Genomic DNA, 72,089 nt, shown 5'->3' with positions numbered 1-72,089 from the left:
GAGGAAACCAAAACATGGGACTAAGTATCATTACCACTGATATAGTAACCTCAACTCCATTCACATATATTTTAAAACAACAATGTGGGCATTGCAAATATCAATGATATTTGCAGAGAAGAGTGAGAAGGATAAAAAACAAGGATAAAACTTTATAAATCTTCATTGTAACGAGCTCATTCTTATGATGTTTTGAAAGGTTAGAGAATTCCCCAGTAATATATCATATATTCTCCAGTAATACAATATCATAAAATAAAGCACTGTGATTACATATGTCTACAAAGTCTCAGTCTTATCTTCAAATGGATAAAAGTGAAAAGATTTGACTGCATTAATCTGTATTGCAAAGAGTATACAATTTGCAGACCTACCTTCAGCAGAGGAGGTCATCACATGACAAAGGCTCACTATTTATAATAGAATTTTGAACACTAAGAACATTGAAAACATCTCCCCAGGGAACTACCCAGGTAATTATGAAAGGAATAATGATTCAACTGCCAAAAACATCTCAGGGGTAAGAGAAGTTAAAGACTCTTCATTAGAAGGGTAACCCTTATAGTAAAATTAAGAAGTCAAAATTCTTGATAACATGGTGTAATCTCTCCCACCTTCATATGGTTCTGTTTTCTTTGATTCACACTTAGCAGTTATGCATCTTGGGAAAATATTCTCGGTTTGCAGCATGATAAGGAGAGATTTTATGTTGGAGATGCTTAAATATAATGAGGGTGACGGGTGTAGAAATAAATGTAACAATAAGATTTATTTTTCAAAGTATTTTACAAAAAACTCCAAATTCTCGCCAAAAGGCAAAATTGCTTTAGGTTCTACCAAAGAAGCTAGATTCATAGAAATTTTGAGCCTGGAGAGACCTTGGAGAGCAGTGACAACAAACTAAAAATTTACTGGATGAATAACAAAAAACAATTTATCCAAGGTGATCCACAAATTAATTTGAAATTTGATGAACTCAAACAAGGAACATGATGTCTTCATTCTTCAAGTAACACTAACTATCAAAAAAGTAAATAGAAATAGCTTTTGGAGGGGAAAAAAAGATAGAAAGAAAGAGAAAGGTAACAAAGATCCAAATCCACCTACTAGCCCACTACTAGTATTAAAATGTTTTAAAGTCATACTTTGAAATTTATTAGTTATCAACAACTAACTGGCATATCAAGAGTTCTCCAATAAACAGCGAATAAACAGTTATCTTGACAAAGTTACTTTTAACTAACCCCAAAAGTAACATGGAGTTAAATCTTAAAGTCTTTCGGGGGTTTAAGCACTGCAACTATAGGCACAATGTTACAGTACTATATTTAATCTCAATTAGCAATTTGTTTAAATGCAAATAGTCTTAAAATGGTCCTGATGACATGCATTTTTCTGTGTTAAATGAGTTCATATGTATTTCTGGCTCCCCTTGAGGAAAATGAAAAGTCAAAAATGGATACAGAAGAATGTTTATTCTCATATTACATCAATGTCATTTTGTATTTACATCTTTGCAGATAAATCTGTAATTACATAAATGGTGTTGTAGTTGTGTATTCTCTACAGCAAAACAGCAGGGTATTAATGTATGTATACATGTATATATTGATAGAGACTTTAAGAAGTCCATATTTTAAAGTTGTTCCTCAGGCTCATATCTCATGAAATGAAGTATTGGAGACACCAAATTATGTTCACATTATCATGATGGGACACATAATCATTAGCATCAAATAGACCACCTTAAACACTTTATGTCTTTCAAATACAAAAATCATTTAAAAATATTTAACTACTATATCTTAGTCACATGTGTGCAAAATATTCCACATGAATATACTAATTTATATTATTTAGTAAGTGGAATCAAGAGAGCTGTGTTTTCAAAATTATGCATCCATTCACTGACTCTGCCCACTCTTTGGTCCACTGAAGATACTGTGGCAGAGGCAAGTCTGATCACTGGTCAGCTAGGGATTGGGACATGGCAGTTCCTGGAATCTGTAACAGAGAGATGCATACCATGTGGTATCTCTCTTAAACACTAAAAAAGTTGAAAAGGGATTACATGCAAGAGGATAGCTATTTTCAATATAGCATTCTCTAAAAAGACCCACCTTCATATTGAAGAAAAAGCATTTGTTTCCACAAAATCTCACAACCATTACCAAGACCACCAATATTATGTTGTCATACTAGAAAACTAAGTGAAAATTAAATTTCTTATTTTTGCCTCAATTTATTCTCCACATAGGCAAATCGATAAGCATTTCCCATGCTCATCCATTGCATTTTTTACTAAGAAAAACAGTCATAATTTAAGACCTATATTTGAACAATTTCATTAGTGTACCTGTGAATATTGTCTCCAATAACTTTTTCAACTAATTAATTTATTGAGTTTTAATTAATCCACACTACTCACGTCAATAGGGATAGATTTATCACTTTTTCTCTAAGTTTGAGTCTCACTATTTTACAAAACCTGTAGCTTTTATAAAAAGTCTCTCAGTGATGTACTGAACCACAACCTGTTGTCAAATGCTTATGAAACACAGAAAACAATATTAACTGAATTTTATTTTATTTTGTTAAACATGTTCTGCTGATCACTTTGCTCATGGCTTCTTTCACATCTTTGTTCCTCAGACTGTAGATCATGGGATTCAGCATGGGAATCACTGTGGTATAAAACACAGCCACCATTTTCCCCTGCTCCACAGACTCCTCTGTGGGACGTCTGAGATACATGAATATGAGAGTCCCATAAAATATGACGACAGCTGTCAAGTGGGACCCACAGGTGGAAAAGGCCTTCCGCCTCCCTTGCGCCGAGTGCATCCGTAGAATGGCAAGGAGAATGAACAGATAAGAAATGGTCACTACAGTCAGGGAATATGTGAAATTAATACCTGCAAGTATGATCATAGTGTATTCTTTTACAAAGGTCCCAGCACATGCCATTTTGATGAGAGGTGGGTCTGCACAGTAGAAGTGGTTGATCTCAATATTCCCACAAAAGGACAAGCCATATGTCCACAGGGTTGCTGCCAGACTAGTCAGAAAACCATATACGTAAGGGAAGGAAATCAGCCGAATACACACAGCCCTAGACATTTTGCTGCCATACAGCAGGGGCTTCCCAATTGCCATGTACCTATCAAAGGCCATCACAGCAAGAATGAAAATTTCCACATGGACAAGGGCAATGAAGAAGAAACACTGTACCAAACAGCCAGCATAAGAAATCGTTTTTGTCTCAGATAACAGATTTTCCAGCATTTTGGGGGTCACGTTGGAAGAAAACCACACATCCACAAATGACAAATGGCTGAGAAAAAAGTACATGGGGCTGTTAAGCTGTGGACTGACCTTAATCAACACAATCATGCCAACATTGCCCACCACCGTGACAATGTAGACTGCAAGAAAAATGGCAAAGAGGAGAACTTGCCATTCCTGACGACTGGTGAGTCCCAAGAGAATGAATTCTGTCACATCGGTGAAATTGAGCATTTTCTCAATTCAGAGTCAACACGGGTTAGCAATCTCAGTGATGGCTAGAAAGAAATAATTTAAAAGTCAAGAATCGGTTTATTAATTTAACTCTTTACCCACGTCTCTTTCATCTTTCTTTATTCACTCTCCGTGACTGCACTCTGCTGTTCTCACGGCACATCTCTCCTGAGCACTTGCCATGGAGCAGGCTCTCTGAAAGCTACTGAGGTGCCCTAGCATGCCAGTTATACTAAATATTGTGATTGAAGCATACGAGTACTAAATATTGTGCTCAGCCAAAATTCCAAGACTATTTCATTTTTTAAAGATTTTTTTTATTTCAGAGACACACACACACAGAGAAAGACCCTATGTGAGGAGGGGCAGAGGTAGAGGAAGAGAGTAATTCATCAAGGAGCTTCCCCTTGGGCATGGAGCCAGAAGAAAGGTTCGATCCAAGGACCCTAAGACCATGACCTGAGTCAAAATGAAGAACCAGCTGCTTAACTGACTGAGCCACTCAGGCGCCCTTCCAAGACTATTTCTTAAACATCTCTTTTTTCCATGTTTGGTAGTTTCATATTTTACGATATTTACAGTTCTATTTTGACCCATAGCATAAATGATTTTTTACCTTATAACTTTTTCATTATAAGCATATTGTCAATAATTAGGGATGGAAGCCATTTAATCAAATAATTCACCAGACCTAAGTGTCTGAGAAAATATTACTTTTAATCTCACCTAATCCTTGCACTCATTTAAATTGACACTGCTGGGGATTTACCCCAAAGATGTAGTTGCAATGAAATGCCGGGACACCTGCACCCCGATGTTTCTAGCAGCAATGTCCACAATAGCCAAACTGTGGAAGGAGCCTCGGTGTCCATCGAAAGATGGATGGATAAAGTAGATGTGGAGTATGTATACAATGGAATATTCCTCAGCCATTAGAAATGACAAATACCCACCATTTGCTTCAACGTGGATGGAACTGGAGGGTATGATGCTGAGTGAAATGAGACAATTGGAGAAGGACAAACATTATATGGACTCATTCATTTGGGGAATATAAATAATAGTGAAAGGGAATAGAAGGGAAGGGAGAAGAAATGGGTAGGAAATATCAGAAAGGGAGACAGAACATAAAGAACTCTGGGAATTCCTAACTCTGGGAATCAAACTAGGGGTGGTGGAAGAGGAGGAGGGCGGGAGGTGGGGGTGAATGGGTGACGGGCACTGAGGGGGGCACTTGACAGGATGAGCACTGGGTGTTATTCTGTATGTTGGCAAATTGAACACCAATAAAAAATAAATTTATTATTAAAATAGATAGATAGATAGATAAATAAATAAATAATAAATAAATAAATAAATAAATAAATAAATAAATAAATAAATTGAACAGGGACAAACTTACCACATGGTCATCAAAGCCAAGTAGAAAGGAGTAAACTACTTGTACACATCCATATAATCATACATATTCCCTAGATGTGGACTCTTTTGCATAGCTAACATATAATTATAATCTACTAAACATTATTGACTCTTATATTCTAGAGTTTAAACATATGTAAAATAAAGAGATTAAAGTCACCATTTATAGTGGTAATTAAAATTTCTAAAACTGTAATATATTTTTACAGATTTATAGGAGAATCAAAAAGTGGGGAATGATTCACTCTACTTTGAGGATCCAGTGGAGCTCTGGGAAAGTTTCTTGGATATTTTGCACACTTCTTTTCTTTCTTTTTTTTTAAGATTTTATTTATTTATTTATGAGAGACACACACAGAGTGAGAGGCAGAGACACAGGCAGAGGGAGACTCAGGTTCCCTGTGGGGACCCTGATGTGAAACTCGATCTCAGGACCCCAGGATCACGACCTGAGCTGGAGGCAGAGACCCAATCACTGAGCCAGCAGGCATCCCAGCAAGGACTGGTTTTATACTTGTTTTGCTTCTCTTTAATTTCTCTATGCCTTAATGTGATGTTACTGTAACAATAATACCCACTTCATTGTTTAGTTAGGAGTATGAAGAGATCTTACACATTCACACATAATAAATACACTGGGCAATTATTATTAAATGCACTCTTGCAAATTATAGTTTCCATTAATAGTTTGTAATAATCAAATAATCAAATCTCTATAGAAAATCTCTCTTTTTCTCTCTCTCTTTTTCTCCTTCCTTCCCATTTCTCTGTCTCTACCATGTGCACAAATACGCACCTACACACGCAGATATGTGTGGAATAAATAAAGGTAATTACAAAGAATAAGAGAAAATAAAATCTAAGATGCAAATTTAATCTGACAAATCAGATACATTTTTATACCAACCTGATAATGAAGAGAAATATTCCCAGTAAGAATGCAGAAGTGAAAAGCAAATGCTACATAAGATATGATAAACAGGGCAGCCCTGGTGGCTTAGCTGTTTAGCGCCTCCTTCTGCCTGGAGCATGATCCTGGAGATCAGGGATGGAGTCCCCTCGGGCTTCCTGCATGGAACCTGCTTCTAACCTCTGCCTCTGCTGTGTCTCTGCCTCTCTCTCTCTGTGTCTCATGAATAAATAAATAAGATCTTAAAAAATCTGATAAACAATGTTTACGAGACAAGAGAGAACCTGAAAGTCCACAAGAGAAGTTTCCCTTAAATGGTTGCCTTAGAGAAATTAAAAAAAAAAAAAAAGAAGAACCAATTAAGAAGTATTCTCTACGAACAACCCTAGGGGCAAGTAGCTCTCTAGAGGAAGAGAATTTTGTATTAATAGCAGATTTTTACAATTTTGCTATTCCTCAAACTCAAGTTATTTTTAAAGTGTCTTGGGATCAAATAACACAATTGGCTTTGGGTTTGCATCACGTTAAACTTGGTGATGATGTCACTCAATCTGCATGAGGCAATCTTGTGTGCTGCAGTCCACAGTCTTGTGCCACTGGGCTTTTTCAGTGAAAGATGAAATAAGTTATCATTCCCTACAACGAAAACTATAGCATATCAAAGCATAAAAAACATATCTGCATCACATCATTTTATGCAAGGGAAAATAAGAAAATTAATAATAGCAACAGTAAAGCATATATTAGATTTAGCATGTGCTAATTTAACTTAATTCTCATAACTACATCTTGAGATCATTACTATAAATATTTACAGACAAAAAACTTAGAGCCCAGAGAGTTTCAACGACTTCTCAAGGTTACACTTCTAATCAATCAGGGACTGGATTTCTGAATCCAGGCATTTGTTCCAGTTTGGACTGCTATTCATCTCATCCTATTACCCAAAAGTAAATATTAATTGTGAGGATAAAAATTTCAATTTTTGATCCACAATGACTCAGAGTTTACAATACTGATATTACAGTGATGATCACAACAGAAATGGATTCTTCTCACATGGAACTTAATGTACAGTGAGACAACACTCTTAGAGTAATTAGAAAAATAATTGCTTCTGTGCAAAAGAAAAATGTATTCTCCAACAGAGAAATAGATAAAAGGCGCAAAAAAGAATTGAAATAATTCAAATGCCCGAGGAGTGTGTTGTAATCTTGGACTTCACTAATACTCAAGAATATTTAAACTTTATTTTTTTTCACTTTGCTAGTTTTTTATTTATTTATTTTTTAATAATAAATTTATTTTTATTGGTGTTCACTTTGCCAACATACAGAATAACACCCAGTGTTCATCCCATCAAGTGCCCCCCTCAGTGTCCGTCACCCATTCACCCCCACCCCCCACCCTCCTCCCCTTCCACCACCCCTAGTTCGATTCCCAGAGTTAAGAGTCTTTATGTTCTGTCTCCCTTTCTGATATTTCCTACCCATTTCTTCTCCCTTCCCTTCTATTCCCTTTCACTATTATTTATATTCCCCAAATGAATGAGACCATACAATGTTTGTCCTTCTCCAACTGACTTACTTCACTCAGCATAATACCTTCCAGTTCTATCCACGTCGAAGCAAATGGTGGGTATTTGTCATTTCTAATGGCTGAGGAATATTCCATTGTATACATAGACCACAGCTTCTTCATCCATTCATCTTTCGATGGACACCGAGGCTCCTTCCACAGTTTGGCTATTGTGGACATTGCTGCTAGAAACATCGGGGTGCAGGTGTCTCGGCGTTTCATTGCATCTGTATCTTTGGGGTAAATCCCCAGCAGTGCAATTGCTGCGTCGCAGGGCAGGTCTATTTTTAACTCTTTGAGGAACCTCCACACAGTTTTCCAGAGTGGCTGCACCAGTTCCCATTCCCACCCACAGTGTAAGAGGGTTCCCTTTCCTCTGCATCCTCTCCAACATTTAAACTTTAATAATAAGGAAAATTACTGGCTTTCAGGTAGACTAAGTTTTATACTGTCTGCCAAGATACAGCTATGTTGGGAAAGGATTTCTGCTGTTGAAGATGTAGGTAATTTGAAGTTATAAAATTAAAATTAAATGTAGTGAAACTGGAAATAATGTAGTACAATAACAGAGCCCACAATATTAAACCATATAATATTATAAATGATATCATCATGTTGGTTATTTTATGTGACAATTACAAAAAAATATTCCCAAAGAAAATTCCTAAGAACTCCTGGAAAGTACAATCAAGTTGACTACTCTGAAACACACACACACACAACACATAAATATACATACACACATATGTACACTTGTGTAACATATACGTATATGTGTATGCAGATAAACACATACAGTGCATGCATAAATCTGCTTTCTTTGTGAAAAACATAGCCTTATCTTTTAATGTTCTTATAAACTATTGGTAAACAAAGAAAATGAACAGGACTTAAATCCTGAAAAGGCAGATTACAGATTTTGAGCATTCACAATGAAATTTAACATTTTGTGCCTTTAAATCCTTCTTATCCTTCATATAAAAGCAATTTGAAGCTAAGGCAATAGTATTATAGAAAAACAGGGATGCCTGGGTGGCTCAGCAGTTTGGCAAATGCCTTTGGCCCGAGGTGTGATCCTGGAGTCCCAGGATCGAGTCCCACGTCAGGCTCCTTGCATGGAGCCTGCTTCTCCCTCTGCCTGTCTCTCTCTCTCTCTCTCTCATAAATAAATAAATAAAATCTTAAAAAAAAGAAAAACAAAGGATAGAGCATAAAGAGCATGTGTTACTTATGAATGATGATGTGTTCATTTCAAAGTCAGATATGAAACAAGGTACATAGAAATGTGCTACAACTACTAAGGGTTCTGCTACTAACTGCCACCAAACACAACTGTACTTTTTAAAAAGCATAAAAGAACAAACTTATCTACATCTCCTCCAATTTTCTAAAGATAACTTATCAAAATATATTTATGAAAAAAAATTCCAAGTTCCAAAACATCACTGAGATTCTGTGATCACCTTCTGATAGTTATTGTAGTAAAAGACATAAAATGGATCTTAGATGGATACCATAGGACATCAAGTATGTTCACATACAAATGAAGTTTATTGAATTAACTACTATATATTTGGAAGGTAAACACTCATCCAAGATACAGTTATATCAATTCCCACTGCTTACACATATTTTATATCATATTTTACATAAAATATTCCATTCTCAGCTGTACTGTCTCCAGTTATAACAATGCCTCATGGTGAAATCATATTCAATGGAACCATTTTAAAATAATAACATGTAATCTCAAACCAACATCTATTCTAGATTCAAGAAGACACCATTACAGTGTTTTAAAATCATACCCAAAACACTGATGTGTTAAATATTCAAAAGCAAGGAGCAAACATTCCCAGTCACAAAATAACCTACTGAACTTGACGTTATGTGGAAGGGAAAGAGTGGATGCTATTGTCAGCACAAGTCATCATCTCAGAGCTCATAGGCCAAGAAAGTCAGGTCTACAAAATACTTCCCTTACCTTCGTGCCACTACTCCTTTCTCATTTATGTATTCCCTGTCACTTTATTGAAAACATAAGTAACAACTCTTCTCAGAATAATTTGAAAAAAAATGGTAAATTTACACTCTCCTTCAAACTATGGTGTCATCATACATTTGAAGTTTCTATTTTACTTAGTTAAAAAAGTTCTACTGACTGCTCTGCTCATGGCCTCCTTTACATCTTTGTTCCTGAGACTGTAGATCATGGGGTTCAACATAGGAATTACTGTGGTGTAAAACACAGCCACCATCTTGCCCTGTTCCACAGACTCTTCTGTCGGACTTCTGAGATACATGAAGAAGAGGGTTCCATAGAATATGGTGACAGCTGTCAAGTGGGAGCCACATGTGGAAAAGGCTTTCTTTCTTCCTTCTGCTGAGCGCATCCTTAGGATGGCGATGAGGATGAAAATGTAGGAGATGATAATGACTAGTAGAGAATAAGAGAAGTTGAGCCCTGCCAATGTGCGCATGGTGTATTCTTTGATGAAGGTCCCTGCACAGGCCATTTTGATGAGAGCTGGATCTGCACAGTAGAAGTGGTTGATCTCTACGTTCCCACAAAAGTATAGACCATGGGTCCACAGTGTGGAGATCAGACTAATGAAGAAGCCATATATGTAAGGAAAAGAGATCAGTCGAATACAGATGGTCCTTGACATTCGGCTGCTGTAGAGCAGAGGGTTGCCAATCGCCATGTATCTGTCAAAGGCCATTACGGCAAGGATGAACACCTCCACGTGGACAAAGGCAATGAAGAAAAAACACTGCACTATACAGCCAGTGTAGGAAATGGTTTTGATCTCAGCCACCAGATTTTCTAACATCTTCGGTGTGACATTAGAGGAGAACCACACATCGGCAAAAGATAAGTGGCTGAGGAAGAAGTACATGGGACTGTTGAGCTGGGGACTGATCCTGATTAGAATGATCATGCCAATGTTCCCGACCAGCGTGATAGTGTAGACCAGTAAGAACACCGCAAAGAAAAGGACTTGCAGTTCAGGACGACTGGTTAATCCCAAAAGAATGAATTCTGTTACATCAGTAAAATTGAGCATTTTCTTAAATCTGATCCAGAGGAAGATGCATGTTATCTAACCAAATAAACAGAAATCAGAAAATACACCGACCAAATAGAGCCATTCATCATATATAATGACATTTCCTAATCAATTCTTTCAATTCCTCAGCTAGTTTTCTTTTTGTTTTTCCTCTATTCTTTCTCATACATATTTTCTTAGCAGTATCTCTTTCTTTCATACATGTAATTCTACATAAACTTTTTTACAGAAAAAAATAGGAAAATAATATTTCACAAATACCCTGACAGAACTTGCAATAGTTATTCTTGTCTACACAAAAATTTCAGAAGGTAGGCAGCCAGGTTGGCTCAGTCAGTTAAGCATCTGACTCCTGAATCTGACTCAGATCATGATCTCTGGGTCTTGAGATCAAGCCCTGCATTGGGGTCCACAATGGGAGTGGAGCCTGCTCTAGATTCTCTTTCACTTTGCGCCTTCCTGACTCTGTCTCTTAAAAAAAAAAAATTAAAAAGGAGAATGTTCTTGCTGTCTCTTGAAAAGGAAAGACCTTTTACCACCAGCCCCACATTTTAAAAAGTGCATATGTTTTAATTATTCAATAGATTTATAGAGTTTCAAAGGTCTTTAATACATTATAAATTTATTCAAAACCACAAAGAAATGCTATTTCATCATTAGAAAGTTCAATATCCATTTATGAAACTTGCCTATTGAACTGTTTATCATAAAAATGATTAAATAAAAAAAATTAAAAATGATTAAATAAAACTATATAAAATGGTATAGTGCAAACCAATTATTCTTATGCAAAAAAGGAAAAATCTTTTAAAGCATCACATTGAATTAGAGAGTTTTAAAACTTTTAAAAAATCTTTTAAACTTTAAACTTTAAAAGTTTAACATCTTGAAATTTGACTATTGAGAACTGAATCATTGCCTGCCATTTGTCCACATTGTAAACAAGTCCAATAAAAATAAATTCAAGCATCATTTCCTCTTGTTAGACTATTCTTCTCCCTTGGTCTTGAAGCATTAACAGATTCTATGGCAGTCCATTTCTTCCTTTCTTTCTGTCTTAGAACTTTGTATAAAATAATAACAATGAAACAGTGAGGGCTTATTATATTCTTCTATCGATATTTAAGTTTACATCAATGACATTTCTAAAACATAAGGACATTTTTGAGGGGTTGTGAAGAAGGTTCTTTTTAGTTTTGGGCAGTATCAAATAAAATGGCTAGATTTGTGGAATCTGGATACCATTTAGCACATTCAGTATTCTACTCACAATCTACTATTTATGAGTCAAGAGATTGCAAAACTGATCATTGGTTATTTATAAATCATGTTGTATGTGCCAGCAAAGCACAAGTTAGAAAAGCATCATCATCATCACTTTTATATTTATTGATTCACTTCTTCATTTATATAGTTAATATTTCCACCAAAAAAATCACTGGTTTCTCTTATCCATCATAAGTTCTTATGTCCAACTCATTTCTTGTCAAAAAGACACCTAACTGTTCTTACCTATTATCATCTGAGATCTGGCCTGCTTTCTTTATTCCTCAGGATTTATCTCTTAGTTTTCCCACTATCTCTGTGCCTCCCACTGCTCATCTTCTGGTAGAAATTTATGTGATAGATAACAGATGGAAATGGGAAAATCAAGACATGGCTTTCATCCTTCTCTAGACTATTGGTAGTGACTGAGGCAAAGAGATAGAGATCGCAGTATAGGTCCTCTCTGCCAAAATAGTCCATTCAGAGAGGTGTTACTTCATCTAATCATGGATTTGAAAAAAGAGAAAAGAAGACATTGTCAACTCATTTGAGATCCTCTTTGCTCTGAGGGGTCTACATAATTCATTTGCTTTCTTCTGAATAATTTACCATTCTCCACATATTTAGGCAAGAAATCTTTTTATGTTTTCAGTCTACTCTATCTAAGCACCCCTTTAGAAACATTTTGTACAAGTTCATTGGTTTTAGATGATTAATAAACTATATGAGTAATATGTAACAAGAGTATTTTTAACTGCTTCCTTTTCACTCATGGCAAATGTGCTCAAGACATAGAAGAAAAAGATAAATGATATTAGGAAGTGAGGAATGATTCAGTGAATAAGTCACGCCTAATAAGCTGAATCTCTAGCTCCAAGAAGGTCTCAATTTTAGTAGCTGTTTCATGACAAATTTGGATAGGGGAGCAAAATGAACTTCAAATTCTCAATACTAAGGACATCCATCTACGTCTGTGACCAGCTCAGTCTGTGGTGAGATATCTGTAGCGTGAGTAAATGACATCCAGTTTGCCCAGAAATTTCTTGGTTTAGGAATGAAAGTTTTGCATCCTTGGAAACACCTCCATCTTAGGCAAACAGAAAATTGTTACCCTTGGAAATGTGTGGGCTCATAATGAACCTGCCAGGATCTTACAGATGTACTCAGAGTGCTGTTTATAACAAGGCAGAGGACAACAGAGAAATCCCATTCAGAGTGAAATTGTTCTCCCAGGCTATCTCCATGTTCAAACTCCAAAAGTCAAGCAGGTATGTAGAAGGAAGGGACAGAAAAGGACCAGTGAGTTCTAAGCAGTACAGGATCATTTATTAACATCTTCAGGGTAAGTGGGTTTGTAATCTTTGTGCCTGAACATACTGTTGATTTGAGCACAAATGGTAGAACTGTGTCAAAGTTTTATTCAATGACTGTACATGCATATGAGAGAGAGAGGAAGGTAGGACACAGACAGACACAGAGTAAAGTGAGAGAAATGGAAAATGACACTTGTACTAGCAGAGAAATGTCTTTATTAGAGAAAACAGAAATAGAATTATCTATCACTTAGCATGGGGAGGAGTCCTACTATTTGTTGGGTGAGATGGGACATACTTCTGCCATTGAATGATTGCAGTTCTTGGAGTAGGGCATCAGGCCAAAGACCCCAACTACAACTGATGTGCATTGTTGTAGTGAAGCTTCTCATGCCACTTCCTGAAAACCCTTCCCAAGAACATTATCTTCCTGCACAGAATTACAAGGTCACCTGGAAGGCTAACACTTCAGAGGGATTCCATAAAAACACAACACTGTCCTTGTGCATGAACCTACCTGTGCATGAACCTACCTGTACGTGAAAGAATGTTCTCAGAAACATCTCATCTGTCATTATCAATGGATAGGTAATTCAGAAGGATTTATAAGGGTTGAATTTCCCACTATGGGGATCTCTCACTGGAGGGTATAGACAGAAACCTGAAGAGTTCATTAAAATGCTACACATTGCATCATCTATAATGGGAAATGAATCTCAAGAGCAAAATTACTCTCAGCAGGATTACAATTTTTAAAGTAAACAAAAGAAAATGGCTAGAAGAACTTGAGAGTTTACTTTATTCCCCTTTTAAAATGTTTTGTCTGTATCCTGGTGACTGTGTTATGTTTCTTTGTGCTTGAGGAGAGTCCTAGTTTCCTATGTGATATTAATCATGTCTGTATGACATAGTCTTCAAGTAATCTGTACTTCATGAGTTCAATTCTGTGTATTAATAAAGTTCCTTCCATTTTCAGGAAGGATACAACTGTAAAAAAAATTGGAGACTAAAGGATGATACTTGTCATTTGTCATATTCACCTGTTGATGAGCCTCAAGTGAGCTTCTTGCCTGAAAAAAAATTAATTCATTTCTCTAAGACTCAACTAAATTCCCAGATTAGGGATGATAATTTTTAATTGTGTAACACTGTAAAAAAAAAAAAAAAAAAAAGGAATTCTTTGGGCAGCCTGGGTGGCTCAGCAGTAGTTTAGCACGACCTTTGGCCCAGGATGTGATCCAGATCAAGTCCCATGTAGGGTTTTCTGTATGGAGCCTGCTTCTCCCTCTGCCTGTGTTTCTGCCTCTCTCTTTCTCTCTCTCTCTCTCTCTCTCTCTCTCTCTGTGTCTCTCATGAATAAATAAAATCTTTAAAAAAAAGGAATTCCTTGATAAATACTTTTTATCAACAGAAGATGATTTCTAGTAGCTTTCCTCTTCCAGTTTATGGTTTCTACCCATTTAGAGAGAAAATAAATTAAGACATACACTTTTCATTTTTATTTCTTTAATTTAGAGAATTGTTTGCAGGTGTGGTGGGAATAATTTTTAGTTCTCAATATCTATGTTGTAAGGCATGAAATTATATTCCTCCAATTGAGATTCATGAATATTATGAGGCTTCTGTCTTTTAAAGTGGAAAACATTTAAGTCAATTCATTCCTGTCCCTAATAACCATGGTACTGCACGTAAGTTCTACAAGATAAATATACTACAAGGCTTTTGGAAAACACAACAATTCTTGAACGTCATATCAGCATCTATACACATTGACATGCATTCACTTGTTTATGTATCCATTTACTATGTGCCTAAATGCAGTTATAATTAAAAAATAATTATAGTAATACCTGCTCTCAGGGAGATGATATTCTATTGATATATTCTCATTCTTATCTGATGACTCTTCCTTATTTAGACCTCAGCAAATGGGCACCTGGGTAGTCAGTCAGATAAGTGGCCAACTCTTGATTTCAGCACAGGTGATAATCTCAGAGTCCTGCCATTGAGCTCCCATTGGGCTCCACACTCAGCGAGGAAACTGTTTTATATTCTCCTTTTCCCTTTGCCCTCTCAGAATTCTCTCTTTTTCTTTCTGAATAATATAATTAATTGATTAATTAATTAATTAAAATTAACCCTTCATTTGCCAATTTTATCTGCTTTTTTGGCCCTTTAAGAAATTGTGAACAATCTAGAGCTACCGCACTATGCAAGACCACAGAAGTTCTGGGAAGACTGAAGCCATTCCTCCCTAAACATACACTGTAATCATTGTTGGTTGAGGAATTTGTTGCTTCTAACTGTTCAACTGGAACAGAGAAACAGGCTATCCTAGTACTTGGATTCTACACGTCTATCAGAATGTGCGTTATATCCTCCCTCAATCCCCTAAATCCTGTGCAGAGAAGTTGGACAAAGGACAGAGATTCCTTTATTTCCTAGGGAACACACTCTGAAAACTTCTAGTTTGCCTTTTGTCTCTCTCCTTCCTCCAAATTAGAATGTTTTCCTGGATGTTTTAATTAACTCCATTTTCACATTTACTATTTCTTTCCGAATCCTCCCTTCCTCTTCTAATATGTATACGTAACATATAATTGTATATTATTAACCATGATTACCTGACTAGAGTGCTTAATGAGATAAGCTAGAAAGCAAGAATGTTTGAAGCATGTGTAAGTCAACGAGTTTTCAGCTAAGTCATAAATTTTAAGGGTAGAGAATGTGTGCAGGAAACTTGGAGCTGGAGCAGAAAAGTCCAGTCAGTGTTCCATAAACTGATCTTTGCTGACTCAACACAACAATAATTTTAAAAAAGAAAAACCTTAATGAAGCAAACTACTACTACCCACTCTGCCTAACCTAAGGGACTATTGGCCACACATCACATGGCAGCAACCAAAGTGCAGACATGAACGCAAACTGGTGCAGTGTGTTAGCTTGTCAACTCTGACGATGCACAGTGCTGTCCAGTAAATAAGGGAACCACTTTTCTGGCATCAACTTCTCCCATCGTTTCTCCTGTTTACTACACTCCAGGCACATGGCTTTTCCTTCTGTGACTTCAACATGCCAGGCATCATCCTGAAACTTTGTACTCACTAGTGATTCTCCTGCTTATAACTCCCAAAGATCTCCTTGTGTTTGACTTCTTCTGGTCCATGAGGCTTTGAAGTCAATGTTTCATTTTCTCCAAGATTCCTTTCCAAGTCACTGACACATTGGCACAATCCTCACTTCTGATGCTGTCAAGTCATTGTCTCCCAGACTGCCTGGCTTTCCCTTCTTCATAGCACTTACCAACGCCTGAAATATTTTGTTATCTGTTTGTGTGCCTGCTGCAATATCTCCACCTCCACACATAATAAAGCACTTTTTCTCTCTTGTGTACTACTTAATCTCTAATTTGTAGCATTTTGCCCAGTAATAAGTTGAATGGATGAACAACTTAAACCAAGAGTAGCAATCACTATCTCCAGATAACAGCTCTGCAACATATTAGAGAGCAACCAGTGCAGTATTCAACATGAGAACAGAATGTCCCTAAGGACAAAATGTATGAATTATAGATCACCTATCATTCTGTCTCTGTAAAAGGTACTTTATAGTTCTGTGTATGCTTGGCAAAAAAGAATAATTTTTTAAAAAGCAAAAGTAAAAACAACCAGTAACTCTGAAAATCAAATAAATGAACGATGAGAGAATTGCATTCATAGTATTACTCATAGTGTTGGTAATAAGTATTAGCAATGTTCATAGTGCTACTCATATCATTATTCAGGTATTACTAATGATATATTTAGAGTTGTTCTAGCAAATGTCAATTAAAAAATTCAAATATGAGACCCCTGGGTGGCGCAGCGGTTTGGCACCTGCCTTTGGCCCAGGGCGCGATCCTGGAGACCCGGGATCGAATCCCACGTCAGGCTCCCAGTGCATGGAGGCCTGCTTCTCCCTCTGCCTGTGTCTCTGCCTCTCTCTCTCTGTAACTATCATAAATAAATAAAAATTTAAAAAAAAATTCAAATATGACCATATTAGAAACTTGAGGACAAAGCACTAGTGATTCTTGGATATGAATGTAGGGATTGGTAAAAAAAAAAAAAAAAAAAAAAAAAAAATTAATACATTATTTTTAGTAAAAAGATGCCAATCAATCATGCATATATTTGAAAGTAAATAAATAGACATATAAGCTTCTAATTTAAAATGATTTAAGTGAGAAAGACAGCAATAAGAATGTGTTACCTATGGGGAGATAAGATGAGGGGAAAGGGAGACCCGAGTGTATATAAGCCTGTAGTACTATTCAACCTTTAAAACAACATATGCACTTTACATTAGTAATTTTATAATTGCAAAAATATATTTTAACTGAAAACATGCATATATATGCAGAAACAAAAAACTACAAACACAAAATCTCAAATACGATTTTTTGAGAGTTGTGGTGTTTGATTTCTCTATTATATGGATTCATATGTTTGAATTTTATATAACTAAATCGTGTAAGTCAGAAGAGGGTACTTGATGCCATGGAAATAAGCAACTCAACATATGGTAGTACCTTGTAAAAAGAAAGGCACTTGTCATCCATTCTTCACTTCTAGTGTGAGTTGGTGCATGGCATTTTCCCACATGTCCTCACTCAAGAATGCATCTTATAATTTGAATTTTGAATATTGCTGGTCACCAGGGCAAGGCAAAAACAAAACAAAACAAACAAACAAACAAAAAAACACTGAACAATTTCTCACCAACAATTAAATGCTCAACTGAGAAGTGACACATATGAATACTAATCTACCTCATTATCCAAAAAACAATCACACCCTTCCATCTAAACCCAGAACAGAAGAAATGTAATACTACCATGTGCACAAAAGACAAAGAAAGAAAATAAATACTGAGTAAAACGAATGACAAGTACAAATGTAAACTTTTGTAATGAAAATTTTACTTCTGTTTGTATCTTTAAAAAATTATTAAAAGTTTAAAAAATGTAATGTTCCTCTTTGATGTACCATATTTCTCATTCCACTCTGTAACTGGGAAAAGATTTAGAAATATTTGGGGACCAAAACAATAGTGATAGCTTTTAAGAAAACCTTTTGTTTCCTAACAACTCTTTGGTTAATGCTTCTTTCACATCTTTATTCCTAAGGCTATAAATCATGGGGTTCAGCATGGGGATTACCGTTGTATAAAATACAGCTACCATTTTTCCCTGTTCCACAGATTCCTTTGAGGGGCGTCTGAGATACATGAAGAAAAGAGTTGCATAGAATATGGTGACAGCTGTCAGATGGGAGCCACAGGTAGAGAAAGCTTTATGCCTGCCTTCTGTTGAACGAATCTTCAGGATAGCAGGAACAATATAAAGGTAGGAAATCAGGATGATGAGCAGAGAAAAGGAAAGGTTACATCCTGCCACAACAAACATTGACAGCTCTTTGTTGTAAGTGTCAGAACAAGCCAGCTTAATCAGTGGTGGGTCAGCACAGTAGAAGTGGTTAATTTCATTGGGGCCACAGAAGACTAGGTTGTAGGTCCACATGGTCTCCATGAGGCCAGTGAGTGCTCCGTACACATAAGGCCCCGTGATGAGGGATGTGCACACACTCTTGGACATCTTGCTGCCATAAAGCAGAGGGTTGCAGATGGCCATGTACCGATCAAAAGCCATCACAGCCAGGATGTAGATCTCCACGTGCACCAAGGTGATAAAGAAGTAACACTGCACCAGACAAGCAGGGTAGGAAATGGTTTTCTTCTCTGATAAGAAAACCTCCAGCATCTTGGGAGTCACGTTGGAAGAGAAGCACAGATCCACAAAGGATAAGTGGCTCAGGAAAAAGTACATGGGCTTGTGGAGCTGAGCATTGACCTGGATGAGTACAATCATGCCAAGATTCCCTGCGAGGGTGACCAAGTAAATGGCCAGAAACAGCAGGAAGAGGACGATCTGCAACTCCAGGCGACTGGTCAGTCCGAGGAGAATGAACTCAGTCACTGAGGTGAAGTTTCTTCTCATAATTTCCTTCAATGGGAAATGAGAGCAATGGATTCGTATAGAAATTTTTTTAAGGGAAAAAAAACTATCATATTTTCTTAGAACATCATTTAGGGGCAGCCGGATGGCTCAGAGGTTTAGTGCCACCTTCAGTCTAGGGTGTGATCCTAGAGTCCTGGGATCAAGTCCCACGGCGAGCTCCCTGCATAGAGCCTGCTTCTCCCTCTGCCTGTGTCTCTGCCTCTGTGTGTGTCTCATGAATAAATAAATAAAATCATTAAAAAATAATAAGGTATCTTAAAAAAAGAACATCATTTAGGTTTTTTTCTCTACACTTTCTTCTTTCCTTTTCTATGACTTTTGCCCCAGGAGTCACTAGAAATAATGGTTTAATTGAAACAGTGTCCAGCTAAACGTTATCAAACACAAACCTCTGAGTTCCAGTCTCTAATGTGCTTTAAGTCTTTTTCTTTGCTAATTACCCCTTTTATTTTTCTTTATCTATTTATCTTTTTGGGTTTTGTCAGGACATTTCTTTCCCATCTGCATTTCTACTTTGTCTATTTTCAATATTTTACTTAACCTCACATCAGTTTTTTTCATCTCATATTTTGCCAGTCAATGCCAACAAACAGATATTCACCACTGAAAATGAATTTACCAGATAATTTAATTAGAAGTTGAGAATCTTGTACCAGAAGTTCTTTTTCTGATAACAATGATTTCTTCCAGACTATGCCACATAAACTCCTTAGGTTCTTTGTTAAAGGGAACCCACTGATAAATTAAAAGATACATCTTAATTCATTCTTTGTGAGATATAAGAAATTAGTATTTCCTAGATTAGAATGACTAGATGCTATTTGGGAGAAAAATGGAAGAAAAGAAATCTTTGAAAAATTGAGTGATTAGAAATATTTTACCATGTATGGAGGTGATATAATGCACAGGAAAGCTTTCAAAAAGTCTTTTAACACATTTCCAGTCAATTCGATACATTTAGAGAAGCTAATTTTTCAGTCCATCAGACCTGAGTTAGGTGATAGAAATGACTTGGCCAAGAATGTTTGTCTACACTTAAGAAAACAAATAAAAGAGCAAAGTGATAGCTCAGAGCCATAGACGGATTTGACAGAGCCTGGGCTAGAAGCGGTACTTCCCCTATATCCATGTTGATGCTTGTTTCTCGGAGCCAGAAAGAAAGAAAAAGCAAAACTAAAGTAAACAAAACAACACAACCACAAAACTTCCCTTCTCTTTGTTTATTCTCAAATTAGATTTTCTACAATCAAAGAGTAGGTTCTAGGCAAGAGAATGTGATGAAAGAGAAATGTGCAATTTTTACCCATCCCTTTATAACATAGACTTGCCCTTCCCTTTCTTCTTTCTGCCTCTACTGGCAGTTCAAATGGACATAGTGCAGAGCTATCCAGGAACATGTGGATACAATGGCAGAAAAATGAGTGAATAAGTCATAACTACTAAAATCATGGCAGTGCTCAACGGACATACCAGCTCAGAATTTTATGTGAATGAGAATTGAACTTCTAATTTAATCATTATCTTGTGTTGCTCTTGAAGGAATTGAAATCATTATCTAACTAATACAAACCTCTAGAATCAATGTCCAAGATTACTGTAAGTCTCTGTAGAGCTTGCTCTGGTCTTCAGATTTGTATTCACAACTGCTTCTTTCTTATAGGTATTTAAGAACCAGGCAATCTAGAATCTGCACTCCTGGTGGACCAAGCTTAGTTAAATCTGTGACAATCACAAACCCTTTAGGAGTTGTAAACATCATTCATTACTAGTTGGATCCAAATTCATTCAAAAAATTCCCCCCTCCATCATTAAAAATAACTAATATTAAGCTATAATCAGAAAAGAAATATTGATCCCCAGGAAAAGGTAGATGTAATCTTGAATTTTATTTTCCACTCAAAAACAAGATTCCTCTTGAAAAAAAAAGAAAGTTTTATCTACATAAGATAAAACTATATAAAGAGATAATTATTAGCTAGAATTTAATTAATTCCTGAGAGGTTATGCCCAAGACCAAGTTATGACTTTAAAATTGTGATGACAGTGTTTAAATAATCACAAGCCTCTTGAGACCTTTTAAAATTGCCATAAACCTCCTATCTATCCATTCCATGTTCACACACACACACACACACACACACACACACACTGCAGCTCTATCAAATGCAGATGAAAGATATTTAATACAAAAATATTTTAAAATAAAATGTAAGCATTAGTCATATTTACTCTTTAAGTTCTCCCCCTGCTCCCTAACCACGAAGGATTTTTCCAGGGGCTATTTTACAGCATTCAATCCCCAGCTTCACAGCACATGTCTGGTTTCTCTCATTTCTTCCCCATTCAAATTCCTCAGCTCTATCTCTTCTCTCCTGGAAAGACCTCAAGGACTCCATATTATCCTGAACAATGAAAATGCAAAATGATTATTTGGGAGTATCTGGGTGGTGCAGCCAGTTGAGTATCAGACTCTTGATTTCAACTAGGGTCATGATGTCAGGGTCGTAAGATCAAGCCCCACACTGGGCTCCATGCTCAGCACGAAATCTGCTTGAGATTCTCTCTCTGCCCCTCTGCCCTGCACTTTTTCTCTATTAAATAAATAAATCCAAAAAATGAAGAATAAAAGTGCTTATATAAATAAAGTCTATCTTTTTCTCATTTTCTACCAGAGAACACTGAAACATCATGTTGCATCCTGTATGTGTTCATGCCCTTTTCTTCCCTCCTGCTTTCCTAAAAATGATCCACTAAGGTATCTTTATGCTTTGCAAAATTTTAAAAATTATTTTGTGCTTAAATGTTCCCATTAGCCTTAATACTGATGTTCATCACACAGGTTTTACAACTGGGCAGATTTCATCTGAAAAACTTATGACAGACATCTTCATCTTTATGAGCCTGGGTTTTCTCATGTTTAAAATGTTCCTGCAGAATTGTTCTCTGAGGATTTTACAACTTAAAATGTATATAAATATCTTGCCGTGTGTGAAGCATATAAAACTATCACAAGAAAATTTTAGTGTCTACCTACCTTTTATTTAATATTTAGAAAAAAATCCCCAATTAGGCGTGTTGGTATTTGTCATATGACCAGCTGCTCTAGTTTTTGTCCAGGTAGCCATTTACCCATTTCTCACCATGCACTTATTCCTACTAAATAAGATATTGATAGGATTCTAAGTATAAATAGCAACATTTTGGCTCATTCCTAACACCCAAAATAAAGAGCCCTACCTATAAAGAAGTCGGAAAACTAGTACGCCTTCAAAAATAAGTGAGGGAGATTGTTGCTTGTGTTTATAAGGATGACTATTTTTCCCTATAGTATTAAAAAAAACAAAAACAAAAACAAAAACAAAATAAGATGAAGTAATCAATTCTGCCAATTAAAAGTTTCCTGAAGACAACTCAAAGATTAGTGACATGGGAGCTAGGAATGGTGTAAGCTTCTCTTCTCTGTCTTATTTCTCTCGGTAATGGCCTTCGTCACTGCTTACCATGCATTGTTGGGCCCATTCTCGTCTCTGCCTTCAAGCCTCAGTAGAACAAGCTGCATTCTAAAGAAAGCCAGTTACTCATTAATTTACCTTTCCACCAATGCAGTACAAGCATATGCTACCATATGGTATTATGGCATCGATTATACATTCATTTGATAAAAAGGGGTTTTTTAGCCCCTTTTTTGGGTTGTTTTATATTGTGGAGGTTTTTTTTTTTTTTCTTTTTTAGAAAAGCCCAAAGGTAATGAATGTAATTGGAGACTCCTACATTATGCACATGATTGATAGCGCTTCCCATTCCTTACTTTTCTAGGCCACAATGTCCTCTGTATAGCTCTTGAACTTCTTAGTGGTTAAATATTTTTCATATATTTGATTAATAAAGTAACTGTCATTAAATTTGACATGCTGAACTTTTTTCATGTAAGATTTCATCAAAAACTCATTTAAAAAAATGTCGGGTTAATATTATTAGACCCATTTTACAGTTGAAGGAAGTGAACCTTAGAAAAGATAATTACTTTTCTCAAAATCAAAGCTACTAAGTGACCTGGGTGAGATGAGAAATCAGATTTGACTATAATTCTCCTGCCTTTCTAACATTAATGGCTTCCCTCACAGTTCATCTTGTTTCATGAGGTGGATGAAACATCATCTCACTTCACAAAGTGATTAAACATCTACAACAATGCATCAAAAATGTCCATACTTTCTAGGTTCTTGGAGGCAATTTCTAATAAATCTATTACATTTGGCTAGAGAGAGAACCAGGTAAAGTGGGTTTAGTTCCACAAAGTTTACACAGGTTAGTCCTTTAGTGCTAAGCAAGTTATCCTCTTTTGACTTCATCTTTAAAATGCATGACTGTCAGGGTCCTAGTATTAAGTCCCACTTCTGCCTCTGCATTCAATGGGGGGTCTGCTTGTCCCTCTCCCTCTGCCTTCCCCCATTTCATTCTCTCTCTCTCTCTCTCTCAAATAAATAAAATCTTTAAAAAAATAAAATGCATGAGTGTCTACTACAGTATATCTTATATCTTAGGTCACTTCTAATTCAAATACTTCGCCCTTTTAATATCTTAATATTAGGGACACCTGAGTGGCTCAGTGGTTGAGCATCTGCCTTTGGCTCAGGTCATGGTCCCAGGGTCCTGGGATCAAGTTCTTCATTGGATTTCCCCCAGGGAGCCTGCTTCTCCCTCTGCCTATGTCTCTGCCTGTTTCTCTGTGTCTCTCATGAATGAATAGGTAAGTCTTTTTTTTAAATATTAATAAAATTGAGAAAATAAAATATGAATAGCTTGCCTTATTGGAAGTTTAAGATAAACAACTTTTTTTTTCTGAGAGCTTTGTGGAACTCAGCTTTTGTTCAGCAATGTGGGGGACAAACGGAGAATTACCCCCATGTACTTTGGGACCTTGATAACAGGGAATTGGGCAGCACAATAGTATATGTGTAAACAAATGGGGTGATAGAAAGATAGCAAGAACATAGGAACAGGTAAATTAACGATTAATGATCAAAATTTGAATATGTGTCTATGAAAGTTTATCCCAAGATGGAAGGAAAGAGCTAGAAATTTTGGTTTAGGAAGAAAACTCTCATTTGCTGGATTAATAATGATAATGTCCAGTTATGTAGTCTCTATCTACCTTGGTTAAAACAAGATTGTTACTCTTCACAGAATTCTTGTCTCTCAGCCACATGCTGAATCATGACTGGAAGTTCATATCACTACTCAGGTTAAGAAGTGTTCATGGTTCCTCATCTATACCAAATTAAATCTAAGGATCTTAGCAAAGCATTCTTCTCTCCTCATCTGATTCAGTTTAGTATTTAGCCACATATTTTCTCACTTTCTTATCCATGATTGGTGTCCCAGGTGCAACCAAGTTATTCTCCAGTTGTTTCCTTCATCAGGAAATGCCTTTTCCCCATCCTCTGCCCTTTGAAGTTCTACTCAGCTTTCAAAACTCAGCGCAGTGCTTACTTCCTCTGGGAAACCTACTTTGAAAGCCTTAAGCAAAATTAATACTTTTCTTTCTCTGTCCCCAGAAAACAATTTAAACAAATACTTCAACTCTTTCTCTTATCCAAGCAAGTCTTATGGTAAAATAGTGATGGAAGTTTCTCCATAAATATTACTCTTCATAAGCAGTGGGTATATATTTAATCATTTTTAAAACCTACTGTGCTTTGTCCTCAATAGGCTTTTTATAATCTTATTTTGAGCTGTGTTAAATTAACATATGACCACAAATATACAAAGATACTTCTATCAGTAGAAATGTAAAGCAAGAGGTAACTTGTCCTCAGCATAGTCTTGCCTGCATGAAAAGGCTACCAATGTCATTAAATGGAGCAAGTCTTCTAGGGAAAAGTAATCCAATTTATTATAATAGATCTTCCAACCCAATATCATTAGAATAAGTAATGATTTTAAGTGCTTTACAGTCCCAGGGATCCTGGATGGCTCAGTCAGTTGAGTATCCAACTCTTGATTTCAGCTCAGGTCATGATCTCAGGGTCCTGGGATTGAGTCCCAAGGTGGGCTCCATGCTCAGTATGAAGTCTGGTTGAGAATTCTCTCTCCCCCTCTGTCCCTCCATGCTTGCATCCTCTCTCTATGTATAAAATAATGAATAAATTTTTTTTAATTGTATTACAATCCCCAAATCAATGGCTACTTCCACATGCATTCTGATTTCCTAAGTTCATTCATTAGAGAATCACATCATTTCTTAAGTGCTCCTTAAAACTCAAGAAAATTAATTCAACACTGAAATCACAATTGGACACCTACTTGCAGGATATGAGACAGATAGGATTTATAAAAGAGAGGAATCAGGTTTCTAAGCCAAAGATTTACAATATGTCACTTACCTAGCTATTATTCTTCACTCTTGGTTAGATATTATTTGGAAATTTATTCTACAATATTTTTATTCTGTTGTTTAATATCTGGCACCTGGGTAACTCAATCAGTTAAACATCTAACTCTTGATTTTGGCTCAGGCCATGAACTCAGGGTCATAAGATTGAGCCCTATGTTGGGGTCTGTGCTGAGCATGGAGTCTACTTAAGATTCTCTCTCTCCCTCTCCCTCCCCCCCTTCCCTTGCTCATGCTCTCTCTCTCAAAAATAAATAAATAAATAAATAAATAAATAAATAAATAAACACAGAAAGAAAGAAATTGCCATCCCTCAAAAAAGGCAAACAAAAAACATTTTATATTACATAATAAAAGCACAATTAATATAAGCCTTTCAAATTATTCATATAGTGATTCTTCATGCTGTGAATAAAAAAGTGGTTTATGTAGTAATTCAACTTTAGATTTCCTTATCTTTTCAAATATTACATTCTTTTTCTTTCTCTTTATTTGGTGGTTCGAGAGAAGAGTCAATATATGAGAGACTTTTAAGTTTGCTACTGATTTTTTTCTTTTTTTTAAAGATTTTATTTATTTATTCATGAGAAACACAGAGAGAGAGAGAGAGAGAAAATGAGAGAGAGAGAGAATGGCAGAGACACAGGCAGAGGGAGAAGCAGGCTCCATGCAAGGAGCCTGATGTGAGACTCGATCTCGGGACTCCAGTATTACGCCCTGGGCGGAAGCCAGGTGCGAAACCGCTGAGCCACCCAAGGATTCCACTACTGATATTTTCAAGGAGGTACCATTGCCCAGCTATATTTGTAAGATAGGATTCAAAAGCAGAGAGGTTTATATGGTTTACAGTGACTAGAAAGATTGAAAGTTTGTAAAAGTGAAAACTTGAGACTCTCTCATATACTGCTAAGCATGTTCTGGAGTTCCCATTTGGTCTATGGTAAACTATAATTTTTACCATTATAGTGAAGTGGCAAGATGTGATGATAATATTCCATATTGCCAGTACTTGAGGAAACAACTGTGATGTTACACAAATCTATATGAAACTGATAATACAGGCAATGGAAGCCATTTAAGTATAGAACACTTTGAACCTGGTATTGTGACCACATGGAAAGCAAATGGTTATATGGAAGTGATTGTCACAGACAGCATCAGAGACAAAACATTGAGTTAACAGGAAAATGATCATGCTACACTGGAAATAAATTGATCAAGGAAATGAGCTTTTCAAATAAAAAGTTAGCCAGAATGTGTAGGATTGACAGATCAGTGAAGAAATAGTATGAGGATGTGATCCACAGAGTTAGGCTCAAGATTTCCACTAGAAAGAGAATATAAGTTACTAGAGATGAGAAAAAGAAGAAAAGCTGCCACACTGGACAACTGGTCAACTCCAGGAAGCTAAATTCCTTCTCTCTGGTCTGATTTATCCTAAACATCACCAGATGAATTCTTCTGTTGAAGAAAATAAAAACAGACCAATTTTCATGAGTAAATCATACAAAATTAAGATTCCGTCAGTATGTGTCATATGTTTCCTGATTCTCATCATATTATACAACTATTATAATTTCCAGTTTGTAAGAATTCTCTAATATCTATAATCTATCAATCTATCATCTATCTATCATCTATCTATCTTCTCTATCACCTTTCTGGCTTTTAAGGGAGCACAGACCATTTACCAAGTTAAGCAACAGAGAAATAATTGCTTTCAAATTTTATATCTGACCTATGGCATTTACAAGATGGGAAGCACAGGCATTAATTAATTAACCAAAACTATAAGGGCATTATATCTAAATAATTATAAATATAGCAACAGTAAAATACAGAAACCTATGACAGGAAATCAAATCTCAAATAGGTGAAGTAACTTTCTAGTTAATAATAAAAACCAGTTCACTTTTATTGAGTGAATACTATGTATCAGGAATTATGCTAAGTACTTTATGGGTACTTTTTAAATGTTTCTATTTGAGTATGGTTGACACACAGTGTCACCTTAGTTTCAGGTGTATAATGTATTCATTAAACCATTTTTCTACCCAGCTTCCCTATGAGAAAGTACTATATATACTTATCTTACAGAGGCAAAAACTGAGGCAGAGTGAGGTTAAGTAACTTTCTCAATAAATCTGATCCCAGAGTTTATGTTCATAAATATTAATTTTGCTGATAAATGATGGAGTCAGGATCTAACTACAAAGCTCATCTTATTGAACAAATTCAATTTGTTTATACATTATAAAATAAGATGTTTTCTCACAGTAGATTGTATTATTTGGTGTGCAGTCAGCTGTCAAATACCTGATCAACAATATTTTTGGAATAGATAAAATGATAGTTCTACTCATTCTGTGGCTTCTCTCTTCATAGTATAGTGAAAAAAGTATATCATAGTATGTAAAAATAAAATCTTTAAAAAGGGCAGAGCAGGAGAGTAGCTCCTGGGTGCCCTGACAGTAGATCTTGTGACTCTTGATCTCAGGTTTGTAAGTTCAAGACCCATGTTGGGTGTAGAGGTTACTTAAAAATAAAAATGTTTTGAATGTATATCATAGTAGGAAAAAGAAACAATAAATATTGAAGCCAGACACATTTGGACATCTTCTCATGGCTAAGTAATTATAGGTAAGCAATCAATCTGTGAGTTTTTTCTCATCTTCAAAATGGGGAATGACAATTCTGTAATCATAATATTGGTGGGCAGATTAAGTGAAACAATATATATTAAAACAGTGCTTGAACTTTGGTGACTGTTGTTATTTCCTTCCCTCCCTGTCCATTATCTGTGTGTATGAGTGTGAGAATCTAAACATTCTTCAGATGTCTAGTGCTCCAAGGAAATATATGATACATGAATGTTAGCCTTACAGACAGGCTTATCATTCCCCAGAATATTTGTTTATTTTTTTAAGTACACATGATCAGATTTCCTCAAAAAAATGACCAATTAGATTCATGATCTTTTAGATAGGTGGGAAGAAAAGCATAAAAATTCTTACAGTTATTAAATGTTGCTTAAGGATGTGTGATAAATATTCTCTATTTTCTCATAGATTCTTCCAACATCACATTTATTAATTTGTTCAATAAACAGGACCTTCAAAATTAACTTTAAAAGAAGAGCAAGAATTGAGGAGTCTGTTCTTAAAATTCCTCATGGAAGGTTTTTGCATTAATAAATAAATACTATGATTTTTACGTAAGTATCCAGGGTCTACTGAGATAAATCATTAGTACAAAAAGCATGAGTACATACTTACTCTAAGTCCAGCACAGTGCAATATGAACTAAAAAATAGACTGTGTGATGATATAATTTCAGGCAGCCAACTAATTCATGAAAGCACTTGGTGAAATCCCTCTTTTATCTTAAACTTTTGCAATGTGACCATACCTATGGCTTCATATTGCTAATACTAGTCATAAATGTCAATGACATTATGGGTCACTGGTACTTCTGAGCAATATATTTTTTTAATTTTTATTTATTTATAATAGTCACACAGAGAGAGAGAGAGGCAGAGACACAGGCAGAGGGAGAAGCAGGCTCCATGCACTGGGAGCCCGATGTGGGATTCGATCCCGGGTCTCCAGGATCGCCCCTGGGCCAAAGGCAGGCGCTAAACCGCTGTGCCACCCAGGGATCCCTCTGAGCAATATTTTTAGCATATTACTTAAATACTTCCAGATGACCAGATGACCTCATTCATTGGTTCATTCAAAGACATTCTCTTACATAGAGGCAAAACTTCAAGCACTTCATTTACGTTTGAAATGGAGGTTCATTTAATTTTCTTTCTATGCTGTCATCATCACTGAAGCTTCATTTAGTGCCAAGCTAGTCTGTAAAGATAGAGACACGGACACTGAAATCAGAAAATCGAAGAAACAAGGGAGCTGGTTTTATAAAATTGATTGTGTGTGTGTGCATAGACAGTAATAGACTCCTAGATATTTGTTTAAGTAGAATCCAACACGCTATTTGTTGAATGTTAAAATTTACAAAACTAGTGATTTGTCTAGTTGTGTGTTTTAGCAGTATTCACAGACAATCTGACTTTCAAAATAAGGATAAAGAACAGCATCTAGTAATAGAAAGGTTGAAGCCATTATTGGGGATAATAGAGAATTAATAAATATAAAAATGTTACCTTGTAGAAAATATTGAACAGAAGTAAGCTCTCAAGTAGGAAAGAAGCTTTGAAATACAAGTGAGAGAAGAATGTCCATTGGAGGAGTGACTAATTACAGTTCTGTGGCTTTTCTGATTTCTTTGGAAGTAACACGTACATATGTGATCACGAATCAGTTCTAATGGTTATTTCATTCAGATGCTGCTTGGTCTGACATCACATTGTACAAGTAGCTATGAGTATTCTGGAGCGTGCACACAAAGGATGAACAAGTTCTTGTCTCATACAATCACATAAGACCAACTTCAACTTATTCAGAATGCATTCTTTCCTCTGCTGCATGAGCACTTCTGTTTTCTTATATTACCAACACTTAACAAATTATATTGATTTCTCTCTTTACAGTTTCATGAACTCTAAAAAACTATACAATCCTAGAACTCCTTGAGGAATCCTTGGTACTTGAGCAGTACTTAGCTTATTATAGATGCTCGGTAAACATTCAACTCTGCCTATGCTTTATATCTGCAATATCACCTGAAATGTTAACGCCTTTAAAAACCAACTTGTCTTTTGCATTCTTTAGCAGTAAAATATTTACAAACAAGTCAGTGTGTTTATTCTGAAATTAGATATATAGTAATTAATTGTGGCAAGGGAGAGTTTTTGCAGATAAAATTTGAATTATGGTACAAATAGAAAATATCTGTCCCATCCTGAAAAATAGATTAACAGGCAATGATGAAAGGAAGACATGAAAACCACAGAGCCCAGGAGGCTGGCATGTCTTTGATAAACTCTACAGAGTCACAACTTCTTTTGAGGCAAGGCATATGATCTTTGAGAGACATTTGTTGCCTGCTTTAGGAGTTAATATCTAAAAACTAACTACAAGTTTTTATGTACTGTTATGGCAGAAGGAGGAAAGTGTCTTATTGAAAGTGTTTCTCACAAGTGGGGAGGAATAAATGGGCATCAGGCATGGACATGGAGCGGTCATCATGGCTTCCTTCTCCCAGAGCTGACAGCAAGTCTCGATCAGCAGTTTTGGTCAATTATTCTATACCACAGGACTGAAGCCCCTGCATAACAAATGCTATGCTACAGAATTACAAACTATTAAAAGTTAGCTCATGACAATCAATGTGTATATTGACAAATTTGTGTGTGTGAGTACATATATAGCTATACATTGGTTCATAGATATAGAGAAATTTTCCAAAAGTGTAAGAAACTGTTAATAATGATAACTTTGAAAGGAGACAATGGAAGATCAGAATGGGAGAAAGAAAAAGGGGAAAATCTTTTACTTTATACTCTTCTATAGAGACTGGATGTTTTACTATAAGCATGTATAATTTTAGTAGTATGAAAATAACACATGATGTTATAAGTGTAAAAGTGGGTAAAAGAAGAGAAATTATCCACCATATCTACATATCTAACCTCCAACCCCTTACACACTCAATGCACAATCACACATCACCTATAGAAATATATATCTCTTGTACCTATGTCTTGAATGTTTTGTCCTTAGATTATAGCTTTTCATTATAAATTTAAAATTGACTTTATTGTAAATGTAGTTAAAATTGGATCCAGTTCTTGTAAATATATCTTTTATTTAATTTATAAAGAAAGATACATTGTAATTTTACTTCAAAAGTACATTTCTTTTGATCAATTTCCAAAAAGCTTGCTTCACATTCTTGTTCCTCAGACTATAAATGATAGGATTCAACATAGGGCTTACAAAAGTGTAGAAAACAGCAATAATTTTAGACTGCTCCACTGACTTGTCCGTGGGAGGTCTCACATACATGCAGAACAGAGTCCCATAAAACACAGTCACTGCCACCAGATGGGACCCACAGGTGGAAAAGGCTTTGTGTCTCCCTTCAGCAGAATGCATCTTCAGGATGGCAATGAGAATAAAGATGTAGGAGATGAGGATTATGAGGAGGGAGTTGGAGAGGTTAAATCCTGCTACCACAAACATGGATGTCTCCTTAATGAAAGTGTCAGAGCAGGAGAGCTGGATGAGGGGAGGGTCAGCGCAATAGAAGTGATTAATAATATTGGAGCCACAGAAGGTCAAGCGGTAGGTCCACATGGTTTCCATCAGGCCACTAAGGAACCCATAGACATATGGACCAACAATCAGGCGAATACAGACTCCTCTGGACATCTTGCTGCTGTAAAGCAAAGGGTTACAGATGGCCATGTACCTATCATAAGCCATTACAGCCAGCATGTAATATTCTGTAATCACCATGGCAATAAAAAAATAACACTGGACTAAACAAGCAGCATAGGAAATGGTTTTCTTCTCTGATAAGAAATTCACCAACATCTTGGGAGTCACATTAGTGGAATAGCACAAGTCCAAGCAGGACAAACTGGCAAGAAAGAAGTACATAGGAGTGTGGAGGCGTGAGTCTATCCTAATCAAGACCAACATCCCAAGGTTCCCACACACAGTGATCAAGTAGATCAGCAGGAACAGCACAAAAAGGATGGGCTGAAGCTCTGGACGATCTGTTAATCCCAAGAGAACAAATTCAGTCACCAGGGTGGAATTTCCTCTGACCATTTTCTTAGCTGTCAGCATTGTTCACTTAGATGAATTGAAATAAAGTAAGAAGTGAGTGAGAAGTCCATCATATATTTCTTCTCTTTTCTCTCATTTACCTTTCTCACCCTTTCAATTATTCCTCACACATAGCTGTGATCAGTGTCTGTGATTGCAGAAGCTGAGATTTTTAAGAAGATTGGGGCCCCTGATTAGTTAGGTGTATGATGTGTAGATGATTCCCAAAAGAACAGCTCCTGTGACACCAGCTTGTTTTTGAATGGGAGATTATGACCCAAAGTTTGTCTAAAAATGGATTGAACCACACCACCTGTCACTTAGAGTTCACTATAAAATCATGGGCTTCATCATTGAGCCCAAGAATGGTGCCAGACAAAATGGTGACATGAGTTTGAAAACACTTCTGCAGGCAACAGTGTATGCATATTTAGAAGTTCAACTTTTAAGACTTGCACTCAGGGATCCCGGGGTGGCTCAGCGGTTTAGCGCCTGCCTTGGGCTCAGGGAGTGATCCTGGAGACCCAGGATGGGCTCCATGCATGGAGCCTGCTTCTCCCTCTGCCTGTGTCTCTGCCTCTTTCTCTGTGTGTGTGTCTCTCATGAATAAATAAATAAAATCTAAAAAAAAAAAAAAAAAAAGACTTGCACTCCTTACTGGCTGTCTTTAGAAGGCCCCAAATTTTCGGGGTTTGAAGGAAATTTTCAGGAGTCTGTTTCACTGTTATATCATTAAAACATAGGGAACTGTGGTATTGCTATGCAAATAGACCAAAAATAACCATCCCAAATTTGAAAATAACAAGTCCTGTGTAAATTACTGATGAAGGAATTTTCATTCAGAAGCATTTGTATGAATAAAGAAAAGGAGACACAAGTTGGGGAAAAGAGAAGTGGCCAAAGCTTAGATTACAGTTTTGTTTGTTTATCCATTTTTTTATTTATTTCAGAAAGCATTTAAAGGGTTTATAGCATATTTGGCTGTAAGTTTGTGCTACTGATGAACACAAATTTGACTTTAAACTTTCTAGCAGTGTTATGTAAATAGCTCAACCTTCTTCACCACAGAATTGCAAAGTCCGGAAATTATAAAACAAAAACTAATTAAGAGACAATTATTCTTAGCACAGAGTTCAGATGATACTAATTATGATGATAAAAGGATTATACTTTTAGATAAAATTATCAATTCATTATAATATCAATTATAACAAAAGAATAAAATGAGAAATTATTTTTCCAGGAGTCTGGAGAATATATTCTATCATGGATTCTCAATGTCGTCTTGTGTTATTTTATAAGTGATAGACTAAGATAAGGGATCAAAGCTCAAATGACGGTGGGAGCCATTTGGATAATAAGAATGAATGATGTGGGCTGGGTGTAAGGGTGAACAGAAGTGAACCGAAAAACCAGCAGCCACTCAGGCCAGTGGAGTTTTTACTATACAGTAACACGGTCCCCATGTTCCAAGATGTTAAGAGCTTCCAAATTTAAACAGGTATCAGAATTCATTATTTAATGTGAAACCTACCATACAAAATGTTGGAAAATAATTCCACTTATAAACCTCTCTTTAACCAGAGCATAACAAAAGAAGTCTGTAGGCCTGATGCACTGAGATGAAAATAATAATTTCATTTAATGCCAATGTCATCTACTATATTTCTAGTATCTAAGCTGTTCCTGGAGATTGAAGCAAGTACCCTCAAAAGTTAGCTAATTTGGGCAGCCCCGGTGGTGCAGCGGTTTAACGCCGCCTGCAGCCTGGGGTGTGATCCTGGAGACCCAGGATTGAGTCCCGTGTGGGACTTCCTGCGTGGAGCCTGCTTCTCCCTCTGCCTGTGTCTCTGCCTCTCTGTGTCTCTATGAATAAATAAATTTTAAAAATCTTTAAAAAAAGCTAATTTGACTCAGTAATGCTTCCAGGATGTTGTATAATTTAGTCTTTATAGTAAGAGAACCTTTACGCACAAACAGCATTGAACAGTACATGTGTACAAGCCACTTTCCTAGGGAATTAAGGTAGCTGGTAACAGTACTTGTCTTGAGAGCACTGACTGGTATCTTCATGGTCAAGGAGGCATGTGAAGAAAAATTGAGGTTATAATTGATAAATTCAACAAGTATTTGAACAAAGTAACAATTGTGTTCTGAAATCTGGATTATCATCAAAGAATAACTTTTAACTTGTAGGATAACTAAGAATTTTCTAGAACGACAAGAGTAGAGATGGCTTTCAGATACTGTGAATAGTACATTCAGAGACGGGAGGCTGTCAAGGGAAATCAAAGATATTCCACATAGATGCAAGGATAGGTCTTCTCTTGTGCCAAATAAAATATTTAAGGAGTGATAAGCAGCCAAACCAAAGTCCCTATCCCAAGCCAAGAAGTGTGGTCCCTCCTGAAAGCTGTCAGGTAGCAGCATATCTTTGAGATATTTATCTGAGAGTGTGTGTGTCTATCTGCACTACACCTAAGTTATGGTAATGGATTTGAACCAATATTCCCTGTTAATTCGAAATGAAAGTAATTTGCAGGGCTTAAATCTACAACCTCAGCCTTTGAGAAGAAAATACAGTAATTTGAGAATCGGGATTTGTATAAACAGCAAAATTGCTCTTTCCTCACAAGGTGGATGAGTCCATTTGGAAAATATTTACCTTAGTAATACATGTAATTCTTCCATTTTGATGGCATAAGAGACTCCTCTAATCTTTAAATCTGTACAACTATGCCCTAAATACTAGCACCTGCTCGGCCATCATATTACGTTTAATAACTAATAAAGGAAACAAAAGTATAAAAGAGAGATAAGAATTTAATTTGCTTTCTTCTAACTCCTTTAAATAGGTTCAGCAACCATGTTCTACAATTTAGGAAGAAAGACTACATTTTGGTTATAGTACTTCTTTCCATGCACATAGGCTCTTCAGTTTTACAAAGCAATGATGCTATTCTATTTTATTTTACCTTTAGAAGAACCCTGTAACTAATACAGAGCAAGTACAGTTAGGAAAGGGGCACCCATACTTCTTAAGCTTGCTGGCATCTGAGTTTTTAGATTAGTATTCTCAAAACTGTGTCTAGCAGAACAACTGGATATCAGGCAACAAAATAGATCTATGGTAAAATTAAGTTTGAGAGAAGCTGAGTTTTGAAAAAGAAAAGGGAAAAATGGGTTTCTGTTGTGCAGGGAGTCTCAGATGAGCACCAGAGATTGCTAGAATCTTCGTACCTCAGTAGCAAAACAAAATACAGGGAGGTAAGATCTCTTCTGCACTACTGAAAAATCACTTTCTTTCAGTAGTGCCACTGGTAGGATGCTAAAGCACTTTTGAATTTATTGACTAATGGTCTCAGAAAAACTGGAGAAAATACTGACCATGGAAGAGGAACTCTGGAAATGGGAAGGAATAGAAACAGGCAGAAAAAAATCTAAGAGTTCCTAGGGAAATAGAATGCAATGTGACGTCAGAGCTCTGCATATCAATCATAGGTGGGCACAGGTCTTTTCTACTCCCAAACATATAATCTGTATAGCTGGACCCTAAATACTCATACCTGTTTGCACATCATACCATATCAAACAAATAATAATGGTTGCTTATTGTCTACTTGAGTAAGTCATATGGTAAATTACCACAGTTGTGGATATAACATGAAATAAACTCCAACTATTTTAAATACTCATAAAATTTGCATATATTTTAACTTTTCTGGGTTGAAATTGCTACATGTTCTTTTAAAATCATGCCTCCTTAGTTGCTCTTCTTTCCTTTTTATAGTCCTATCTTGCTGTCCATGACTCTGTTTCCCAAACCAATCTAATTGAGTTTCTTGCTGAGAACATGATTCTAAATATCTTAAAAAGAGAGAGAGAGAGAGAGAGAGAGAGAGAGATGTGATCTGAAATGTGTATATGAAAAATACTCTGGCAAATTTTAAATATTTCTGGTAGATCCTTATGATAAATTGCTCCATTAGAACTAAAGTCTTTTTTCCAGTAGAAGCAAGTATCTGAATGACTTTTGAATACTCACTAGAAATTCACCTGAATATTATTTCTATTTCTATAAGCAAAAGATTGTAGAGCTTGCACTTCTGGGCTCATGTTTAATGACAGTGGGAACTGCCTTAAATAACTTCCTATTTAAATATACTGCACCTAGCATGCCCCATAGTTGGAAATATTGTTCATTTATTTGATATTTATTCAAAAAGTAGCAAAATTTATCCTCCATAACTCTTATTTTCTAACTATTATTTCAATATAGAATGACAAGTAATTCATACTGAATTATTGGAGGGATTGCTCATGCATATTTTGCTGCCCGTATGAGAAATATCACACTGAAAAATAATTAAATTTCAATGAGGTAAGAAACCAGGCACCATCCTAAACAAAGATCTCCTTATGAGATTGGCATCCAATTTCAAACTTCTGGGTAATTAGAAGTAGTATAAGTGGTGAGTTTTTAATTGTATTTTATGTCAAACAATATAATGAAAATAAAACTTAACATAAGATTTCACTGGCTCAATAATGTCAAATTGCTTTTCTCTGGATTGGAATGATCATAGATAAAAAAGATAATAGACCACCCAGATTTTTTCATGCAAATGAAGTTGATTCACAAGGATATTGATTTGCATATGTATTTATTTTTTATTACATAAAAATTCAAGAAAACAAAACATTACTTTGTAATTTAGTAGGGATTATTAAGCAAAAAAATAGGTGCCATATATGTTAAATTGGTAAACATGATAAATATATGATAAAAATGTGGAGTTCCAATAATTTCCTATTCTTCCCACTCAAAATCAGAGGGCAAAGTTCAGTTCTATAAGTTATCGCTGGTTCCGGACACCTTGCTTATTGAAATGTTCATTTGGGGAAGAGTTTGCCCTTTTTAGGGTCCAGTTAAAAAGCAAATGTTCAAGGTAGCAGGATAACATTGAACTGCTGTTATATTTACTAACTATTCCATGTGCATAAGGTCACCATTTTGACATCCTATAAAATGGATTCAGTGGGAAATTAGGAGATATCGAAGCCAAGGAAAGGACCACAACAGAAAATAGAAATAAGGATTGTAGGGTCAGTAATCCAATATACACACAACCTCAATGGGTCATAAAGACATAGATAAGTCTGCAAGAATAGCTGGGAGAATAATGATATTTTAAGGTAAGAAATGAAGAAACAGGTAAACAAGTCCTGTAGTTGGTGGAGCCATGCAACTCATGAGAATATTAATTTCCCATGAAAAGCACCTTGTCACCTCTGCCATAGTGAACTCCAGTATCTTCCCCTCTCAATTTTCCATTCCAAAGTCTCACAAATGTAAAAGGAGTGTACATTACCTGTTACAAAAAAATGAACCTAAAATATAAATCATGTTACACATGATGGCTTAGTACCAACCAATGGTTATCAATAAAAACTCTTTTGAGTCTTCAGTTAGAAAACAATCTTTTTACCTTGATATAGTGACTTTCTGTGGATTTCAGGACTTTGACTAAATAATTGCTACAAAGCCCATTATTTATAACATTCTGATTCAGCATTTATATAGCTACATATCCTTCACTCATGATGAGCCGTGTAACTCTTAGTTAATACTAAACTTGCCTCAAAAGTTTCTCTTCTAGATAATTTAAAAGAGATTTACAAAGTTCTCTAAGAGTTTTATATTTTCTAGAATGGGTATAATAATTCCTGCTTCTATCTCTTTTCAATTATTTGGGGGTGGGCTATTCTTTCAACAGATATCATTCTTAAAAATTTTGAGATTATCAGGAGCTTCCTCTAATATGGTTATTCAATGTGTCTTAAATTGTTGAAGGGATGGAGAGAATGCTATTTATAAAGTAAAATGATAAATATAAATACATAATTCCAATGAAACTTTAATGTTTTCTGGTGACCAATCTCAATAAAAATAGATACCAGTTCATTTTTAACTAACCAAGAAATTGAGCTAACATTCAAAGCTGCTTTTGTTGTCACCTAACTCCCACTGAAGAAGATCCAAAACTGAAACAGAAAGAGAAAGTGCAACTATAGAAGTCAGATTGTCATTCCTACCTGATCCCGGGAAAGACTCTTTCAGAGACACTAGTGGTCCAAGTGATGAGTTTCTGGGAATGATTTATACCCAAATTGTAATTTAAAGCTCTTATTCCTAAAATATTTTTAACATACCCTGAAGACATGATTACAATATAATAAAAGAGAAAACTCTAGGGAAGTAATTTATGTAAACTCCCACTAACTAGAGTCTTGGGATTTCCACAATGTGATTGCATCAGTTTGTAATCATTTTCTGAAGATTATTTATTTATTTATTTATTTATTTATCAAAGAGAAAAGCATTCAGTGGAGGAGGGGCAAAGAGAGAGGCAGAGAGAGAATCTTGAGCAGATTCCCCACTGAATGCACAGCTCATCATGGAGCTCGATCTCATAACCCTGAGATCATGACCTGAGCCAAAATCAAGAATTGGGCACTTAACCAACCCAGGTGCCCCCAATTTGTTATCACTTTGAGCTGATTGCTTTGAGTGATCGGAAGTTTATTCTCATGGAATTTTTTCATTATGTATCATCATTTTTTCTAGTCAGATAAATAAGACAGTTAATAAAGATATAAAATAATGACATAATTCATGGGATTTATGTTTTTGTGATTTTCCCTTGTCTGAACTGTGTTTTGTCCACACAGTTGCTATTGAATGAGTTTTAAAATTTTTAAATTGACAAGTTATGCACTAATTGCAATATCATGAAGTTCTTCTAAAAATCAGTATTCTGACATTGTATAGCTTGCATTCTAGCCTGGAAGCAAATGATGAGAGCTGAGTAGCAACTTCCTCCATTAAAGGGCAAGTGCTCTATGATTTACTGAAGACCTCTAAATTTATTATTATCATCCAATCTCCCAACCCAACCTCACAACCTTATTTAATTTTTTGTCCCTATAATTGAATATAGTATGAAATGCACAAAAAAAAATTAGTTACAAAGTAGAATAGGAACATAGTGCAGAAAATGATTGCTTCTGCCTACAAACATCTAGCAAGGTAACTCATACGTGATGACTTTATATCCATGGTGCCTTAATCAGGTGAGGAAGAAAGAGAAAGGCATCTCTCACATAGGAATGTGGAAATTCATATTTTTTTATTGTACTTGAATCTATTCCATATGAACTTACATCAGGTTAGTGGAAGAATCTTCCTTTGCCCTTGAAATCACTCTTTCATTAAGACTGATACTTAAGACAGTCTGAAACTTAATGAAACAGCCCAGATTCTAATAACAGATGGATAGATATATATATTGCATTAAATTTTTAAAATGTAATCCTGTTCAATAATAGAAGATATACCAAATTATGGATCCATTGAACAACTGAATGATTCTCAAAGATATTTTGCTAAGTCAAAGAATATACACACGAAAGACCATATATGGTTTGATTCCATTTATATGAAAGGTAGTTAGGAAAGCACATTATGATTACCAAAAGCTGAGTATGCAGTGAAGTAACTGTCAGTGAAGGAATAAAAAGGAAATTTTAGAAGTTATGAAATGTTCTATATCTCAAATGTAGTGGCAGTTATATGGATGTATACATTTGTCAGAACACATTGAATTGTATTTAAAATGGACATATTTTATTGCATGTAAATTACACAGTAATAAAGTAATATTTTTAAAAACCTATAATATTTTATTATTATCAAATAAAAGTAAGTTAAGGATAAAAGAAGTTAAGTTAGTTGCCCAAAGGACACATATCAAACTTTAAAAGCAAGATTCAAATTCAATTGTACCCATTATCAATCATAATACACTGTCTCCGCAGGGGTTGGTTGTTTGTGAAGATAAATATGTATCCATTAATAGTATAAAAGATTAATTTTATGATCATCTCAACAGATGCAGAAAAAGCATTTTAAAAAATTTAACATCCTATCATAAAAACTCTGAACAAATTGGGTACAGAAAAAGCATACATGAATATAATAAAGGCTATATATGATAAGCCCACAGCTAATATCATATTCAATGGTGAAAATTTGAAAGCCTCCCTCTACCGTCAAAAACAAGACAAGGGTGGCCACTATCACCACTCTTCTTCGACATAAAACTGGAAGCCCAAACTAGAACAATTAGGAAGAAAAAAAGCATCCACTATCAGAAAGAAAGAAGTAAAATTGTCTTTGCAGATGATATGACCTTATACACAGAAAATCCTAAAGACATTATTAAGCAACTCTTAGAACTAATAAATGAATTCAGTAAGTTTATGCAGAATGCAAAATCAACATCCAAAAATAAGTGGCATTTTTAGGGATGCCTAGGTGGCTCAGTGGTTGAGCATCTGCTTTTGGTTTAGGGTGTGATCCCAGGGCCCTGGAATTGAGTCCCATATCAGGATCCCCGCAGGGAGTCTACTTCTCCCTCTGCCTATGCCTCTGCCTCTCGCTGTGTGTCTCTCGTGAATAAATAAAATCTTTAAAAAAACATTTTTAAAAAATAAGTGACATTTTTATATACTAACAATGAACTATTTGAGAAAGAAATCAAGAAAAAAATCCCTTTTAAAATAACACCAAGAAAAATAAAATACTTAGGAATAAATGTAACCAAAACATTAAAAATCCATACACTAAAAACAGCAAGTCTTTGATGAAAGAAATTGAAGAAGACATAAATATAAAGATATCAACTGTTTATGGATTCAAAGAACTTTAAAATTGTTAAAATTTCCATACTCAACAACAACAACAAAAAATTTCCATACTCCCCAAAGCTGTCTGTGAATTCAATGCCATTCCAATAAAAAGAAATATATCCAATGACATGTTCACAGAAACAAAGCAAATAGTCTTAAAATTCATATGAAATCACAAAACACCTCAAATAGCCAAAGCAAACATGATAAAGGACAAAGCCAGAAACATCACACTTCCTGATTTCAAATTATTTTATTACAAAGCTATAGTAATGAAAACAGTATGGTACTGGCATAAAACAAAACAACAACAAAAAAAGAAAAATCAGATACATAAACCAATGAAACAGAATTGAAAGCCTAAAATAAGCCATGAATATATGGTCAACTAGTATCTGACAAGGAAGTTAAAATACTCAATTTGGAAAGGATAGTCTCTTCAGTGAGTGATGATGGACCAGTGAAACTGGACCACATGCAGAACAATTATTTTGGACCTCTATCTTATACCACACACAAAGACACAAATTAACTTGAAATGAATTAAGAACTTAAGTATAAGACCTGCCATAGGAAAAAAGTTCCTTGACATTGGTCTTGGCAATGGTTTTTTTTGTATATGACATCAAAAGCACAAGTAACAAAAGGAAAATTAGACCACAACTAACTTAAAAGTTTCTGCACAGCACAAAAGACACTCAACAAAATGAAAAGACTATCTGTGGATTGGGAGAAAATATTTGCAAACAATATATCCAAAAAGAGTTTAACATTCAAAAAATATAAAGAACTTATACAACTCAATACAAAAATAATAACTAATCAAGAAGTAGGTAAAGGACCTGAACAAATTTTTCCCAAGAAAACATGCAAATGGTCAACAGGTAATGAAAAGGTGCTCAACACCGCCAAACATCAGAGAAATGCACATGAAAGTCACAGTGAGATATAACTTCACAACTATTAGATTAGCTATTATCAAAAAGACAAGGGATAAGTGCTGAAGAGGATGTGGAGAAAAAGAACCCATGTGCATTTGCTGAAGGGAATGTAAATTGGTACAGTCAATGTGGAAACTGTAGAGAGCTTCCTCAAAAATCAAAGATAGAACTACCATGTGATCCAGTAAGCCCCTTTTCTGGGGATATATTCAGAGGAAATGAAATCAAAATATCGAAGAAATAGCTGCACCTCACATTCATTGCAGTGTTACAATAGTCAACACATGAAACAAATGTCCACTTGCAGGTGAAAGAATAAAGATGATGTGGTGTAGATACATAATGGAATATTATCCCATCATTAAAAAGCGGAAATTGACATTTGAGTTACCATGGATGAGCCTTGAAGTCATTAGGCTAAGTGAAATAAGAGAAACTAAGACTATATAATCTAACTTTTATGTGGAATCTAAAAAAATCAGACTCATAGAAACAAAATACAATGTTGGTTGGCAGGGCTTGGGATATGAGAAATGGGGAGATATTGGTCAAAGGCAGCAAGCCTTCAGTTATAAGATGAATAAGTTCTGAGGGATCTAATGTACAATATGGTGACTACAGTTAATCCTGTACTGCATACTGGAAAGTGCTAAGAGAGTAGATTTTTAATGTTTTTGCCACTACCACCACACACACACACACACACACACACACACACACAAATCATGTTTGTGTGAAACAATAGATGTGTTAACTAATAGTCTTGTGATAATCATTTCACAACATATACATGTATCAAATCATCAAATTCTATACCTTAAGCTTATAAATGTTATATGTCAATTACATCTCAATAAAACTGAGAAAAAAAGACACTAGACTTAGTAAATTTCCAACATTAAAATCATAAGGCATATGTTCTCTCACAACAGAACTAAATTACAAATAAATAGCAATGACAAACCTTTTAATTTTCCAAATATATGGTAATTACGCATAGTCTTCTAAATAGCCCAGGAGTTAAAGAAGAAAGCACTGGGAAAAAGAGAAAATTCTGCAAACTGAATGTAAAAAATACCAAATTTGGTGGTTTTCAGCTAAAGCAGTGTTTAGGTAAAATGTATAATCATTTTTATGAGAAAAGAAGTAAAACTCAAATCAATGATCAAAACTTTCACTTAAAAATGTAGAAAAGGGGATAAAAGATAATGCCAAGTAATTCTCAATTTTTAAAATCCAAGTGACACAGAAAGTATTCTTTCTTTTCTTAGACTTGAGTGTGTAGATTCAGGCTTGCATATCAGAAGAAGTTGGTCCCTGTAGTTCAGAGGCCACAGACAGGATCCATAAACTCAGAACTAGAGAAAAAAAAATATCACTCTATTCATCTCTTCCCATTCCCATACTGACCACCATAAAAGCATATTCACAAGAAACAGGAACCACTATCATGACTTATGATTTTTGGTTTTATTTAGTAACTCAGAGACATACAGAAGAATGTATTTCAAAAAAGACTCCTAGTCTCAAAAGATAGATGGGAATAAGAATAGAATAAATCCAAGGAATTGAGCTGAGAGTATCTTTAGCCTGTTAATCATTGTAAACAATCAGAACACAGGAATGTTCCATGCCACATCAAGTGGGAATTTTCACTTAGAACACTGCTCCTCAAATTTAATGTGCTTACAACTCACTTATGATTTGATTTAAACCCAGAATTGGATATAGTGGATCTAAGTGCAGAATGTGGTGCTAAATTTCTAACAAACCCCAAGATAATGCTGTTGCTGCTGCTCAGTGGATCGCTTGTTGAGGGATTAGATTAATAAGTGAAGGTCATTTTTTTCCCAGACCTGAGACTTTTAGATGAGATATTTGAGAATATTCATAGAGAATATAAAAATACATCATCAGAATGCAAAGATATTTGAGCCAAAGGTTTAGTTATGATTTATTGGAAACTGGAGGCAGTCTCATCTTAATGATCATATTTCTTCTGAGGACATTCTTCAAGGCTTGCTTTACATCTTTGTTCCGCAGACTGTATATCAGTGGATTAAGCACTGGACTCACAAAAGTGTAGAAGACTGCTATGATTTTGGATTCCTCGACAGTCTTATCTGTTGGTGGTCTTACATACATGCAGAAGAGCGTCCCATAAAATAAGGTCACAGCCATCATGTGGGAACCACAGGTGGAGAATGCCTTCTGTCTTCCCTCTGCTGATTTGATCCGGAGGATGGCAGCAATAATGAAAGCATAGGATACCAGGATGATGCTGAGGGAGTTGGAGAGGTTGAAGCCAGCTGATATGAGCATGGCATGCTCTTTGACATAAGTATCAGAGCAAGAAAGCTTAATCAGTGGCGGGTCAGCACAGTAGAAGTGGTTGATGACATTGGATCTACAGAAGTTCAAGCGAAAGGTCAGGATAGCCTGCAAGAGCCCATCTGAGAATCCATAGACATAAGGAAATGTGGCCAAGCCGATGCAGACACGCCTGGACATTTTCATACTATAATGTAGAGGGTTACATATGGCCACATAGCGGTCATAGGCCATTGCTGCCAGCATGTAAAACTCAGTGAGGAGAAGTGCAATGAAAATGTAACACTGCGTAAAGCAGCCAGCAAAACTGATGGTCTTCTTCTCTGATAAAAAATTAGTCAACATCTGCGGGGTTGCATTTGAGGTGTAGCACAAGTCTACAAAGGCCAAATTAGTGAGGAAGAAGTACATGGGTTTGTGAAGGCGGGAGTCCAGCCTGATTAATACCATCATGCCCAGGTTGCCCAAGAGGGTGACGAGGTACACACCCAGAAACAGCACAAAGAGGAGAGGTTGGAGCTCGGGACGATCTGTGAGCCCCAGGAGAATGAATTCTCTTATTGCACTGTCATTTGTGATGGACATTTTCTGAGAGTTTGGACCTGCACTGGAAACAATAGAAATAACGCAGACAGGGAGGTATAAATCATATTACTGACTATTGAAATAATTTTTCTCAATTCTTCCATGTGTCTTTCAAAATGAATACTACCATAAACAGACTTTGTACTCCTACTAATCCATTATTTAATTTGTCTTTGTACTGAATTGCCATTATATTTCTCTATTTAGATACCTACAGTTACACCTATAGCTATACCTATAGGTAACTATACTTACACCTATTCTTATATCCATACATACAACTGAGCTACATATCGTTTCTCCCTGCAATATTTTTTGCCTCTCAAATTCTCCCTATGCTATTAGGCTCAGTAGGCTTTATGATTCCAGCACACATTCATTCTGTAGCACATTACATCTCCATAATGTGTCTACTTTCCACTCCTTGTATATTCCATCCTCAGGGGCAAGGACAAAGTCTAGCTCATTATTGCCCTGTGACTTCTCTTTTTTTTTTTTTTAAGATTGTATTTATTTAGAGAGAGGAGGGTGGCATGGAGGGTGGCAGGCGGGGTAGGGCCAGAGGGAGAGAGAGAGAATCTCAAGTAGAGCTCATGCTGAGCACAGAGCTCAATGAGGGGCTTAATTTCATAATACTGAGATCATGACATGAGCTGAAATACAGAGTCAGATGCTCTACCGATTGAGCCACCCAAATGCCTTGTGTACTCTGACTTCTAAGTACATATTTATGTAAAATTTTAAAAAGAAAAGAAAAAAATAGGGTAAGCATGAAAAAGTGACTACTTACAAGTATTTTAATCATCTCTGTATCCCCATGGAGCTTGTCATGATGTTATTTCCTGAGGAGAATTAAGAGCTTTGTGAATTTTAATGTACAAAGAAATTGCTTGGAAACCTTAACCAAGAAAAGTCACAAAAAGTTTGCTTAAGAACCTTTTATGTGGGATGTGGAGATCTTCATATGTAACAATCATCCAGGAGGTTATAAAGCAGATGTCCCCAGATTCACAATTTTAAAAGGCACAGTCACAGTGGTCTAATAAACTTAAGGAAAATAAATGAACAAAGAATCACCAGATCAAATGAATTCTCACTCAGTATTTTGTGAACAGTCTACAGCAAAGACGTAATGTGTCAATAAAAAAACAAGGTTTGCATAGTTAGTACTTAAGTTGTTAATCACAACTTGTATCTATCTAGAGGTATGGCAATCCCTATGGCTTTTTAGCTCTCCTTTACATCATAATTAGTGCTTAAGTTTCTCTTCCTTTCTCTCAAATGCTATTTTTTCCCTTTCTCTCATATTCAATTTTTTAAAACCTGTCCAATTCTTATCTTATTTCAAAATGAGTCACTGACACTTAGTTTAGTCTAAGTTTTAGAGAGCCAATGACAATGTCTTTTTGCACTTTATCTCCTTTACCCAGAAGAGTAAGTACTTTACATTTGTTGAATATGCCAATAACAGTTACTGATAATGAGCAATGATCCTCATCCATGAGTTACTTCATTTCCTCATTTGTAAATGGGAATGATTACATCTGTTCTGCTTGCTTGTAATGTCATTGTGGACATCAAACAAGATGTTCATAAAATAAGTGTTTATTGATACTCAACATATCATGTGATTAGGCCCTATAGATACCAAAATGAATAGACTCTTCAAAAATCCCTGCCCTTCAGGCATTCACATCTAGTGGACAGAGACACAGAGTAGTGAAAGTAAATAAATGGTGATTCAAACAGCTGTGTTATAGAGAAAAATTAGGAAAATGGAGTTTTATGGAGAGGGCATTCAACTTTTAAATAGTAACATCACTGAAATATTCATGAAAAGGTGACTTTTTTTAGCAACAAACTGAAGGAGGATGAGAACAAGCAAGAAGCTTATTTTAAGAACAGTATTCTAGGAATAATAAAGAACAGAGGCAAAGGCAGCATATGTGATCTTTGGAACTGCTAGAGATGTGTGTACACGTATGGGTTTCATGCAGAGGAGTGCAAAAGTCCCAGCTTAGATATTCCCTAAAATGTAAATGACTCCCTTCTTTGAAAGCCTGATTCATCTCTACTTATGAGTTTCCTACCAAGAATAGCAATGACCTTCACTGCAGAACAGGAGTCAGTGGAGAGTTGTAGCTCCTCTTCCAGAAGTGCCTAGCAGAAAATTACCTTTGAAAAGCCTATTTCTTTAAGTGACATCAGCAGGATGGCTTAGGAGATAATTTTATATTCATTTGCACCCAGAAAACCCCAGAAAGAGTGTAGATGGTTTTCCCAGGACAGAGAAAAGATCAGGATGTGAGAATTTCGGATTTATAAAAGATACTGTAGGAAATTGGACTTAGGGGATCATTTGCAGAAAAACTCATTTGTTGCATGTCACTTAATGACCACCTTTGGGATCTGAAATGGTCTTGACTCGTGACCTCAGTGACTTGTGTGGAATCCAGAAATATCCACTTGAAAGTAGAGCAAAAGTTCTGCTAAGTGAAGGAAGGCACAAAAAAAAAAAAAAAAAAAAAAAAAAAAAAGATGATGAAGAACATGTGTTTGAAGAGAAAGAACATTACAGATGACCCAGCTGCCCACATCAGGCCAGAGTAAAAGCTGAGCATCTTCTGAACAATGGGTTCTGGGTTTAGTAGATTACAACCAGACAAAGCCTCTAACTAATGAGGAAAGAAAAAGCAAAGTAGTTTCAAAAGGACAGCACAAAGCTGCAAATGGTAAAACCTGGAACTAGGATTAACTATATAATAAACAAGGTTGAGTACAAAATAAGAGAGTAAGTTATCCATGTTCCAAACATATTAAGCATTTCAAGATGGTGACAGCAGGGCATGAAAACTAGCTTAACACTGTTGGAAGCAGGGTGATGTCAACTGCACCAGGTGCATACCTAAGAATCCAGGTGCTCCTAGAGCACAGGGGCTGTACAGGGACTAAGAGACAACAATGGGGATATAGAAAGAGAGCACCTCTGTGAAAACAAGAAGTAAAAAAAAGGATAAAAGAAAAAAAAAAAAACTCAGACAAAGATTCAGCCTCAGTGAGAATATGCCAGAGGGCAACTCTGCTCAATGGGCCAGCTATCTAGATGAATTTTGTAGCGCATTCAATTACAAGTGAATGAGAAAAAGACTATTTAAGATTAAGGAAAAACTCTTAGCAACAATTTATTGAAAGAAAGCTCCTTAAGTTTCTTTTTTTTTTTAAAATACAAACCTCATTAAAAATCGAATGAAACCATTGAAACTATGGAACCAAAACCACGATAAATGCACAAACTCAAAATCTTGCCAAAATATAAATAGATAGGTGAAAGATAGATGATAGATAAATAGATAGGTAGATACACAGATAGTTAATAGATTGATGATAGAGAGATAGATGATAGATAATAGATAAATGATAGATAGATAGACAGATAAGAGATAAGAGATAGATGATAGATAAATAGAAAGGCCTCACAGATTGCCTGGCTCCAACTATAAGAAATCTTCTGCTAGAGGAAGCTTCAACCCATACCTGAAAATGTCCTTGTTTTTTTCCATAGCAAGTAGAAATTTCCCCTTTCTTGGTTCTTTTGTACTAGTGACAGATCAGTAAAATATTATCCAGGGAGATCAATGGAAATCTCAAAAGCCTGTTGTCAGGGAAATTCATTGAGGTTCAAACTCAGAAGCTGAGAACAAGAGGCATTGCATAGGCATATTTCAAGCAAACACAGTGCAAATCGGTGTACCTAGTTTAAGACTTTTTTTGCGGTCCCTTCCTGACTAAAAATGAAGAACATAAAAACACAGTGACTTACTTCTGGTTCTAAAATGTACCTATTTTCTCACCTCTGGTTAAGGACGTTCACTGAGGCCTTTCTAAGCTGTAAATGTAGCTGCATTTATACCAGGATGTGGGAGGTAAGGACAGGTCTTCAAGCAAATCTCAGAAGAATTTGAGAATAGCAGCGATGAGTGTTACATGGGGAATCATGCCTCTGGGATTAATTGGGACACTCTCAGATCAGAAAGCTAATCACATGCCTCAGTCTTACAGTCCCTAATTTCAAATTTCCTATTTACCCTAAGACCTCTGGGGAAGGCACACAAAAGAGATTCAACTTCAAATTTGGATGATAGGTTGATTTTTTTTTTCATTTTGTTCTTTCACTCTAAAACTATGTCTTCTCCTAAAATCCAGAGCTCTCAGAATGTCCCCTCTGATGAACGTCAAAGTCTTGGGGAACGTGAGTCACAGGTAGAATGGTGAAACACACAGGTCGTTGTCAAATGCTTTGGTGAGTACTTCCTAGGTGTGGACAACTTTCCAGTAGATAATTCCATGTCCTCAAAATAACCCAAGAGGCAGGGACTCCATCGTGAACATTTGACTAAAGAGACAGAGGTTCCACTAAAGCACCAGTGATGGACTAAAACCCCCAGTGCCATAGAGCTGCTAAGTGGCAGGGTAGACTTCCATGCCTGTCTTCATGTCCCAAGTGGACTCCATCTTCAATTGTATGTAGCTGTCATGCCTCAACCTGCAGTCACACTTTGTCCTTCTGTCCATCACTGGCTTTAAATATTCCCTGAGCTTCCTCTCCACTCAGCTCCTTCCTCATTCCCCCCAGATTCAAGTTGTTCTGCCCATAGGAAAGGCTCAAATACATGTCTTCCCAAAAGAGGCTTTCTCTGTACCCCCTGAACCAAGACCTTAGTGCTCTGGGCACCCTGCCCCCATCCCAGTCTAATACACCCTGTTTAATTACCTGCCAATGTCTCTCTTGCCACCACGACATTGAAAGCCCATCTGGGCCAGGACCGTGATCTCAGCATGTAGCCTAGGCCCTGGAAGATGATAGTTGATCAACAGATACTTTTGGAATAATGTAAGGAGTGTGCAGTGTGTACCTAATTCTGTGAAGACTCAACAAGTCTTGGTTATCCCCTCCCAGGTAACTTTGCATTTTATGGAACATACTTCTTTCTCTCATAAAAATGAAATCTGTAGGGAGATGAAATGGAGTAAGTGACTAATTTGGGTAAGAAACCACAGGAAAGAAATCAGAATGAGGGGAATTAATTATAGGCTTTAGGCATTGGACATGTAATATGTGCCAGATTTAGACTTAGCACTTTGCAAGCATGAGTCCAGTAATTTTTCACACAACTCCATGGGGCTTTAGTACTATTATCTTCATTTTACAGATGGGAAACTGAGGCTTATAAAGATTAAGTAACTTTCCTGGGCAGAAGCAAATTATAAATTGGGAGCCTGAGATTCAAACAGGCCAGTCAGTAGGGTTTGATATTGCGTTGTTGATAGTTTCGCCAAGAAATGTGACAAGCTCAACTGTGCTAACTTTCTCCAGGTTCTCTGGCATTCATTCATTTGTTCATTCATTCATTCACTCATTCATCCACAGGGTTAAAAACATTCAGGGATAATTTTGTATTTACCACTGTACTGTCAATGTAGAGAATATAAGAGAAAGTGAAAAGATTTGTGTCCTTAAACAGTTTGTTTCATGGTCGGTGGAATGAGGTATGCATATTTAAAATTTCATGGTCATGTTTTCAATGAGTAGAATTTGTGAAATCATTTTGGAAAGTGGTAGAGATAGAGCCTGCAATGAGCTAATCATAATGAAAAGGGCATAATAATAGTTTATTTATTCAATATATATCTATTGAGAATGATCTATATTCTAGGTTTGAGAAAAATACTGGCTTTAATATTTTAAATTGCCCACAATAGTGAGGAAAACCAGATATGAACCTTGTCTTGTGGAGTCGACAATCTGGAGATGACACAATTGTGAATTAATCACACAAATATACAGATTTTAACTCAGAGTTGTGAAAAGTCCCGTACATTAAAGATTCATGATACTGTGAGAACATAGAAGATAGGGCTTACTCAAAGAAATTAGCCACAGATCCACCAAAGATGGAGCAGGAAAAAATAGCTAATACCAACAAAGACAAAAATTGAAACTTTTAGTTTTTAACACCAAATTTAAAATGGGAAGAAAATTTACCTACACAGAAATAACAGATAATCTAGTAATACAATCTTTTCAAGAACAAATTATTACAGGCCAGAAAATTAAATATTTTCTACATGTTGAAAGAAAATATCAATCTATCTAAAGCCATACCCAAATGAATTCCTCCTTGAGAGTTAAAAATTAAATTGAGACAGTTTTAGAAAAGTAAAAACGGAGTTTCTCTCATAGGAACTGTCATTAAGGACTAATAAATAAGAGTATAAATCATGTAGGTGAAAACTTGACCCAAGATGAAAACTGGATGCAAAGAGAACAGTAGTGAGTCATTGACAAAAACGCTAATATTAAAGGAACATTAATAATATGCAACAAAATTATAATTACAGTCATATGTGACATAATATTGCAACAGTTTATTTTTAAGTTATAATTTATTATCAATCATATATCATATACTTCATGACACCATATAAGATAGAAGCAGCAGTACCCACAATTAAAATACTTCATAATCCTTTTATTATTGCACGCCAATATTAGTAATGAAGACTTAGGTAAATCATCTATACAAATTTAAAGAAATTTATTAAAAATAGAAAATACAGGGGATCCATGGGTGGCTCAGCGGTTTGGCGCCTGCCTTCGGCCCAGGGCGCGATCTTGGAGTCCCGGGATCGAGTCCCCTGTCGGGCTCCTGGTATGGAGCCTGCTTCTCCCTCTGCCTGTGTCTCTGCCTCTCTCTCTCTGTGTCTATCATGAATAAATAAATAAAATCTTTAAAAAAAATAGAAAATACAATGTATAATAACCAAACAAAAAGTAGACTCAAAAACTAAAAATGAGTTTAAAGAATGCAATTTAATTCATGGCAGGAGAGGGAGAAAACCATAGAGAAAATGCATTCAAGGACAAAATAAATTGTTAAAAAATATTCCTAAATATGTTTCTCCACAATAAAATATGAAACTCAAGTTTAAAAGGACTCAGGGCCTCAAAGTCAAGGGTAGAAATGTACATAATAGGTATCAAGTAACCAAAAACAATTTAAAAAATACCACTGAAGATACATGAATAGCAGGAAAAATACACTTTTAGATTTTACTCCGCAAAGTTGAGAAAGTACATAATGATAAAAGTGGTAAAACTAGCTTGTTAATTGACATAAGATAATAAAAGGAAAAAATTATAAACATAAACAAAATCATAACCATATCTCTCAGTTTTTAGAAACAAAATATTAAATCATTTGTAGGGATATGAAAATCTTTTTAAAAAATCAATAGGATTGACCTTGACCTCATAGAAACCTGCTCTGCTCAGCTCCTGTATCTTCTGAGAGTGTTTTTGACACCATTGACTTCCAGAACTAGTAGTCTCAGGAGAAAAAGCTGAAGGTGAACAGTAGGGTACCATGACATGGATGGATGTACAAATTGCTCAGTGGGATTGGACCACTTCTAATGCCTGAAGAGGGAAAAACATAACACTCCACTTTTGTTGCTATTTTCCCTGTGAACTCTTACATCTGCATGTGGCAGATTCAGGTTTGGGAATCAGACCAGCCGGGGAAGAAAGAAAGGATGAGCAAGGCATGCACAACTGATGACAAATTGCAACACATGCTAACCCCCCTGGGTAAAGAAGCCCTGTGATGGCAAGTACCAAACAAAAGGGCTGACACAGAGCTCAGTACAGACTACGAATAGCTTTTTTTTTCTTGTTCTTTCTCGTAGCCACACCTTGGCCCAATAAAGTGGTATCATGTGCCTTCTGGGAAGATAATAGGCCTGAAATCTGGAAAATAAAGTATTTCTATACGTCTTAATTGTATCTTCTCTCAGAGACGCTTCAAGAAAATTCTCCAGTGTTCAAACTTCCAGAAAAGGGGTGGTAAAACTATTTTTATAAATATAGTCTACTACATCAAGGAAAGAATTGACAGATTGGTCCTACAAGATAGAACCAGAAACAGACTGATACAAATATGAAAGCTTGATACATGACAGAATTTTCACTCAAATCTTAATGAGAGGGATCCCTGGGTGGTGCAGCGGTTTGGCGCCTGCCTTTGGCCCAGGGCGCGATCCTGGAGACCCGGGATCGAATCCCACATCGGGCTCCTGGTGCATGGAGCCTGCTTCTCCCTCTGCCTGTGTCTCTGCCTCTCTGTGTGTGTGTGTGTGTGTGACTGTCATAAATAAATAAAAAATTTTAAAAAAAGAAATATAAACATTTAAAAAAAATCTTAATGAGAAATGTATGGAGTCTTTTTTAAAAAAATAGAAAACTTATTACTTTCATTAAAGATCAGAATTAAAGACTGTTTGCAACATTTATAATACCAGCAAAAATAAAGACTTAAAGATGAAATATTTCAAAGCGTTGAAAGAAAATACAAGAGAATATCTTTACAATAGGAAAAAGTTATTTCAACAAGACATACAAAGCACAACCATAAAGGAACATTAAAATTGGAAGTCCGTTAAAATGAAAAATTTCTATCCCCCCAAGTGTGTCTGGCACAAAGTGAAGTACAAGCTACAAACAGGTTGAAGCACCGACATTGCAGATATCATTAAAAGGTCAGTACCTAGCAGACAGTATGAAAGCAGCTACTGCAAATGTATGGAATAAAGATAAAACAACCCACCTGAACAAAGAACAAAGAATATAGACATACAACTAAAAAAAAAAAAAAAAAAAAAAAAAAAAAAAAAAAAAAAAAAAAAAAAAAAAACCCACACACACAAAAAAACTCTGCAGTTAGCATCAAAGTACTTAAAAATGCTTCACCTCCCTTATGAAGCCATTTTATACGGATCAGATTGGAAGACATTTCGAAAGCCTAGCAATATATAGTATTGGCAAGAATATGGAGCGAGACCAATCTCTCACAGCGTTTGCAGGCAAGCACATTGGTAGAGCAATTTGACAATATCTCCTAAATTTAAGATGCTCTATTCTTATGAACCAGAAATTACCCTCCAGGAAATGTACATGAGAGGATCTCTTGAACTGGTACACACTGAGAATTTCAGAGGAAAACGCATTGCCACATTTTCATATTATTCAGGAATAAGAAAAATGTATTCATCTATCAATAATTCAAACGAAGAGATAGACTGTGGTATATTTATATGGTACGTAGACTATCTCAGTGAAAATTGATGCTACATAATTCAGCATGGATGAATCTAACAATATTTCATGAAAATAGAATAAGTTGCAGAAAGATAGCATGTTTTGATTTATAACAAGTCTTAAATATGCCAAAATAACATTATGTGATTTTGTGGATACGTAAAGACCAGCAAATATTAGGACTCTATATAGAGATAAGAAACACTAAATGAAATGAGACTTGAGTACAGGCAGTGAAGAGAGGAATAGAATCAGGCAGGGAGGACTCAGTTTGAGACTATCTGATTATGTGAAATGTCTGAAGCAAACTGGCATGGGTGAACACTTAATAATGATCACTTATGCTTGCACAGTTTTTTACATTATTTTCTATTTTTTAGCATGTGTTGGAAATGGTTCCTAATGAAAAATTAACAAGTGAAACCAGAAAACCAGTTTTATGATGGGGGTGGATATTAATTTTTAAAAAATTCTAAGGAAAATATGCCATTCCATCAAAACCCTTATGAATGAGGATTCCATCAAACCAGTATTATCACTATAAAGATATTTTTTAGAATAATCTTAGATACCTAAGGATCCTAATTACTACATGATCTATTTTGCCTATAAAGGCAAAAAGAAACAAGAAAAATAATGCTTACCTGCTATGGTTGAGAAGTTTCTGGAATTTAGTTTGAAAATTATTAAGCACTACAAATATCAAACGGATGATTATGGACATAGCATCATTTGGTATATCTGTCTTTTGCCTTTTGTTGTTTGTTGATTTATAGAGCAATAGCAATGACTTCAATCTTGTCTTTAATTTCTATGAATGTTTATTATTATTATTATTATTGTTACTATTATTCACTGAGATGACACTTTAAATGCTAGCAAATATTTTGATATCTTCTTCTAAGTCTATTGGCAAATTATGGAAGGCAAAAAATATACAATGACAGAAAGTGACATGCTAATTTTAAATGCTCATCAAATGGCCAGATAATGAGATATACATACTACATACCTGTGACCAAAGTGTCTACTTAATTTAACAATTTCCTTTGGAAAACTTTCCTGATTGCATTTTTAACATCTTTGTTCCGCAGGCTATAAATAAAAGGGTTTAACATAGGACTCACAAAGATATAAAACACGGCAACAATTTTGCTCTGTTCTACAGATGTCTCAGAAGGAGGTCTCAGGTACATGCAGAACAGAGTCCCATAAAAGATGGTGACAGCCGTCAAATGGGACCCACAGGTGGAGAAGGCTTTGCGCCTGCCCTCAGCAGAGTGGATGCGCAGAATGGTGGAGAAAATGAAAATGTATGAGATGAGAATGATGGCTAGAGAACAGGTGAGATTGAAACCAGCCACCACAAACATGGCAGTTTCTTTGACATAAGTATCTGAGCAGGCAAGGACTATGAGAGGTGGGTCTGCACAGTAAAAGTGGTTGATTTCATTGGGTCCACAGAAGGAGAGGCGAAGCATCAGGATGGTCTGTGCCAGACCATTCACAAAGCCATAAATATAAGGGGTGGCAACGAGAGAGAAGCAGACACACCTGGACATCTTGCTGCCATACAACAGGGGTTTGCAGATGGCCACGTAGCGGTCATAGGCCATCACTGTGAGCATATAATAATCGGTGATCACCAGGGCAATGAAAAAGTGGAATTGCAGAAGGCAACCCAGGAAGGAAATGGCTTTTCTCTCGGATAAGAAATGAACCAGCATCTGTGGAGAGACATTGGTGGTATAACAGAGGTCCACAAAAGAGAGATGACTGAGGAAGAAGTACATCGGAGTGTGAAGTTTTGAGTCACTTCTGATTAACAAGATCATGCTAACATTGCCAAGCACTGTGATAAGGTAGATGACTAGGAAGACCACAAAAAGGACAGGCTGCAACTCAGCTCGATCTGTCAGTCCCAGGAGAATAAACTCAGTCACTGCTGTGTAGTTGTTCTTTAACATTGTGTGTGCGTGGCTTCAAATGAGGGCTAAAAGAAGGGAAATAAACGTTTCATCATGTCATCTGATAAGTCTTCTCTAAAACTTTAAACATTTGCAACATAAAAAAATAGCTTAGTCAATGCAATTGATATTTTAAATACCTAAATTAGTAGAGAGCTCCTTTTATAAAGGCAGTAATATTTTAAATGCTTTCCTGAAAGTCTTCACATTGAAAAGACTTTACCTTATCTGCAAGATTTATTACATTAGTGCACTTAAAATGTCCTTAAATGTTGCTTTTTGGTGGGGGGACATGGAAATCCTTGCTTTCTCAATGTATTTTTGATGTGGTATATAAATCATCATCTGTTTTGCACAACTGAATCAAATGATACATGTCCCTGTAGAACTGGGTTTTGTCCTCTTGCCCCTCTTGACTAAAGATCATTTCAAGCATTTATTCCCATTCAGCAATGCATGTCCTTCCCTTTATGTGTCCTCTGCTCAGGTGGTCCTTATATCACCAAATCTTACTTAACTTTAAGACTCAGCATCGGATCTCCTTTGTATTGTTTATTATGCCAAAAATCAGGGCCAAAATTTGGTTCATGAGGCACAAAAGTCAATTATATTTTTAGTATTAAAAATAATAATGTAGAGTATATAAACAGTACATATATATACACACACATATATATACACACATGCAGACATATCTATGTATAAGATATACACATACATATATATCAGTGGTATCAATGGTTCATCAGAAGAGAAATTAGGGAAAACATGCATTAAAAGGCTCCCAGGCATGGGGGAGGAGAAAATAATGAAAAAAAGATTAACGAACATATCCACACTTTATAATACTTCTAACTCTATCTCCTTTTAACTCTCACCAAAATTAAAAAATATTCTATAACATAAACTCGGAGTTTTACAATACATGTAAATATTCTTGCTGAAATAATAATATTGATCATACAACTGAGACAAGACATAAAATAACTCAAGTGCATTTCCCCACATGTCTGTAGGTTGAAAGTACCATAAAGACCATCCTGGAAAACCTAAACCATCCTTCACTAACACACACCCAGGTGTGGAATGTTACACTACTTCTTACTAAGAGTTATGGGGCCAAGGCAGGACAGGGATCATTGTAAGGTACTTTGTAAATATCTCCAACATTCTTGTCCATTGTGTTGTCCATTGTTTTGTCCACGTGTAGTCCCATGTACGCTACTCTGCACATGTGGATTTTGGACTTAAAGATCAGGATAATAAAATAAAATAAAAATAAAATCACCTAAATCAATGTAATCATAATTATTTTGTTGTTTTGAATACTCTTCAGTGCTGGGGTGGTATTTTAATAAATATTCGCTTATTAACACGTAAATCAAGTGTCAAAATAATTAATGTCTCTTATTTGTTACTGTAGGGTTAATGATGCAATGCAAACTTTAACACTTTAGATAATTTAACTGAGTATTTTGTGGCAATAACTTTCTTTCAATGAAACAAAACATAACATCCTACGTGATTTGAACAAAGAAAAACTCAGAGAGAAGTATTTGTAGGGAGACAGATGTGGTTCTGGGGACACGTGAGGCTTTGCTTTCTTAACATTCACCCTCACCCTGAAATTTTCTCATATAGATGCTTGCTGGAACTATACGGGCACCCAAAGATTGTAGATGGTTGGTCTTTATTTCAAGAAGACTTATATCTCCTAGTGGGTGGTCATAATTCAGTTTAAAGTGGAAAAGATTGAGTGAAGGCATCTTCATGAAATGCATTTTTAATTAACTTTAAATAATTAATGTAGATCATAAACCTAAGAGTGGCCGACTCTCTGTGAAGGGGTACAGAGCATTATACAATAGGACGCTTATAACTATAAAGAGTAGCATCATTAACTTGGAAGGAATCAGATAGATTGTTAACACCACTCCCTAATCTTCTTCATGAAATAAGAGAAAGTATTCATAGCTAGGGTTTGACAGTCATCAAGGTCAACAGATATTGGAAGTCCTCAGTGAGACCTCCTCACCAGAAAGCCCACATGTCCAATTCCTAGCTATGGGAATTGATCAAGTTACCCATCTCTCTGTGTCTAAATTTCCTCATGCATAAAATTTGGTTATGAGGGATTTAAATTCAGGTAAATTAAATGAGGGATTTAATTCAGGTAAAATTTTAAAACATGTCTGACATGTAGGAAGCACTTAATAAGTTGTAGCTATTATTATAATGAGTGGAAGATCCAGGTCTAGCCTAAAATAATCCTCAACATTGAGGTACCTGGGTGGGTCAGTCAGCTCAGTGTCTGCCTTTTGTTCAGGTCATAGTCTCAGGATCCTGGAATTGAGCCACACTTTGGGCTCTCTGCTCCCTGGAGAGTCTCCTTCTCTCTCTCTCTCTGTCCTTCCAGCTCACCACTCCTGCTGGCTCTCTCAAATAAGTAAATAAAATATTTTTAAAAATAAAATACCACTCAACATCAAAGTGTGAGTCTCAGGGACAAGAGTTTATCTAATCATTACCTATAGCCTCAGTGGCACCTAGAACAATGTTTTCCCAAATGGAGCCAGTCGATCATTATATATGGAATGAATGTCTTCTCCGGTCAGTTTTGTTTCCATTTGAAGCACTACTCTACTGAACATGTATAAATACTTGTACTTTTAGAAGATCACTAAAATTTAGATCAAGGCATTTGCTAATTCATCATAATATGTTTCAGCCCATAATTTTATTTGTGTTGATTAAAAGATTTATTTCTTCATTCCAAGCTATATTTTCATAAAACCAAATCCTACCTCTGCAAGAAGCCTGATTTCCCAATGATAGCATGGATAGAAGAACCTGAGGAGTTTATAACAGATTTGTCATATAGGGACCAAATCCCCATGGTTTAATTATTCCTAGCAGCAAGTCATTCAGACTATGTACAGCCACTATCTTATTTTCTTGCAAATCCTAAGTTTGTCGAGGACTTAATTTGGGCCTGTTCCCCAGTATCAACAGGGAATCAAATCTCCTGAGAATCATAAAAGAATGGGATCCATCATTTATTTTAGTTATGGGTGAATATCTTTTTATTTTTTGACAGGGGGGAGTAATAGGTTCTCTTGTTTACAACATATAAAGTAGAATGGTACCTAATATACAGAGAAAGATTTGGAGTCTAGAATGCCATTGGTAGATTGACTAACTTCTGTTGAACATGGGCGAGTTATTTACTAATTCTGAGCCTTGTGCTTTACCACTATTATTATTTTTGAGAGAGAGAGAGAGAGAGAGTTAGAGGTTTGGGGCAGAAAGAGAAGCAGAGATAGAATCTCAAGTAGGCTCCACGCTCAGCAGGGATCCCAAGACTGGGCTCCATTACAGGACACTGAGATCATGACCTGGTCCAGAATCAAGAGCCAGATGTTAAACCAACTGCGCCACCAGCTTTATCTTTTTAATAGCAATAAGAACACATGCTATGTGTGTACTATGGGAACATTATGGATATACCAGTAATATAAAAATGTTTGCTGGTGATTCTCCCTTTGTCACCTCACCCCCACCCAGGCCTTTTGCTTTTTCTTCTCTTTCTCCCTTTACCCCCTCAAGTTAAACCCTTATGGATCACACCAATAGAGCTCCTTGGGTGTCCAGTTTCAGGTGAGTTTGGCCAATGCCAGAAATCAGCAGGAAATCAGAGGTGGGAGAAAGAGAAAAAGAGCTCTATTTACTTCCCATTCTCTCCCAGATGCACAATGAAGGTGCTAGAATGGCTGCATCATTCCAAGCAAAACTCCTCCTGAGCTGTGTGTTGGGAAAGAAGGTGGCCAGGGACTTGCTTCCTGCTTCTAGCTCTCTTTGGGTGGTGGTTGTGGTCACTGCATGCTCATTTCAGAACAGGGGATGGGCTCTACTTTCTGCTGTTAGCTTCCAGATGCTTCAACTTCTTTGATCAATTTCTGTAGCTTTGCCTGTATTCTGTGTCCTTTCACTAAATTCTCATCAGGTAAAGAGTCTGAGTGAAATGTTGTTTTATGCTGTGTCCCTAACACAGGCCTGAGCAGTATGAGGTAGTTCTTCATACTGTTGCAATGGAAGTAGTAGCAGTAGGAATGATTATTCATTTTGTTATAGTTTTGGGATAGATCTGGGTTTTGAAGATTCTGGCCTGGAGCTCAAAAAAGACCGTTGAGTTACCCTCTTTCTGGATCCTGAATCAACTGAGGACTACACATAGGAGTCAGCTATTGTTCATAGCAGCATTGTTGCAGGTAGAATTGGATTTGACAATGTGGTTTAAACATGCTTTTCTGTTCCTTCCTTCGGAATTGAAGTCACCAAGCATAACTCTTGGTCCTTCTTTCCCTTTCCAGAGCCATGGCCAGTCACCACACCTGATTGAGTTGAGACATGTTCATGAATCACATAGAGAATTAGATGACTTGTATTGTCTGCGTGACAGCAGCAAAAATCCTTTCCATAATCTCACCCATATCCACTCACCTTACTTAGATAAGTGTGTGGGGGAAGTAGTAAGAGGAATTCAAAAAGTCCTTTAAAACTTTTCCCCAAAGTCATTTAGAAATCTCTGCCTCGGGACATCTGGGTGGCTCAGCGGTTAGGCGCCTGCCTTCGGCTCAGGTCGTGATCCAGGATCTGGGTCGAGTACCACATCAGGCTCCCTGCAGGGAGCCTGCTTCTCCCTCTGCCTATGTCTCTTAGTCTATGTCCCTCTGAATAAATAAATAAATCTTAAAAAAAAAAAAAAAAAGAAATCTCTGCCTCAATCCTTGTTACCACAATGGACACCCCTTTCATCTGTTTATGCATACCAGGAAAACTTTGTCCCTGACTATTATTCCCTCTTAGTTTCATTCTTTCCCAGAGACTAATATCATTTTCATGACTTAAAAAAAAATTCTGCCTTAAATTTTTGTGTTTTTTAAGAATCCATTTATTTCATAGAACATATTGAGTGAATACTACATGAAAGGATTTAAGTGCTAAAATCCATAGAATCTTACCAATCACAAAATATTCCATATGGAAGTTATTTTAGAGATAATTAAGCCAAAGCACATGTAAGTGGTTAAGTCAGTTGAGTGTCAGATCTTTGGTTTTGGCTCAAGTTATGATCTCATGGGTCCTGAGATCACTCTCAGTGGGGAGTCTGCTTGAAGATTCTCTCCCTCTGCCCTTCCTCTTTCTCAAATAAATAAATAATTCTTTAAAAAAAGAGTAATTAAGCCAAGTGTTTCATCTTACATAGGGATAAGCTAAGGCTGAGAATAGAAAGTCAAATGCTCAAAGTCACTTGGTAAATTAATGGATGGTTTCATATCCATATGGCTAGTTGTCTCTAGTTGCTAGTTTTCAGAAACCACTAAAGATAGCATTTAGATTATCTCTAGCTATTGCAAAATTTACATTTTTCTTTAGCATCGATACTTTCATATTTTGTCATTCCTTCTTAAATTGTTAGTCATACTTAGTACAACTAAAATAACTGATATCCATTAATACTGCTCTACTCTTTATATATACACATGGTTGACACATATAACGTACATAAATGGGACACAATGTTACATTAGTTTCAGGTGTACAACATACTGATTTGACAGCTCTTATATATTATGCTATAAATAATATGTATATGCTATCCTAATCCCAAGTGTAGCTACCATCTGTCACCATAAAGCACTATTACAGTATCATTGACTATATTCCCTATGATATACCTTTTATGACCATGATTTATTCATTCCAAAACTGGAATCCTGTATCTCCTACATCCTTTCCTCCATTTGTCCCTCTCCTACCCATTTCTCCACTGGCTACCATGAGTTTGTATTTAAGGATCTGTTTCTGCTTCTTGTTTATTAATTTCTTTTGTTTTTTTTTTTTTTTAGATTCCACATATAAGTGAAATCATATGGTATTTTTCTTTTACTATCTGGCTTATTTCACTTAGCATAACAACCTCGAGGTCGATCTATGTTGTCACAAATGGCTAAGTAATATTCTATTGTATACTTATATGTTTTTTCTTTATCTATTCATCTATGAAGACTTGAGTTGCTTCCATATATTGGCTATTTTAAACAATGCTGCAACAAACATAGGTGTCCATATATGTTTTAGAATTAGTGTTTTTCTTCTCTTTGGGTAAATACCAAGTAGTGAAATCACTGGATTATACAATATTTCTATCTTAATTTTTGAGGAACCTCTGTACTATCCTCCACAGTGACAGCACCAATTATTAATCCACAGTGAATGAGTGTTGCTTTTACTCCACATCTTTGCCAACACTTTTTTCTTATCTTTTGGATTCTAGCCACTCTGATGGATATTAGGGGACATCTCATTGTGGTTTTGATTTGCATTTCCCTGAAAGGTAGTGATGTTGAGCATCTTCATATACCTGTTGGTCATCTGGGGATATAAAAGAGGATGGAAAACACCCAACTCTGCAAAATGAGGAGAGAAAAAAGAAAATGTGAAGGAGAAAAAAAATCACAAAACAATGATAGAGCCCTGGTAAAAATATGCTAGAGGGTAACACAGGTCAAAGGTTAGCTGCCTAGGTGAATTTTGTAGCTCATTCAATTATGAGTGAATGAGAAGACTTTTGTTTCCAAAATAAAGGAAGAAAAGTTAATAAAAACTTTTAGCAAGAATTCATTGTAAGAAAGGTCTTTCAGCTTATTTTTTATATGAATTCAATGAAAAAACTAATGAAAATAATAATGTTAAGACAAGATAAATGAATCCACTCAATCTTACCAAAAACACATAAGGGGATCATAGATCTAGCTCTCACTCTAAGGACTTCATTTAGGGTAAGCTCTATCCCATGCCTTAAAATGTCCTTGCATTTCACTATGTTAGTTAGGAGAATTATTGTGTGCCTTTCTTAGTTCTTTTGCACCCATGAAACGTCTATGAAATATGTTCCAGGGAGATCAATGGAAATCTCAAAAGCCTGTTGTGAGGGAAATTCATTGAGGTTCAAACTCAGAAGCTGAGAACAAGAGGCATTGCATAGGCATATTTCAAGCAAACAGGGTGTAAATTGGTGTGCCTCAGTTTAAGACTTTCTTACAGTCCCTTCCTGAGTAAAAATGAAGAACATAAAAATGTTCTAACTTCAATGACTAACTTCTGGTTCTAAAATGCACCTATTTTCTCACCTCTGATTAAGGAAGTTCACTGAGGCCCTTCTAAGCTGTAAATGTAGCTGCATTTATACCAGGATGTGGGAGGTAGGGACAGGTCTTCAAGCAAATCTCAGAACTTGAGAATAGTAACGATGAGTGTTATGTAGGGAATCATGCCTCTGGGATTAATTGGGACACTCTCAGATCAGAAAGCTAATCACATGCCTCAATCTTATAGTCCCTAATTTCAAATTCCCTATTTACCCTAAGACCTCTGGGGAAGGCACACAAAAGAGATTCAACTTCAAATTTGGATGATAGGCTAATTTTTTTTCTCATTTTGTTCTTTCACTCTAAAACTATGTCTTCTCCTAAAATCCAGAGCTCTCAGAATGTCCCCTCGGATAAACGTCAAAGTCTTGGGGAACGTGAGTCACAGGTAGAATGGTGAAACACAGGTGGTTGTCAAATGCCTTGGTGAATACTTCCTAGGTGTGGACAACTCTCAAGTAGATAATTCCATGTCCTCAAAATAACCCAAGAGGCAGGGACTCCATTGTGAACATTTGACTTAAAGAGACAGAGGTTCCACTAAAGCGCCAGTGATGGACTAACACCCCCAGTGCCATAGAGCTGCCAAGTAGCAGGGTAGACTTCCATGCCTGTCTTCATGTCCCAAGTGGACTCCATCGTCAATTGTATGTAGCTGTCATGCCTCAACCTGCAGTCACACTTTGTCCTTCTGTCCATACATAGCTGGCTTTAAATATTCTCTGAGCTTCCTCTCCACTCAGCATCTTCCTCATTCCCCCCAGATTCAAGTTGTTCTTCCCATAGGAAAGGCTCAAATACATGTCTTCCCAAAAGAGGCTTTCTCTGTCCCCCCTGAACCAAGACCTTAGTGCTCCGGGCACCCTGCCCCCATCCCAGTCTAACACACCCTGTTTAATTACCTGCCAATGTCTCTCTTGCCACCACGACATTGAAAGCCCATCTGGGCCAGGACCGTGATCTCAGCATGTAGCCTAGGCCCTGGAAGATGATAGTTGATCAACAGATACTTTTGGAATAATGTAAGGAGTGTGCAGTGTGTACCTAATTCTGTGAAGACTCAACAAGTCTTGGTTATCCCCTCCCAGGTAACTTTGCATTTTATGGAGCATACTTCTTTCTCTCATAAAAATGAAATCTGTAGGGAGATGAAATGGAGTAAGTGACTAATTTGGGTAAGAAGCCACAGGAAAGAAATCAGAATGAGGGGAATTAATTATAGGCTTTAGGCATTGGACATGTAATATGTGCCAGGTATTAGGCTTAGCACTTTGCAAGCATGAGTCCAGTAATTTTTCACACAACTCCATGGGGCTTTAGTACTATTATCTTCATTTTACAGATGGGAAACTGAGGCTTATAAAGATTAAGTAACTTTCCCTGGCCAAGGCAAATCACAAATTATGAGTCTGGGATTCAAACAGGCCAGTCGATAGTCCTTGATATCATGTTGTTGATAGTTTCACTAAGAAATGGACAAGCTCACATTGTGCTTAACTTTCCCCAGATTCACTGGCATTCATTCATTTGTTCATTCACTCATTCAGTCATTCATCCACAGGGTTAAAAATATCCAAGGAAAATTTTGTATTTACCACTGTACTGTCAATGTAGAGAATATAAGATAGAGTGTAAAGATTTGTGTTCTTAAACAGTTTCTGTATCATGGTGGGATGGATAAAGCAGGGATATATAAAGTGTCACAGTTGTGTTTTCAATAGGTAAGAATTCATTAAGATAATAGTGGAAAGTAAGGCAGAGGAGAGTTTACCATCAAGTTGTAATGCAAATGATATAATGAGAGTTTGTTAATCCAGATTTATTAATCACTTATATTCCCCACATATTTGGGGAATATGCTGAATTTAAGATAATGAGTAAGGGCCAGCTGGATGACAAGCATCCTACTTTTAGTTTTGGCTGAGGTCATGATCTCAGGGTCCTGAGATTGAGCCCAGCGTAGGGCTCCATGCTCAGTGAAGAGTCTGCTTAAGGATTCTTTCCCTCTCCTGCTTCCTCTCCCCCTACTCAAGCACTATATCTCTAAAATAAATAATTTTGGGTGGCTCAGTAGTTGAGCGTCTGCCTTCAGCTCAGGTAGTAATCCTGGGTCCAGCGATCGAGTCCCACATCAGGTTCCCTGCAAGGAGCCCACTTCACCCTCTATGTCTCTGCCTCTCTCTTTGTGCCTCTCTTGAATAAATAAATAAAAATATTTTTAAAACTAACTAAATAAATAAATAATCTTGAAAAATAAATAGAGTAAAAATGAGCAAAAGCAGACAAGGACCTTGCCTTCTGAAGCTGACAATCTGGAGATGATAAAATCGTTAATCAAAGTTATTTAGAAAACACAATTTAATTCATGCAAGGAAAAGGGAGGAAAAGATAAATAACATATTTTAGAAATACAAAAGAAGTTGTTAGAAAATAGATCTAAGTATGTATATTCACAATAAATTATGAAACTCAGTAATTAAAGGACTAAGAACCTGAAAGCAAAAAGGTAAAAATACATATAATGGGCAACAATTAACAAAAACAATGAAAAATACTGCTGGAGAAATATGAATATAGACAAAAACACTTCAAATCTTAATCACCAAAGATGGGATAGAAAATGCAAAATGCTAAAAGGGATAATGCTAGCTCATTACTGTACATGATTTAATAAAAGAGGAAAAAATACAAAGGAGAAAAAAATCCATAAACCTCTCTCTCGTTTTTTATATATGAAGCAATTAAACATTTGTAGGCATTCTGAAGATATATGTAAAAATTAACGAGATTGACTTAGAATTCATAGAATTTTGCTGTGCTCAGCCTATCTCTTCTGAGAGTGTCTTTTGACATCATTGACTTCCAGAACTAGTAGTCTCAGGAGAAAAAGCCAAAGGTGAACAGTAGGGTACCATGACATGGATGGATGTACAAATTGCTCAGTGGGATTGGACCACTTCTAATGCCTGAAAAGGGAAAAACATAACACTTCACTTTTGTTGCTATTTTCCCTGTGAACTCTTACATCTGCATGTGGCAGATTCAGGTTTGGGAATCAGACCAGCCTGGGAAGAAAGAAAGGATGAGCAAGGCATGCACAACTGATGACAAATTGCAACACATGCTAACCCCCCTGGGTAAAGAAGCCCTGTGATGGCAAGTACCAAACAAAAGGGCTGACACAGAGCTCAGTACAGACTACGAATAGCATTTTTTTTCTTGTTCATTCTCGTAGCCACACCTCCGGCCCAATGATGTGGTATCATGTGCCTTCTGGGAAGATAACAGGCCTGAAATCTGGAGAATAAAGTATTTCTATACGTCTTAATTGTATCTTCTCTCAGAGACGCTTCAAGAAAATTCTCCAGTGTTCAAACTTCCAGAAAAGGGGTGGTAAAACTATTTTTATAAATATAGTCTGCTACATCAAGGAAAGAATTGACAGATTGGTCCTACAAGAGAGAACCAGAAACAGACTGATACAAATATGAAAGCTTGATACATGACAGAATTTTCACTCAAATCTTAACGAGAAATGTATGGAGTCTTTTTTAAAAAATATAAAACAACTTTCTTTCACTAAAGATCAGGATTAAAGACTGTTTTGCAACATTTATAATACCAGCAAAAATAAAGACTTAAACATGAAATGTTTCAAAGCATTGAAAGAAAATACAAGAGAATATCTTTATAATAGGAAAAAGTTGTTTCAACAAGACATACAAAGCACAACCATAAAGGAACATTAAAATTGGAAGTCCGTTAAAATGAAAAATTTCTGTCCCACCAAGTGTGTCTGGCACAAAGTGAAGTACAAGCTACAAACAGGTTGAAGCATCGACATTGCAGATATCATTAAAAGGTCAGTACCTAGTAGACAATATAAAAGCAGCTACTGCAAATGTATGGAATAAAGATAAAACAACCCACCTGAACAAAGAACAAAGAATATACACATACAACTAAAAAAAAGGAAAAGAAAGAAAACTCTGCCATTAGCATCAGAGCACTTAAAAACACTTCACATCCCTTATGAAGCCATTTTACACTGATCAGATTGGAAGACATTTTGAAGCCTAGCAATATATAGTATTGGCAAGAACATGGAGTGAAGACCAATCTCACACAGCGTTTGCAGGAAAGCACATTGGTAGAGCAATTTGGCAATATCTCCTAAATTTAAAGATGCTCTTTTCTTATGAACCAGAAATTACCTTCCAAGGAGTGTACATGAGAGGATCTCTTGAACTGGTACATACTGAAAATTTCAAAGGAAAATGTCTTCTTAAATTTTCATATTATCCAGGAACAAGAAAAATCATTAACAGAATGGATAGAGCATCTGTGATATATTTATATACTGATGTAGACTATCTGAGTGAAAATGATGCTATGTAATTCAGCATGGATGAATCTAACAATATTTCAGGAAAATAGAATAACTTACAGTAGAGCATGATTTCATTTATAACAAGTTTAAATATACCAAAATAATTTTATGTAATTCTGTGGATACATAAAGACCAGCAAATATTAGAACCCTACTTAAGGATTAAAAAAATACAAAACATTAAATTCAATGAGAGTTTAGTGCAGGCAAAGGAAAGAAGAACATAGTCAGGGAGGGCTCAATTTGAAAATATTTGATTATGTCAAGTGTCTGAAGCAAAATTGGCATAGGTGAAGACAATAATGATTAGCTTGCTTGCATAAGTTGTCTTTACATCATTTTCTATTTCTTAATATAAAATGGAAATCATTCATAATGACACATTTAAAATGACCACTAAATCACTTTTATTATGGGAATGAATATTGATATAAAAACAATCTATAAGGAAAGTTGTCATTCTATCAAAAGTCTTATGGATGAGGATATCATTGGAACAGATTTATTGTTCTAAATGTTGTTTAGAGCAAAATCTGAGATACACAAAGACAATCATTGTTATGTGATTTCTATGAAGAGAAAAAGGGAAATAAAATTTTCACCTATGGTGATTGAGAATATTAATTTGGTTCTGGATATTAATTTGGAAATTGTTAAAAACTAAAATCTCAAATAGTCATTGACATAGCATCATTTGGTAACTCTGTCTTTTATAACTACTTGTATGAGTAAGATGGATGGAATTTTCTGTTCTTTTTTATACTCATGGAGCAAAAAGAATGCCTTCTGGTTTTGTCCTTAAATTTCTAAGAGTTTTTTTTTTTTAATTTACTGAGATGGAACTATCACTATTAGCAAATAATTTGATAACTTCTCTCAAGTTCCATATGTGATTAACAAAAGATAAAAGACATGTCAAGACAGAGTGACTCCCTAATTTTAAATATGCTCATTAGTTGGTCAGATAATATGATACACTACCTACCTGTGGCCAAAGTGTCTACTTAATTTAACAATTTCCTTTGGAAAACTTTCCTGATTGCATTTTTAACATCTTTGTTCCGCAGGCTATAAATAAAAGGGTTTAACATAGGACTCACAAAGATATAAAACACGGCAACAATTTTGCTCTGTTCTACAGATGTCTCAGAAGGGGGTCTTAGGTGCATGCAGAACAGAGTCCCATAAAAGATGGTGACAGCCGTCAAATGGGACCCACAGGTGGAGAAGGCTTTGCGCCTGCCCTCAGCAGAGTGGATGCGCAGAATGGTGGAGAAAATGAAAATGTATGAGATGAGAATGATGGCTAGAGAACAGGTGAGATTGAAACCAGCCACCACAAACATGGCAGTTTCTTTGACATAAGTATCTGAGCAGGCAAGGACTATGAGAGGTGGGTCTGCACAGTAAAAGTGGTTGATTTCATTGGGTCCACAGAAGGAGAGGCGAAGCATCAGGATGGTCTGTGCCAGACCATTCACAAAGCCATAAATATAAGGGGTGGCAACGAGAGAGAAGCAGACACACCTGGACATCTTGCTGCCATACAACAGGGGTTTGCAGATGGCCACGTAGCGGTCATAGGCCATCACTGTGAGCATATAATAATCGGTGATCACCAGGGCAATGAAAAAGTGGAATTGCAGAAGGCAACCCAGGAAGGAAATGGCTTTTCTCTTGGATAAGAAATGAACCAGCATCTGTGGAGCGACACTGGTGGTATAACAGAGGTCCACAAAAGAGAGATGACTGAGGAAGAAGTACATTGGAGTGTGAAGTTTTGAGTCACTTCTGATTAACAAAATCATGCTAACATTGCCAAGCACTGTGATAAGGTAGATGACTAGGAAGACCACAAAAAGGACAGGCTGTAACTCAGCTTGATCTGTCAGTCCCAGGAGAATAAACTCAGTCACTGCTGTGTAGTTGTTCTTTAACATTGTGTGTGCGTGGCTTCAAATGAGGGCTAAAAGAAGGGAAATGAAAATGCATGTCTCTTGTCACATATCTGTTACCCCCATCATGTCATCTGATAAGTCTTCCCCAAAACTTGTAAACATTTGTGACATTAAAAATAGCTTAGTCAGTATGCAATTGATATTTTAACATCTACATTAGGGCAGCTCAGGTGGCTCAGCGGTTTAGCGCCACCTTCTGCCCAGGGTGTGATCCTGGAAACCCGGGATCGAGTCCTAAATCAGGCTCCCTGCATGGAGCCTGCTTCTCCCTCTGCCTGTGTCTCTGCCTCCCTCTCTCTCTGTGTCTCTTACGAATAAATAAATAAAATCTTTAAAAAAAAATCTACATTAATATACAGCTCCTTTTATAAAGGCAGTAATATTTTAAATGCTTTCCTGAAAGTCTTCACATTGAAAAGACTTTACCTTATCTGCAAGATTTAGTACATTAGTTCACTTACAATTTCCTTAAACGTTGCTTTTTTGTGTGGAGGGGGGGGAGTGGCAATCTTTTGTTTCTTAGTATATTTTTGATGTGGTATATAAATCATCATCTGTTTTGCACAACTGAATCGAATGATGCATATACCTGTAGAACGAGGTTTTGTCCTCCTGCCCCTCTCGACTCAAGATCATTTCAAGCATTTTTCCCACTCTGCAATGCATGTCCTTCCCTTTATGTGTCTTCTGCTCAGGTGGTCCTCATAGCACCAAATCTTACTTAACTTTTAAGATATGATATGCATATGCATATGATTTCCTTTGTTTTGTTTATTAATGCCAAATATCAGGGCCAAAATTTGGTTCATGTGGCACAAAAGTCAATTATGTTTCTGGTATAAAAAAAGATACATATATAGTACATAAATATATATGTATGTATCTATAAGATAGATACATACATACATATGTATTTGTGATCCCCTTCCTTGGAGGAGAGATTAGGGAAGACATGTATTAAAAGGCTCCCTGGTATGGGGGAGGAGAAAATAATGAAGAAAAGATTAACAAGCATATTCACACTTTACAATACTTTTATTGTAACTCTACCTCTTTTTAACTCTTACAAAAATTAAGAAAAAATATATAACCTAAATTATATTTAAGGTTTTCAATATATGTAAATGATACTACTGGAATAATAATCATATTAATCATACAACTGAGACAAGACATAAGATACCCTCAAGTGCATCTCCCCAGTTGTCTGTAGGATAAAAATACCATAAAGACCATTGTGGAAAACCTACACCATCCTTCAGTAACAAACCCAGGTATGGCAATATTATGTTGCCTTCTACTAATAGGTACAAAGCCAAGGAAGGACGAGGGTCACTTTGTAAGGCATTTTGTAAATGCCTCCACCTTCTCGTGCATTGCATTATCCAATTCTACACATGTGGACTTTGGACTTATTTGTCCAGGATAATAAAATGCAAGACAAATCACCTAAATCAATGTAATCATAATTACTTTGTAAATTCTAACCTAACTTCTTAAGATTAGAGTAATTATCATAATAGACAAGTACTCTTTGATGCTGGGATGGCATTTGAATGAATATCTACTCACTGACATATAAATCAAGTGTCCATATAATTAAAGTGTCTATTTGTTACTGTGGGTTAATGATGCAATGCAAGCTTAAACATATCAGATAATTTAGCTGAGTACTTCATGACAACGACTTTCCTTTAATGAAACAAAACACAAAGTGCTACATGATTTCAACAAAAACTCAGAGACAGATATTTATAGGGAGACAGATGTGGCTCTGGGGACACACGAGGCTTTGCATTCTTGACATTCACCCTCACCCTGAGGCTCTCTCAAATAGATGCTTGTGGCACTATTCAGGCACCCAAAGATTGTAGAAGGTTGGTCTTTTTTTTTTTTTTTTTTAAGAAGGCTGATGTCTCCTGATAGGTGGTCATCATTCAGTTAGAAGTGGAAAAGATTCAGTGAAGGCATCTCCATGAAATGCATTTTTAATTAACTTTATTTAAATAATTAATGTAGATCATAAACCTAAGAGTGGCTACTCTCTATGAAGGGGTAAGGAGCATTATACAATAGAATGCTTATAATTATGAAAAGTAGCATCATTACTTTGGAAGCTATTTAACACAACTCCCTAATTTTCTTCATGAAGTAAGAGAAAATATTCATAGCTAGGTTTTGAGAGTCATCAAAGTCAACAGATATTGAGAGTCCTCAGGGAGACCACCTCACCAGAAAACCCACATATCCAATTCCTAGCTATGGGGATTGACCAAGTTACTCATCTCTCTGTGTCTAAATTTCCTCATGCATAAAATTTGGTTCTCATAGCAACTCCTTTCTATGAGGTTTTTGTTTTTTTTTTTTTTTTCAGATAAAACTTCAAATATGTCTGACGTGTAAAAAGTACTTAGGTTGTAGCTATTATTATATTGGGTACAAAATCCGGTCTCATCTTAAATAAGACAAAACCCAAAGTGTGATTCCAGGGATAAGAGTTTATCTAATCATTACCCATAGCCTCAGTGACACC

General features: G+C 36.1%; 6 protein-coding genes across 6 annotated transcripts; all 6 read right to left on the bottom strand.

Annotated features, from left to right (window-relative positions):
• Positions 1-2,586: 2,586 nt before the first annotated feature.
• OR5M3 (olfactory receptor family 5 subfamily M member 3) lies at positions 2,587-3,519 on the bottom strand. The gene is given in 1 exon segment (NM_001388609.1): positions 2,587-3,519. A coding segment is annotated over 1 exon segment (933 nt).
• A 6,045-nt stretch (positions 3,520-9,564) lies between these two features.
• On the bottom strand, positions 9,565-10,497 carry OR5M3C (olfactory receptor family 5 subfamily M member 3C). The gene is given in 1 exon segment (NM_001388608.1): positions 9,565-10,497. A coding segment is annotated over 1 exon segment (933 nt).
• A 7,683-nt stretch (positions 10,498-18,180) lies between these two features.
• On the bottom strand, positions 18,181-19,116 carry OR5M8 (olfactory receptor family 5 subfamily M member 8). The gene has a single exon (NM_001388886.1). The coding sequence runs from the start codon at positions 19,114-19,116 to the stop codon at positions 18,181-18,183; it is 936 nt and encodes a 311-aa protein (NP_001375815.1).
• Positions 19,117-31,332: 12,216 nt separating this feature from the next.
• Positions 31,333-32,289, bottom strand: OR5M5 (olfactory receptor family 5 subfamily M member 5). The gene is given in 1 exon segment (NM_001388607.1): positions 31,333-32,289. A coding segment is annotated over 1 exon segment (957 nt).
• A 22,772-nt stretch (positions 32,290-55,061) lies between these two features.
• Positions 55,062-55,997, bottom strand: OR5M13 (olfactory receptor family 5 subfamily M member 13). The gene has a single exon (NM_001389209.1). It carries the CDS (start codon positions 55,995-55,997, stop codon positions 55,062-55,064), a length of 936 nt encoding a protein of 311 aa, NP_001376138.1.
• A 12,605-nt stretch (positions 55,998-68,602) lies between these two features.
• Positions 68,603-69,538, bottom strand: OR5M13C (olfactory receptor family 5 subfamily M member 13C). Its single transcript, NM_001388938.1, has one exon. It carries the CDS (start codon positions 69,536-69,538, stop codon positions 68,603-68,605), a length of 936 nt encoding a protein of 311 aa, NP_001375867.1.
• Positions 69,539-72,089: the final 2,551 nt, after the last annotated feature.

The sequence above is a fragment of the Canis lupus genome, chromosome 18 (genome assembly GCF_011100685.1).
Source record: "Canis lupus familiaris isolate Mischka breed German Shepherd chromosome 18, alternate assembly UU_Cfam_GSD_1.0, whole genome shotgun sequence".
Lineage (NCBI taxonomy): Eukaryota > Metazoa > Chordata > Mammalia > Carnivora > Canidae > Canis > Canis lupus.
The sequence above is the reverse complement of the archived record's forward strand: the minus strand, read 5'-3'. Positions and strand labels throughout refer to the sequence as shown.

Excerpts from the sequence above, each read along its gene's own strand:
- OR5M8 (NM_001388886.1), bottom strand. The coding sequence starts at position 19,116 with ATGAGAAGAAACTTCACCTCAGTGACTGAGTTCATTCTCCTCGGACTG.
- OR5M13 (NM_001389209.1), bottom strand. The coding sequence starts at position 55,997 with ATGTTAAAGAACAACTACACAGCAGTGACTGAGTTTATTCTCCTGGGA.
- OR5M13C (NM_001388938.1), bottom strand. The coding sequence starts at position 69,538 with ATGTTAAAGAACAACTACACAGCAGTGACTGAGTTTATTCTCCTGGGA.